We start from the raw sequence: 72,089 nt of genomic DNA, 5'->3' as shown, positions 1-72,089 counted from the left end.
TTAAATGTTTTTGTTAGAAATAGGTTTAGGTTAGTGTTAGTGTAGGAGTTGGGGTAATTAGTTTTGATGGCAAGGGGCTAGGAAAGGCATTTTGTGTGTGTGTGTGTGTGTGTGTGTGCGTGTGTGTTTATGTGTACGTGTGTGTGTGCATGTGTGTGTGTTGAGTAATTGAGGACAGGCCACAGTAATGTGATAGACTGATGGGATCACCTAGCTCCTAATTGGTCTCACTATCCTAAGTAAGTGTATGTTCTATTAGTTTCACTGAGACAAAGCACATGACTTGTGTGTCTTGATGGCTCTATTCTAGGAGCATAATACAGTAACGCCTTCATGTGTCCCCATGTAGGAAGAGCCAGCACTGCCTCACATGGTGAAGCACACACCCCCTTGTCCTATTCCCGCTCTCACTGACAAGGCAGGAGCAGAATAACTGGACGGCAGCAGTGATGTCTCTGCGTGCCTTGAACAAGCCTCCCGGGTGGGGGGTGTGCTCGGCTCTCTGTCTCCTCATTGTGTTGCATCCAGAGGTCAAAGCATACAACCTGAACACTACCACTGGGGGTGGATCCCAGTGTGGGGAGTACAGTAACCAGGTATTTACTGTGTAAACAGACCTGAAAAAAACAGGCCTTCACTTTCCCTCCAGGGATGTGTCAGCTGTTTTTAAAGGTGGTTTCACTGATTTTGGAGAAGGATTCTTGTCAAATCACTTGTCAAAAAGAAAAATCAGTGAATATCTCCATACGATCTGCTATATCAGGGGTCCCCAAACTACGGCCCGCGGCCGATTTTAAAAAGATAATGTAATATGGCCCTTTGAATTTATTATTATTTTTTTTTGCATTTCTTAGTTAACCCACTAGTGCAGGGGTGTCAAACACTGATTGATTGGCCCGTGGCACATTTTAAAAATATAATGTAATATGGCGCTTTTAATTTTTAAATAATTTAAATGCACTCATTATATTACAGAGAAATATGTCCCATAAAAGAAAATGAGCAACAAGCCCATCCCAGAGGACCCTGCATAATATTTTATTTTAAATTAATATTATTATGGAAAATCTATGCGTCCTTCTCCAATAGCTTCTAATTCATCTGATACAGTGTCTCCATTTTTTTTTTCATACAAAATTCTTCAGATTTAGCCTCTTAATTTCCCCTCTCAAAGTGCACCAGATTCATGCATTTCGCTTTAAAAACTTTAAAAAATCTCCCGGGGGGGCATACCCCCGGACCCCCCTAGGAGGGTCGGGACCTCGGCTGGATACTATTTTCACCCTGCTGGACATTGGACGCAAAGGCAGAAAACACTGGGTGTATCATTGGCATATAAACAAGAGGGGAAATGTGTCTGTTTAATGTGCAAGGAAAGTGTTGCCGTGAAGAAGGATTACAATTTACGAAGACACTATGAAACTAAACATCAGAGCAGCTACATGTCCTGATAAATGTGTTATTTTTGCAAAGTGGCCCGGCCCTTCGTAGATTTTTCTGTATGTGGCCCTCAGTGAAAAAAGTTTGGGGACCCCTGTGCTATATAATGTGCAGTGTGTTCTGAAATACAATACAGTGTTACACAGCCTAAACTAGTATGTCAACAAATGGTGTGTCAACAAAAGGGCCCGCACCATAGCTAGCAACATGCCCGTTCACAGAGCCTAGGCTGTGTATTTACACTGGATATTTACTAGTGCAAACATACTATGTACAGGTAGCGCAAACATAGCATGTACAGGTAGCCAATCATGCAAGAGATATTCACTGATTTTGTCCCCCAACATTTTTTGGGGTCAAACTCAGCGAATCTGATCTGCTACCTGAACAAAAAAAAGTTGGATGCTCATATACACCCGAAGGCTCCTAAATGGCTATGTTTACAGAGTGGCTTGGTGCAAGGCTGGGTCAGGGCCCTTTGGCGTTGGTTTCTGACACAAAAGGTCACCTTTTTAAACTTGCCTTGCCTTTAGCGATTTTATCAGATGCAGAGGGCTTATCCAATGGGACAGATTTGCAGCGTCTTTCAGCACCTGGGGTCTCGATGGCTGGAGCACTCGCTCTGAATGTCAAATATCGCCATGGTTAGTTAAAATATCACTGTCCGCTGAAACCGTATACTCCACCTTTAAGTGTACTTTTTGGAAAATCAGTATAAATGTTTTTGTTGACCTGCATTCATGAATGTATCTTTTAAGCCAATCCAGTGAATTAAATACCTGCAAAATCCAGTTATCAAGGTAAAAAACGTATAGTTTCGCAAGGTTGCACGTTGGCCATATACACTCTGGGGTTTCACAGGGATAGCTACGCTATATTGACAAAAGTTCAAATAGTTGAGGAATATATCAAGATCCATAGCATATGGCACATCCCTAATTGTAAATGAAAGAAAACAAGATGCTTTCCTTTCTATTTTTATGAATGGTATCTGAACTGAGTCTACCAGCTCTGTTTAGCTCTTTGAGCTAAATGCTTATGACCATGCTAACATGCTGATTCTGAGCAGAGTGAAGGTTTATAATGGTAATAATTATATAATATAATCATCTTAATTAATTGTGTTAGCACTTAGCATTCTAACATTTGCTAATAAACACTAAACACAAAGCCCACCGAGGCCTGTGGGAATGTCACTAGTTTTGCAGAAATGTTTTCATAAACCAAAGTGTTGAACAAATGAAAGTTTTGACCTGCTGAAGGTTCTAGATGGGAAGTTGAGGGAAAACCAAAGTGATTACAAATCATCCTGAGGAGGAATATGAATTCCTGCATCAGAAAAGCAACATAGGAGTTCACTGACACCACAAATAGTGTTGATTGAGGGAATAGGAGGAAATGTCAGAGGAAGACCAAAGTGTTCATAATCATTGAAGGTGTTTATCAAAGTACACTTAGCTTTTAAAGCTGTAATATGCGACATTTGACTAACGTTGTTGTTTTACTAGTGGCCGTAAATTTAACTGAAGGCGCTCCTGGACCAGAGTTTATTTGTATAAGGTATGAGGAAATTGGAAGTTGTTCTTCATGAAATCACCCCCATCTAACTAGTTGATGGAGAATGGGATGTGTCGGCTGGTGGCCACACTGCCTCAGCTGGACGAGCAGAAGTGCCCGGACATGTTTCGCTGTACGGACGAGGTCTCCTACTGGCTGAGTGAGAACCAGGAGAGGAAGCAGCAGATGGTGGCCCTGAAGGAGACCATCTCTGAGCTGCAGGAGGAGCTGAGGAACCACCGCCACCGCATCAGAATCCTGGAGCTGCAGGTGAGAGTAGGTTCCATATGGACTTAGCCGCCCTGGGTCAACCATCAGCTAGCAATCCTTTCAACCGCTTTGAGGAGCAGTGTGTGTGACAACAACGTGACTGCTCCTTTTCACAGGCCTTTTCTTTAGACATATGGCTACACACATGATAAAAGATTTGTTTTGCTCGTCGGGAATGTTAATGTGTGCGCTGTTCAATATAACATTTCAGAGCCAGACCTTTAAAAATAGATGTACTTCTTTTTTCTTCTGCCCAGGGCCTTTTGGTTGAAAGAGAGTCTGGAGCTAGAAGTAAATATATGATCAAACAAGCTGTGGACGTGGTTAGATTTTTGTACATGTACTTTCTTTCTATTGATCTGAAAGAAAGGAGTTAACTTTGAAGAAACATTGTGTGTTTGCAGCAATACTATGCCGTTTCTGTATTTGTGGTACAAGACAGAACATAGTTGTGTTGGCCTATACAGTTCTGCACCGTAACGTGCTCACGGACGTATTAGAACGTGGTGCTTGGTCATCAAGCTGGCTTCCGCCTCAGCATGTCCTTGACCCTAGTCATTATCGGGATTAGCCTGCTATACTCTTCCACGTGTTGCCTCATGCGTATCAGGCAGTCAGCCTATTCAAGCTCTCTCTCTCTCTCTCTCTCTCTCTCTCAGCTGGCCTGGTCAGTAGCTAAAGGTGGACGGTGGCAAGGGTCCATGTGCCGTGTGTGTTGTAGCCTACATGAGAACAGGGCAGAGGGTAGAGGGCTGCAGGGTTTTGTGGTAATGGGAGTTAGCGTTATCCAGGCTGGAAATAGAACGCATACTGAGGTACTTTACTTTACGTTTTAGAGAGGGCATGAACTTTTTGTGCTAAGGGCAGAAGGAGTCGTTGCATGTTAGGAGTTGTTATGCGTGCAGAGAGAGAAACTAGAAACGGACGTTGCTGGAGAGTTTACAGTTTTTGCCTAATGCTTAAACACTAATAGTGGTTGCTAGGCCCAAAGCATCACAACCTCTAACTTTGGTGACCATGCCCTAAACACAAGCACCAACCCTACAAACACAATAAGTGCTTTGCACTGTGTTTGAAATTCTGCAACACACTTCTTGCAAAACAATACACACAGTGTTTTACATAAGACACATTGGTCAAAAATTAAATCACCTGCAATCCTTGGGAAAACACATCTATTTAAAATACAAAACACAACTAAAATTGGAAAAACACACAGACTCACACACATGAAAAATAAAAAATAAAGCTAATATAATACCAATCAGTGTGAGCCTTAGCATTACACATAGACCTCAGGTGAGCTCAGCTCCTTTGTGAGACAGTAAGAGTCAGGGGAAGAGGACAAGAGAGAGCGGCAGGAGGACGAGGACAAAGAAGGCAACAGATGGAGACATGGTCACTATGGTGGACCATGTTATAGATCATGGCCTAACAATATAGGAGGCTGGTCTGAGAGTCCAGCCCAACAACACAATAGCTCCATAATTAGGACATTTAAACTGGATATCAGGAATATTTTTGCTGTTGCTTCTCAAAGGATGACATTGCATGTGATGTCGATGAGGCGATGTGGCCAGACGCAAACAGAAGGCGGTATCCAAAGGATTCATAATCCACTCGCCCCATTCCTTACAACACTCATTTTTTTGTACTGTAATTGTTTCAGAGTTCATAGTGACACACTGAATTGCTTGTTGAACTGCGATCCTACCTATTCGTTGTGTTTTTTTCTTTTGTTGGCCAAAACCATGAAATTGCAATATAAACTTGTTTTCTTTTCTAATTGAAAATATAGTGGATCAATCTTTCCAAAAAATTCTGCAAAAGGTTGGATACGGCACGCAAGGCGATATTTCCCCCGTTGCTTGGCAAGGGAGGACATTGCCTGTGACGTGGATGAGGTGATGTGGCCAGATGCCAACAGGAGACAGGATCCATAGCCTAAATGTCTTCCAATCATTCCCTTAGAACACTATGTTTTGTAGAACATTCTAGTTGTACCATTTATTTTTTTACTTTTGCAAAAACCTGAAATGGCAAAATAAAATAAAAAATCTGAAGCGTTTACATTTTGTTTTAATGTGTCTAGATCAACTGTAGTGGATCAATCTTTCACAAAAAATATCTGTATGAGACTTTTAAAGTCAAAAACCATCCAAAGTACTGAATACAGCTGTGTTTTGGATAAAGCACATATGTGTGTTGTTGCTGCTAGGAAAGAGTAATTCAAAAGTGCATGTGTGTATTGTTTTGATGCTAAAAACAGTTTTGAAATGGGATTGTTAGGTTTTGTTTCAAGAGTTTCATTTTGCCGTATAAGTTAAAAGTTTATCTCCATGTGCTTTGTCCTATTCGGCCTGTGTGTTAAGTTTTGACACAGTGGGCCAAAGTCTGCAACATGTGTGTAAGCATTCGGCAAAAACTGTAAGCTGGGTCTGGGTCCTGCTATACCCTGTTTTTTTTTAATGTTGCAAAATGTGTTCATTTTTAATAACAGCATACAAGTGCATTTGAAGAGAACATTTACAATTGTAATAAATAGGGCATTTGAACATGTAGCCTACCTAATGTTTCGAGTCGTGTATTCAAGTCAAATATTAGCCTATCTGCTAATCTGCACGGCAACATAGCCAAAAACTGCTACTTTTCTTTAAATTACTGAACATTTGCTAATGCTTTTGCTATTTTACATCAGTGTTCCCTGTTTTTAGCTTATTCAAATACATTATTATAACACATCCATAATGTAATTTGTAACTGACAGAAGCATTACTATGCATTGATTTAAAAAAAAAATAAGTTTATACTGTGTACAAAGTTGTTTTGGGACATTTTGTTGAGGAAAGAAGTGAATGGGTAACCACTAAAGATGGGTCAAATCAATGCTATTAAAATTTAATTTCAGTATAAAGTTGAGTATTATAAGTGGGGTTGTATGAGGGAGCTACTTATGCATTATGTTAGTCTGTTACCTTATGACCAGACGACCAGCACAGCCATTTTAAGGAGTTTGGGGGAGACGTCACTGTAGCAGACATCACAGAAAGAGAAATGTAGGGTTAGACAGTGAGACCATAAAACACTCTTTCTGCCTTTTCTCAGGCTAGGATGATCCGATTTCATTTTTTTTTGCACATTTATACTTCATAGGATCTCCGAGTTCAATACACCTTCATATTCCAACCGGTGAAGTAGGCCTTTAATGCTTACCTATAAAAAAAGAAATATCCATTCAATTGTATGTTACATTTTGGATTTTTTCCACTGCTGAGGTCTCCCCCAAACTCCTTTAAATGACTGCGCTGACCGCTATCTCCATAAGGTAACACACTAACTATGCATAAATGCCTCATACAACCCCACTTCAAAAATACTGAACTATCCCATAAATTGCGAGATACAGCTCAATTTCAAAGAGGAAAAAGGTTTCCACTTTGGAAAAATAATGTGATTAAAGTGTTTCTTACACAGACCTCAGTCGTTTCCGGTGTTTTTTTAACGTGTGCGTGCTTGTCGATTGGGTCTTTACATGTGTGGTGTCAGAGTGAAGAGAGGAACCACTTGAATATCTCCTTGGAGCAGCGTTTTCATGAATTGGAGGTTCACTATGCTGAATCCACCACCCTTCTGCACCTACAGGGCACGCTGATCCTAGATCTGCAGGTAAAGCCATTAGAAGTTGTGCTATTTCACATGCAGTATTTAAGGCATTCATTTATTTAAAGGTGCACCAAGGAACTTTAATTGTGTTGTCAATTATTGCAACCCCTTTGGACAAAAGTGTTTTTACATAGCCAACTGTTGTTCCTGAGTGAGCATGACAAATGAGAACAACATTATAAAAATAGCATTATTTGCACTGATGGTCTTGTTTGCTGTTACATGTCATTTATGAGTAAAGATGAGACTGTTTCAGAAACATAAAAAAGTTCCTCGTAGCACCTTTAAGGAACAAAACCCCCAAATGTATGTTTTTGTTGTTGATAGCTTCCCTTTTTTTCTCTGTTTAGAATCAACTCCATAATGTGACACTTACATTGGATAATGTGAAACAAGGCACAGGGTGCTCCATCAACATTGTGCATCCCAACCCACTGATGAGTGCTCAGGAAGCTCTGCACCAAGGTAGGCCTACAGTACACCCCCTCACAAACATACACTACATGCTGTCCTACATACCATGGTCTCCCAGCAGAGGGCGCCAAACTCCGACTGTTCATTTACTCTATCAGTATCCTCTCTCCCATGTTGCTCCCTCAGAGGTCCAGCATGTGGGGAACTGTCCAATAGACTGTGCTTCCATCTACTACAATGGAGTGAGGAGGTCAGGTCTCTACACCATAGTGCCATCCCACGCCGGCATGGCCGTGGAGGTCTACTGCGACATGGACACGGATGGTGAGTTACACACTCAGGGCACACAAGGGTAGAACAAGTTGGCTTAAGCTTTCGACTGAAGGTTCAGAGTTTCAATCCATTGTGTTTGCAGGCAAGCAAACTCTGCTTTGGTGTGGTTGTGACTCCAAGTAGCCTACCCCCACTCCAGATTTACTGTTGTGTGCACTGGACTAGTATTCCCTTCTTTGGCCAAATGGGAGCTAGTAGGATAACCCTTTACACATCACACATGGCATACGCTTTCCCCCCATTCCGGTGTAATTGTTATTTTTTACCTCAGGTGGCGGCTGGACGGTGATCCAGCGGCGAGTTGACGGCTCGGTGAGCTTTGACCGTAACTGGAGGGACTACAGGGAGGGCTTTGGTGACCTGAATTCAGAGTTCTGGCTGGGCAACAATCACATCCACGACCTGAGCACCCAGGGAGACTACAGCCTGCGCATCGACCTGGAGGACTGGAGCAACCAGCACAAGCACGCCCTCTACCAGAGCTTCAGGTCTGGTGGTACACAAAAAACCCTGGAGGTCATCCCCTATGTTCCCACAGCCCTATGTTTTAGGTTCAGGCATCACAGCTGGGGTGGTTAGGGTTAGGGGAACAGGGAGAGGTTAGACCAGTAATGAAACACAACCAATCAAACAAACAGACACACCATTCTCTATTATACAGTAGTTTGATTACCTAAAAATGTGGGACCAACGGGCTGTGGGAACATAAACACGCTCCCCAAAAACCACCACCATGCATTAACACGCACAGCCAACTGTCTCTCTTGCATGATTTCTTACTCTTCCTCTGTGTGTGTGTGTGTGTGTGTGTGTGTTTGTGTGTGGGTGTGTCTGCAGTGTGGAGGATGAGGAGCACCAGTACCGTCTCCACGTGTCAGGGTTCAGCGGGTCGGTGCGTGACTCTTTCAGCTGGTACCACAACAAGCAGGGCTTCAGCACGCCCGACAGCGGCAACATCTGCGCCGAGATCTCCCACGGCGGATGGTGGTACAACCAGTGCTTCTACTCCAACCTTAATGGCGTCTACTACAGGGTAAGTGTACACGGATAGCCTCCTACCATTCTCCTCACTTCAGCCTATTAAAAGCAATAAGGGTGTTAAAGGTTCAGTAAGTGATATGGTCCTTTTTAGCTAACTTCCTGTCAGTGACTAGCGGTTAGCAGTCCCCTCCCTCGTCCCTACGTCACCACCACATGAACACACAGCCGTCTTCGTCAGATAGTGCAGCGATGGAGAGCAACCAGTCATCGTTCACGGGGCACAGAGACCCGCCCCCTTTATAGCGCTCTGTCTCCTGATTGGATAAAATGAGCAGGATACTCAAAATTTTAACTGGCAATTACTACAAAGCTGAATGCCTAGGAGACCCATTTTATGAACTGTGCATACTGTTTAAGTGATTGCTGTATGAATATAGAGAGATTTTAAATGTTTATTAATAAAAAAATTATCACTTACTTCTCCTTTAACTAACTCTCCATCTAAACCTACAGGGAGGCCATTATACCCCTAGAGGCAGAGGGCCGCTGGGTCCTGATGGGATGGTTTGGTACTCCTGGAGAGACTCTGACTATTACTCCCTACGCAAAGTTACCATGATGATCAGACCACACAGCTTCAGGACACGTCTGTCACCCTGACCCACCACGTCAGTTGTCATTGTCAGGACAATGGGGGGAAAGAAATCCCACCAATGGGGGATCACACTGGCATCTAACTGGGAGACTGTATTGACGACAACTTCCTGTGACCAGTTTCCTGTCAGAGTACATCAAAACAAGGAAGTGGATGTCAATTATGTGGAGAGAGTTACCCGGAAATGGCATCTCTCTCTCTCTCTCTCTTCTGCTAATTCCGCACAACTGTTTTTCTCAAAAACTGGATTTTTTTTGTTGTGCTTCGTGTTTTTTCGAAACACAAACGTAATACTTCTTCTGTCTTTCTGGGGACAAGTACATTTTTCATTCAGTCGTCGGGGGGGAAGTGAGATCTTCCTTCATTTTCTACTTCTATTTTGTATCTTTTAGTTTGATACTTGTGACACACTTTTAGCCATCCAGCCAAAAAAGAAAAAAAGGTGCATTGGTAGGAGTGAAGGGGCTGGTCTTCTGGCAGGCAGATGACAAGAGACTGTTTATTGACTCCTCCTCCGCATATGGCGTGTGCTCATTGCATATGTATGATTATGATTCCATTCTATTTGTTTCTGAATTGCAAGACAAGTATGATTTTAATCCATTGTGTAATATTGTATTGAAACAAAAAGGGCTTTTTAATATTGTAACTCAAAACAAGTCAGGACATTAAGAACATTGAATTACATTAGATATAACCCTTAGCCCTTTGATTTGATGAAGTGCTACTGCCTCACAGTATAGGCTATTTGAGGAATGTGTATAAAGACATACTGTACAATAAACTGTAAAAATAATGTGACAAAAATGCCATGTTATACAGAGCAAGAGGTTCTGCGAGAACTCTGTTTGCAACTGGGAATGTGAGGCAATAATAGTTAACGCTTATACAGTACATGTTAGCGTTTTTTCTGGGTACTCCTTCAAGTCTTACTTACATTCAAATGACTTCACGCATCGGTTTCCTCAGACCTTTAGTCTCCTTGCAGGGTTGTGTCAATATAGCAAGCATGTGTTGTAAGCCAACGTCTTGTATCCAGGTCACTATACTGTAAACTCTTATAAAACCTTAAAGGAATACTTCACCCATACGGAACCGGCGTTCTATCATTATAAAATCACTATTATAATATAATGAATGAGGTTTTTCTTCCCTCAGTCTTCCCTTGGCCCAGCTGTCCTGCTAATCATAACCCTACATTTTACCATGTGTGATGTCACGCATGGGAAAATGTAGGGTTAGACAGTGAGACCATAAAACACTCTTTCTGCCTTTTCTCAGGCTAGGATGAACCGATGTAGTAAATGTTTGCACATGTATACTACATAGGATCTCAGAGTTCAATACACGTTCATATGTCCACCGGTGAAGTAGGTCTTTAAAATTAAACTAGGAAGTGTTTTACAAGAAATGTATAAGACAGAGATACTGTATAATATATATTTACTAGTACTATAAAAACGAGTGCTTCTGGATCCAATGAAACCAGTCACACACACTGGAATATCATTCACTCCATCTCCAGAATGCATATACTCCCTGTGTTCCAAATCACATAATTTTTCTTTTCACTACACTACATACTAAAGTACAGAAGAGTTTTAGGGCCACAGGAGATAATTAAAATCAGATAAGGAAGATTTTTTTTTCATTATGTCGAGGAATGTCAAGAATAAAGACGAATACTCCAAAATGCTATTGGAGTTAGTGGGGCATTTATGTATTTTAAGCATACTACAATTGACGTGCATGTATTGGGACATCCTAAATCTTTTTCTGGCATACTAAATAGTAGGGAAGTATGGGGATTGGAAAGCAGGGACTGTCTGGTGTGTAAGATCTCCTGGCCCGGGCTACTTAATGTGGCCTACACATCCAGCTGCACCTGATGGTAGAGAGGGTTGAATGGGAGGGTAAAAGAGCTCTTTCACTTCCTCCACAAACACTCTTTGACCCTTTTTTTCGCACAGGCTGCCGACTCATTCCCATTCCTAACCGTCTCTATGCAAGAATCTGCTAAAGCGAATAAGGCCTTTACTGTGAGCCAGTGAGAGAGTGTGCAGTGTGTTGTACACCCGACCACAGAGAGAACAAGACATGGTTTCATTCACACACACACACACACACACACACACACACACACACACACACAAACGCGAGGAAACTAACAAAGAGTACAAATCATTGTTTAATAAATCAAACAGCATTTCTGCTTCTCTTTGAGTTACACTGTATTGCAAATAGTCCTATACATAAAACAGCATCTCAATAATAAGAAGCACCTGATAGGTCACATAGAATATTTTATATATCTATGTATATATATAAATGTTTATATATGTATATTTTTCATGTATCAAGTGATAAGAAAACAGAGTGAACGAGATTAGAGGCTGATTGAAAAATTGGGCAGCAGTGAAAAAGCGGAAAAAAAAGAAGGCAAAACTGCATACGTGACATAATCCATGGCTCTATCCCCCAAACTGTTCTTGTAGTATGGTTTCTTAACAGTTAACAATCACTGGTACACCTTCATATAAAAACACCATTATCTGGTCGAAAAAAGAAAAAAATACAAGTACTATTCATTGAGGACAGGGAGAGGGACAACCTGTTTGGCCTGGTCTGAAGGGAGGGCTTGATTCATAACTGTCTTGAAATAACTCGAGCATCGTTTATCACACATTTGTTTTTCCTCCTCTACTGAAATGTAAACTGCAGTGTCATTGTACGCAGGCTGTGGGACACACACTAGGGTCCACCATTTTTATTTTCCCCTCAAAAGGGGACACAAGGCACGTGAGCAAGACGGGAAGGAGGTGGAGCTTCCTGTTAGCTTTTGAGGAAGTGCAGGGGTTAGGGGTTGGGGGAGGGGGGCTAGGGACCGCCAGCAGTGGACATACAGACAACACACACTTTGCCATTGCCAGAGCCAAGACTTTGGATGTGTTAAAGAAAGCTCCACTGTTTTCACTGAAGATGTTAGGACTCTCTTAAAGGTGAACCAAACTAATGGGAGAATTAAAATGTGCCTAAAAGTGGCTTAAGGAAGAAAAAAAAGACAGTTAAGCGCTGCTTTGTTGTCAATGCTCATTCAGAAATGCTGGCCATTGTTGTTGGCTATTGACAGAGGGGGGGGGGGGGGAGGCGTTGCTTTGGTGTTTCAGTGTCATCACTACAAAACACTGTGTGCACACAACTACTTTGAAATGTCTATATCCTTGGAACGTGGAAAAAATGCAGAGTATTTGCTTTATAATATGATCACAGACAGGCTTTCAACCATGGCTGTAGTAAAAACTTAGCTTTGCAATCACATAAGAGACTCATGCAATGGAGCAATTCACAGCCACAAAACTGTGACTACAAGTCTTATTTCCTGTGCCACAAGCTGCGGACCTTGGACAGAGCAAAGGGTGTGTGTATATAGTGGGTCTTGTGTTCTGCAGAATGCAGATGGCCCTAAAAAACACACAAAAAACTTGATACACACACTGGTTTTCGAAGCCTTTTCAGCTGTATAACATGCTCCATAGCTGTTGATTCTGAGAGCAGCGGAGTATAGTAACGCCACAAGTTGGGACTGTCACCTTGAGCAGTGAAAGGGAGAGATGAGGTAAGAGGGAGAGATGAGGTAAGAGAGAGAGAGAGTGAGAGAGAGAGAGAAAGAGAGAAGTGAAATTTAAATTAAAAGGGAGGGAGGGAAAAAAAGATTGCAGAGTAATAAGCAAGAGGAATTTTGGACGCCGAGCTGGTTTCCACTCTTCCATTATCTTGTAGTGCGAGATGGGAAAGGGAGCGCTCACATGGTGGTGAACTGACCGTGTGCCTGTCTCAGTTTCTCAGCAATCTGTAAAGAGAAGCATGAATACAAACGCATGAATACAGAAGCAGAGGGTGGTGTGGTCTAGTGATAGTTTAGTGTCTGTAGTGTCTAAGCAGCGCAGGTAAGAAGGCAAGAGAAAGCGCCAGACACCAATTTGCTGTGAGAGTCATGGTCGATTAAAAATGCCTTTACCGTCTCGTAAAACTTGACTTGCTCCTCCAAGTACAACTGCATGACCCGGTTGTAGTCGTAGATACGGTTGCTATGGAAGTGGTTCATCTCAGCTGTGGGAGACAAAGGCGGGGGGGGGATACTTGAATCAGATGTCAATGTAATGTTTTTTATTTTTTATTTAACCAGGAGAAACACCTATTTAGATTAAAAATCTCTTTTTCAAAGGTGACCTGGCCAAGTCAGGCAGCAGCACAATGAACCACAGTTCCAGACAAACAGTTCCAGACAAACACACAGGGAAACAATTTAAAATAGCACTAAAAAATAAAGCAAATCAATTCACACTGCAGCAATCTTAATAGACCCATTTCTGTAACCAGGATTTTTTTTTTTTTAAACACTGACATCTTAGAGAGCCTAGCTCTATTTCCTTTGTTTTCAACTTAAAAACATTAATCAAAATTAATTCAACAAGTCCTAGGTCTTTCTGCAGCATATTCTACACAGTGGGATGTTAAGATTAATTCCAGCGCTTCATATGTTTGAGAGCGAGAGTGTTACCTTGTAATGTGTACGACATGGTGCTGACGCGTTTGGCCATGGTGACTTTGTCCTGAGGGGTGATTTTACTGGTGGCCACCAGTTTGTCGGCCTCCTTCACTTTGTCTATGGCTGCCTGCCGGAAATAAACAACGCAAGATGTATACAATATTATAACTAATCACATAGTATGAAACAAAAGACCATTTCACTTAAAATAAGTTAAATGAACCTGATATAGTCTGTCTCTTCTTGACTATGATGAACAAGCAATTCATAAATCCTCTAAAAAGTTCTTAGCAACTACTAGCTACCTTCTAAAGCTAGTGACCTACTGAATTGAGCACTATGAAGATTTCAATCATAAATGAATAAATCATGTGTAAATCAGCCCTGGCCAATCACCAAACATGAAGTCTAGCCTAAGCTTTACACAACTAGCAATACCAAATTTAAGTGGTAAAAGGAGATGTTACACTGAACTGTCAATGCAAATAATATTTTAAAATATACAGTAAATTTATTTTATATATGTATACATGGAGGAATATGTGCGAGTTAGTGGTATTCAGTAGTGTCAGACAAGGTAAGCCTTTTTGTTTTAAGATACGTTGAATTGGCCAGGCTAAAGTTCAAATCAAGAACAGCTGTTGAGGGTAAATAAATGAGACATTGAATGTAATGTTGTTGTCTAATAAACCTCTGGGTATGTATTCCCTGTATGTACCTTGTGGACTGCAATGGTGTCCGGGAAGCATCCGAGAAGACCCTTGTATTCATTGTTGGTCTCCATGACAAAGTGAAGGTCTTTCCTGGGCTGATAAGTAAAAAAATATATATATATGGTCAGACAAAAAAAGATAAATGGGACCTAAAATTGGAAAAGAGTTAAATCACCAAAGCAGGAAAAAACACACAGACGTCTTAAAAGTGAAAATAAAGAATGGAGGGAAACGTTATGTCACAGTGACCTCCAATGCATTATTTTTAACACAAGCTCCTGAGTGAGACGTAGGAGAGTGATTCTAGTTGTAGTAGACCCAGCTGATATATTATGTATATACACAGGTCAACACCTACATTCTTTCCCTTTCCTTGAATTGATCAAACTCGCTGTATGCAGCCTCCACAGGTTGACGCAACAGTTACACTGCATTGCTCCTCTTAAGATGAATCCCTGTCTAGACGATGACTTTTCATTATTACCATAGCTGAACTAAGGCCAACTATTCCACAGTACTGCCCAGGAGACATATAAACAAGTGGTCTTAAGCAGCAGGAGCTTACCATATGAATCCTCCCTCTGCAAGCTGCTGGGATAGTATCAGAAAAGGGCCCAACGTTTGGTTTTGATTTATTACACAACACGCAAGCTGATTGGACCACACACATAACCAAGCCACATTCAAAGAGCAGGTCTAAATAAGATATAAGGAAATCCTAGAGATAAGTAATGTCTGTGGCTTCCTCTTCATACAGATACAGAATACACGAGGAAGGACATTGGTCATAACCCCCATATGGGTGGGGGGGGGGGGGGGGTCACTAGAATGCAACAATGAGGATATAAGCAACTGACTGCAAGCAGGAAATGTCAGAATGTGTGATTCTATTTAGAGAGTTGACACAAGGCGATGTGGTAGATAAATAGGTTCAAGGGGAAAACAGACCTTGTCCACTGCACTGATTATCATAGAGGTGCAGTGTATCTATGTGTGTTGTGACCTACCTGCTCTGCCACCATCTGAGCTATCTCCTCATACGTCTTGCCGGCTGCTGTCATGGCGTCGGTCAGGGTCGACTCGCCTAAGGCAGGAAGAGGGGGTCAAATTTTAAATGTCATGGCCCTTGTGTCATCTAGCCCCATTGTGGTAATCGGTTTCAAAACAGTCATGATTCATTCAACCTTTATTTTTAATATATATATTAGGGGTGGAGCCTCATTTCCAAGTAAAAGCAACACAAAATCAATGCAAAGTAAAAACAACCAAGACAAGTATAAACAAAGTTGAGGCCCCCACAACAAGCTGATAGAATGAGCCAACACCATTGACATTTTTAATAGTATATCAAAATAATATATTATTTTAATTGATCAAATAACATTCAGATCACTAAAAGCCAAATAGATATATGACATGGGTTGAAAGTACAATATACTGTAGTTAGCCTATTTAAAACAGTTGCAAATAGAGTTTGGCAGATTTAAGATAACATTTCTGAATTTGTTTAATGGTATTATTAAGGTATCTATTTGAATTTGTTGCTGTCATTTGTTGCAGGAGTCATCATGAATGACTGACAGTATGTAGTAAGCAAATACTTATTATGATGATAACGTTATAGTGATGTCATTGTGTTGTTCACTGTTGTACCTTGGTATCCACTGCTGGTGAAGACAGAGGAGAGGTTTTGGAAAGCTTTGCCGATTCTCTGGTACTCTTTAGGCAAGGCTGCAGAGGGGGAGGAAATGAAAGGTAAACACACACACACACACACACACACACACACACACACACACACACACACACACACACACACACACACACACACACACACACACACACACACACACACACACACACACACACACACACACACACACACACACACACACACACACACACACACACACAAACACACAAACACTGTGTGAAGGGGCTGTTCTTGAGTTGACAAAATACTCGACATAATGAATGATCCTTTAATATAAACAGTAATTGGGTCACAGAGTCAAGGTGTGGCCTGTGTGTGTGTGTGTGTGTGGTTGTGTACGTACGCCCTGTGCATCTCTTCCAGTGCTCGTTGCCCACTGTGAGGATTTCCTTCACCCCGTCATCCATGGCTTTGGTAAACCTGCTGAACTGCTCACACTTCTGTTCCCTGTGGACCAACGACACAATCCATTAACCTTAAGCAGACGAAGATGCAGTCAGACACACAATTCATTTTGGGGCAAGTTTTTTTTTTTTTTTTAAACCTTTATTTATACAGGTAAATCCCATTGAGACCAGGGACTCTTTTTCAAGGGAGACCTGTTCCCATTCCCACGTTGCCATTCACACACACATTCATATACCGATAGCAGGCTAACTATCTGTAGCAATTTAGGGTTCAGTGTCTTGCTCAGGGACTCTTGAGGGGGACGAGCCAGGGACATGTGGATCGAACCACCAACCCTGTAGTTGAGGGTCGACCGCCCTTCCCACTTCACCACAGCCGAAAGAGGTGTGAATAAAGCTCACACTTCCAAGTGGATTGAATTGGTTTGTTTGTTGTTGTTATTTTTTGGTTTGTTCATATTGAAAATTCTTTTTTTTTGGCATTTTTATGCTTTATTGATAGTGTAGAGACAGAGTTGAAATGGGGCAGAGAGGGGAGTGACATGCAGAGAACGACCGCGGGCTGGAATCGAATCCGGGTCCGCTGCTGGCCGAGGCCCGTGGGGGGGGGACGCCTGAGCTAAAGGTGCCCCCTTCATATTGAAAATTCTAATAAAAATTTAATTTAAGTATGAATTTAAGAAAAAAATAAACTCACACTTCCACAGGATCCAGGTCGGCAGCTTCGGGCTCTATCGTGGAGAAGATCATCACTCCCACCGTCTCGTCCTTCTCTGCTTTTCTCTTCCCCGTCTTCCAGTCCTGTGCCAATCAATCACTCACTTCAAATCAAGCCATTTATAACCAATCATCTTAAGTTATATTTAGTCTTGAATGAAAGCTCTACTATTCATCGCTGTGGGGGGAAAAAACCGACGAGAGCGTAATTTTCACCAAATGGTTGATTCCTAACACTCCAAAGCTTTCAGTAATACTATCACAGAATCATTCAAACACTATAAGAGGTTGAGGAGGAATACGTCAGCACACCTTCTCGTCCTTGTATGTGAGGAAGGTCTGAAAGACTTCACTGTTGGAGACCACCGGGTGCCTGCACATCCTGGTCATCCAGCCCTGCAACCGCTCCATGCGCATCTTGATAAACTCTTCCTCAAATCGCCCTGCAATATGGGGATAAAAAAAAAGAACATTTAGGCTGCGTTCTAATCCCCATACTATCTGCTATTTAGTATGGTAGAAAAAAAGATTTAGGATGTCCCGATTTCTTGTGGTCAGATTTAGTATGGTTAGAAATACCCGGATGTATACTACATCCGGCCGAGATTTTTAGTGTTGAAAACAGCATCCTATTTGGGCGATTCTGACCCACAATCCAGTGTGCACCGGAAGTAGCATCACATCTACGGAACCTCCATATGAAAACAACCGGGGACAAACAGGGATGCGACGGATAAAAAAGCAAGAGGCAAGATCAAGGCGCAAAGTTTTGATGAAATAAATAAGTAAAAGTATGTCCCATTGTTGATGACAATGACATTTTCACTGTGTTACATCTGTTGGGTCTCAGACTGTGGCACTTACCCGTCACCTGCTTGTCCGGTAAAGAGGGGATGGGGATGGCTGAACCAAATTTGTCGAGCAGCCTCTCATACAGCCAATCAAAGTGCTTGTATCTGTGATTGACGGGTCGGTTTGTGGTCTGCAAACAGGGGGAGTTATACACTTTAAAAAGGCACAAACACTGGGGGGGGGGACCCACACTTAACACCTTCAATACATGTATTTACATCAGGTCTTATAAGCAGGAAACATACATAATATGAAAGATTTTTTTTGATGGTGAAGTTTGACACTGCTCCTGCATACTTACGTTGGGTATGATTTGGTACTCGATGTAGCTCTTGAGGCCGTACAATTTGGAGCCTTTCTTGGGATCAGCCACCACACAGTCCAGCTGGCCATCTGGGTAAGACCACACCGGACCCACTTCTCCCAGCTGAGCAGAAAAAAGATCTATTCAATACAAACATACCTATTGTATACCTATTGCATCTAGTTCAGTCAGGCAGGTTTAGTGAATTGAAATTGACAACAACCACTGATATAACAAGTGAAGACATCTGCTGATAACACCGGAAACAAATTGGTATTGACATTGAGGGATAACCTACGTAGATGGTTAGCTTCTCTTTGCCTTTGGGGAGCTGCTTGCACAGGAGGTAGAGCTCCGGACCAGACTTGGAGAATCCAGGAAATCTACTCAGAGAGAGAAAGAAAAAAAGAAAAAGAAAGAAAGAAAGAAAGAAAGAAAGAAAGAAAGAAAGAAAGAAAGAAAGAAAGAAAGAAAGAAAGAAAGAAAGAAAGAAAGAAAGAAAGAAAGAAAGAAAGAAAGAAAGAAAGAAAGAAAGAAAGAGACAGACAGACAGACAGACAGACATAGAGTTTGAAAAGTGTTAGTCATCATGACTCTCTTAAACTTTTGTGTAACTAATGCAGGTTTTAAACCTCGCTTATTCTGTTTACTACATGTTTGCGGAAGGAAATGCATTCAACACATTAGTTTGGCCCTTAACAATTCACAAACAATCTGTTTTCTGTGATTAACACTGAATGTTTACATAACTTTTGCATGTTTACGAGAATTAAAGAATTCTATTATTTGGTGCTTGATTTTTCCTTGAACAGGTAGTGAATGTTACGGCTGGTTCAAGCTGAAAAAGTGGAAGCAATAGGCCAAACTTTTTAAAGGCAAACATTTTCGAACCACCGACCCTGTGATTGAGTGGTCGACCGCCCTACCCACTTCACAACAGCCGTCCTATGTCGTCTTACTTGTTGAGGGAGATTTTCATTGAAGTGGCAGTAGAGCCTGGTCTCTGCATGGCTCCCCCCTCTCCAGACTCGGACTCTTTGTCGTCCCACTCGTCATCCCACTCATCATCCTCTGCTCCTGTCGGGCAGAGACATACACGTCAAGGTTAGTGTTAGCAGGCACAGGGGGAAAGTACACATGCTGTCTTCAACTATCTAATCTCTAATGCATAGTACATATTTCCACTGACCACTGCACCACCAGACAGATCCTACCTCTATCGTCCTATGTTTCTGTTGTCTGTTTGTGGTTCTTTAGTGTGTACTTAAACTTTTTTTTTATTGTGATACTGTGATAACTGTGTGCACTTTTAAAAAGGAGCTGCTCTCTGAATCTCATTGTACTGCGTATAACGACAACTAAAGCTTTCTATTCTAAGTGTGAGAATTCACAGCTAGTGGGGGAGACTAAACAGCAGGGTTTAACTAAGCACTTACAGGGATCAAAATCTTATTCATTCTGTTTGGATTAGGATTCTGTGTTGGGTACAAAAGGAGAAATGGGTATAGTAGCATAAGCTTGACTAGTATTATCTAGAATATGTCAAAATCTCACTTTATTCATTTAAGGGTTTTTCTAAGTGTCATTTCATTTATGGTTACTGCGTGGTCCTGAACATTAGCTTCTTCCAGATGTAAGAGATGCAGATGTACAAGCTCGAGGGGCATGCAGCACTATAGTCAAAAACTAGCAAAAAAGTTGCATTCCTGTAATCAAATGGCATGCTTCGCCAACAAAGTGTGCAAGCATATACACAATATTACCTGCCCTTGCTTGAAATAAAACACTTGCATGTATTGAAATTTTCCCCCATCTTATGAGTTCAAGGATTCATACAACATTTCTCTTTTGCCGTAGCTCAAGTTTCCTTTGAAAGTACAGATAAGGAAATGATTTAACTGAATCCGATTTTCCATTCCATTCCCTAAGTATAGATAAAAATAATACGTCAAACCACAAGGAGGTTTGACTGCTTGCTGATACAGTATAATAGCTAAAAAGCAATCGGTGCTATTAAGATATCTTGGAACTACTCATCATCAGAACATTTAAAACCACAGCTAACACTCTCACATTGAGCCTTCGGCTCCACAGACACATCCGGTGTATCAGAAGTGCAATATCAACAAGTCTCACTCAACTTTTCCACATCACAATAAGGTTAATACAGGTTTAATATCAAGACACATGTTGAAAATGCATCACACACACACACACACATGCTTTTAAGAATGCAAATCATTCCCTAAACTATTTGATGGAAGCTCTAGTTCCAGGGTACTCTTGCCAGTCCACACACACACAAAAAATAGGGAAAAGCCTCCAACGGGTGACACACGGGGGATACCTGCTGTGTAATCGATAAGGTACGGATACGGACTGAGGCCTTTGGCAACAGGGAAAGAAAGGAAAAGTCTGTTAATGTTTTTCTCCCTCCATTGCATTCCCCCTGCTTCCCTTCTTGCCCAATGACAACGGGTAATGTGCCTGAGTCATACGTGAGTCTAACTTTTTCCATGGTCAAGAGAGCAAAAAAACAGCATCATGACTTCATGAAAAAAATACAAAAAGTGAAATTAAGGGGGAGCTTGTGGTGTAGTGGTTAGAGTGTCCCCCATAGAGGCTTATGCCTCGCAGCGGACCCGGGTTTCCAATCCAACTCGGGTCAGTTCTCTGCATGACCTCCCCTCTTTGCCCCATTTAAACTCTGTCTCTCCAAACTGTCTAATAAAAAGTGCAAAATGCCCCAAAAACAATATTTAAAAAAAATTAAAGATGGCAATAAGCACATTTGAAAATCCTTCTAAAAGTTCTGATAAACGTATCTTCTGTCTTACGACCAAGGCACTTATCATAATACTCTCTCTCTCTCTCTTCTCTCTCTCTCTCTGATATCAGGGTTGTGCTGAGAAAACTTAAAAGAGATTGAATGTTGTGATAATGTAGCCATCTCTTTCATGATCATCCAAAACAAGAAGCTGAGTCCGACATCAGACGAGGGCGTCACACAGAGCTGCATCTTCTAACAGTGTTGCAGTGTAGTGACACACAAACTGGCTTCATTTGATTATATGATGAACAAGGCTCCCAGCTTCCTCCACGGGGCTCAGCAGTAAGCCCTAGCCTTTCAAAATGAGCCCGAACACTGCAGACAAATGGGCTATCCTGTCCCCTTTTAATAACAGCTCAAACCTTCTGCAAACAGTAAACTAAACCGTTCAGCAAAATAACAACACCAAGAGCAAAAGACAGTGTGTGCAATTATATAAGGACATCATGAAAGAAAAGACAGCCAAAGTATGAAGAAAGTATTTTCTATCCTTAATTAATGTATCCTGGGGATTTGAAAAGCAGTACTTAGCAGTTCAGGTACAACCACAAGAGGAATCATCTGTATCTGTATATTATATTGCTGACTTAAAGGTGGCTCTTACCTGGGCCCTGGTAGGCCTGAGGGTGGCCCTGTGATGCGTTGCCCCAGGGGTCTGCAGCCGTCTTCCCAGTCTGCGTGCCCTCTGGGTTGGACGCCCAGTTGTTGTTGGCGCCCCCCGACGGGTCCGCGTTCCACACCGACCACGGGTCATTACCGTTACTAGCCTGGATGAGACGGAGACAGAGAGAGAGACAGAGGCAGAGAGATAGAGAGATAGAGATAGAGAGAGAGAGAGACAGACAGACAGACAGAAGCAGAGAGAGAGAGAGAGAGAGAGGGGGGGGCGAAAGAGTGAAGCAGAGGAGTGAGAGATCACGTATAGAAAGGAGGACGAGTGAAGGCAGAGTGGATTCCAGTCTCAAGTTTGGAGTCTGTTAGATGAGAAGTCAAGAGTGGTCTCCAAAACAACATGCTTTCTCAAAACACAGGAAACAGACCCGGCCTCCAACAAGGACACTGTTAAGATAATCAACTTGAGTTTGTAAAATGCTGATAAAGACATGCAGTAACTCAAAATGTATCTAACAAAAAAGAAAAATACTGCATATTTTAAACATGACATGCAAAAATAATACAAATGTTCATGTCCATACACACTTTGCTTTTTGCAGTACTTAACAGTTTAAAGTACAACTCCATGCCATGCGTGCAAGGCAGACATACTGTGTATAACACCATCATAATATCTGGGCACAGGCATGAAATAAAGTGTATGTGGGATTTTTGTATGTTGAAGTTAGCTTAATTCTCACCCAAAAAAATACAGAAGTAGTGTATAGGTCACTTAGGCCTAATACACACAATAATAATTAATAAAAAAATGCTAATAGACAAGAGAAAAAGTGTACTGTGAACGATCCCCTAGATTCACAATACGTAGCAATGCTGTGCAATGAGGAACAATACTCACACAGAATGTTCCTGGACATAATAAGACAACATTCTAAACAACACTGAATTAAAATGTAATTAAAAAAATACATATGGAGTTTAATTTTTGTTTTGTGTTCTTGTGTGATGATTGCTCTGTGTGATTGGTGGATTGTGTGTGAGACAGAAGGTTGACTGACACTGATCTTAAGTTTTCATTGTGGTGCTGAATCATACAACGGAGATAAAAGGTGTGGGGAGTGGATTGGTGACGTGCATGAAGTCCCTTTTGTAGTGCAAGGGCGAACGGAGAGGGTGATGCCGGAGAGACCATGCTTTCTACAGGCAGGAGGAGTATTAGGGATTTTTAGACCAATCAGAGAGTAGGGGGGCTGGAGGCAGGTTAATGGGTGACCTGTGGAGGGTGGAGGGCCTTGGGTTTCATCATGCCACTGGCCTCATCCACCCACCACCACACCATCAGCCCACACCTCCAACAAGTGGCGGTTACCTCATCGGGGGACGAAAGGTAGGGGGAAACTGGGGTGTCGGGGGTGTCCGGCTCGGGACCTAATAAGCCCCCAGCATCCACCTTGATGGGGGAGGAGTAAAAAAAGGTGACATCATCACAGCAGCGCCAGAAGTAAAGGTTTTACACTCAGCCAGGGGATGGGTTAAAAAGTGATGCTGGAAGTAGGTGCGCTTGTGTGTGAGTGAGAGTGGGTGGAGAGAGAGAGAGAGAGAGAGAGAGAGAGAGAGAGAGAGAGAGAGAGAGAGAGAAAGAAAAAGAGTTTCCACAACATGAGGGAATGATATTCTACACCAGGCCTCACTGTTTGATTTTGTCTTGTTTTTTTTCATGATAATTGATAACCTATAATGTGTAAATAAGGTATTATTCCTGTCCATATCATTTTATATACTAGATATTATTATGTACATATGTATGTTTATATTGTTCTATGTACATATTGTTATATTTGTAACATTTGTAATGCTTCGGCAAACACTGTTTTAGTCATGCCAATAAAGCTTTTTTTAATTGAATTGAGAGAGAGAGAGGGAGAGAGAGACACACACACACACAGAGAGACAGAGAGAGAGCATAAGGAATGATGGCTGACACATTTCCTGCCTTGACTCACCACCTATTGTGCCCACATTGTTCTACTGATCCAGCAGTACGCCCCTGTTCCGTGGAACTTCCTGCCTGCTGACGGCGAAAAAACATTTGACTTGCTGCAGCCCTCTTATTTCCTCTTGGTTCTATTTTACTATGACCACAGTGGATATATCTTCCACAGCAGCTGCTCTCACTTCTGCCTCTCCGCTATTAACACTCATGTCATCACTCGCTTCTCCTTTTTTAATCGTCAGCATCACTCCGTCACAGAGACCTTTTTAAATGGGGGACAGTGTGAACCGTGGCAGGTGCACCATTCACTGAAGGTATTTACGGTTGCTTCCTCATTACTGGTCTAACCCACTGAAGGTAGAGAAGTTAGAGCCTGCACGCTCATTTTATACTGGTTTGAGGTCAGCAAATAGAACAAAACAAAAGCATGTGTTTGATAAGATGTACTTAATATGCCCATTCCCATACCCATACCCTGCCCCCTACCCGACATAGTGGGATGCATTACCTGGTTCTGTGCAGGTGCTGATGGGGGAGCGAAGGCATCAAAAAGGGACAGGTCCGGAGCTGCAACAGTTGGTACACTCGGAGTAAATGCTGTGGTTGCTGCTCCTGGGAAGGTCTTAGGGAGCTAAAGAATGAAAGGATGAAAAGAGGGAGATGCAGCAGAAAGACCTATATGGAGGACACATGTACATATCCCAGTGTAATGCATTGATTTAAAATGCAAATTGTTAATGGGACCGTGTCTCCTTGACATTGCCTTGTTGTTGTTACTTTCTCAGTTCATCCAAAGTGTGACTAGACTGACTGCTGGATACTTAACATGTCAGCATTGATATATGGTTTATCCTTTATTTTATTTTTTAAAACCTTTTATTTATACAGGTAAATCCCATTGATACTGGAGACTCTATTTCAAGGGAGACCTGTTCCCATTCCCACGTTACCATTCACACCCTCATTCATACACCGATAGCATGTTAACTACCGGAACAATTTGGGGTTCAGTGTCTCTTTGCCCAGAGACACTTCAACATGTGGTGGAGAGACGGGGCGGGGAGGGGTCGAACCACCGACCCTGTAGTTGAGTGGTCGACCGCCCTACCCACTTCACCACAGCCGCCCCAACACACTTCATTCTAAAAGGGCTATGTCCCTGGTTGAACATCCTTTTGTTTTTGCACATCTCAGTCTTACCAGTAGAGTGCACTCAAGCAGAAAAAGGTGGCCAGGTGTTTTTCATTAGATATTACATAATCTCCTCTTGCAATAGTCATCAGAGAGGGTTTTTTTATTATTATTTGGAAACACAATCAAAACAGTCTAGGGACAGCTGCCGAGGTAATTTAAGGTCAGACAAACACACACAGCCACATGAGCTCGCTTGCTAAGTAAAGCAGACGGATAATATGGGTCCCCCTCTGGTGCTCATAGATACTATCGTCTTTAGATGTTGTGAGAGAGTGTTGTTTGAGAGGAAGGCTAAACTGTTAAACGGTCCGCAGGGAAGTTCTTTTTACTCAAACTGTGTCTGTGTGGGTCTTTTTCTGAATTTCTTAAGAGTGAATCATATCCCTAATGGTGAGCTCAGAGCACACACACACACACACACACACACACACACACACACACACACACACACACACACACACACACACACACACACACACACACACACACACACACACACACACACACACACACACACACACACACACACACACACACACACACACACACACACACACACACTAAACTCCTTAATCAGCAAAACCCTGAAGGAGGCACATCCTGTTGTGATTCAAAGCGTCAGGCAAAGAGACGGCAGCAGTCTGCAGTCAAAGCAGAGACACATGCTTGTCTGTAATGAAACATATCTAGCTGATAGAGACACCCACTGAGAGGGGAAGTGTTTACTATTTGGTTGTACTTTGATTATAGACAGTACAGGACACACTGTGCATCTTGACCTCAAAGCATGCTAGCAGTTAGCTTCATTTTCTGGAGGTATATACAGTAGTTTATCTCAAATATTGTATGGGATGTGAGTGTGCACTAAGAGACCGTCTATCTTACCTCGATGTAATCCTCTGGCACCAGTCCGACTTCCCCTCTGGAGTTCTGTGCTTCGATCCAGCCGCCTCCAATACTCTGAAAGAGAGTGAGACCCAAAAAGCACGTTAGTGTAAATGAGCTACAAGACTGTGAGTGCCCCGCGTAGCGTTCATTCAAAATGAACCCTTATAATGTACACTTGCAATTTCTTCACTTAACTGCATATTCCACACATATATATATATACCGTTTTGTTTTGCCTTACCTTTTGCACTATTTAGAATTGATTTATTGTTAATATTACTTATCTTATTTTTACCTAATTTTATCCTTTTCTTCTTATTGCACCATGGGTTTGGAGATAAACGTAATTTTGATTCCTCTGTGTGTCTGGCATTTATTTTATAATGGACAAATAAAGCTGACTTTGACTTTGACTTTGAAATACCGTGCTACAGAGAAGAAAAAAATCAAAGAAAATGCCTTGCAGAAAACTCCCTCCTCTACAACCCACAATGCAATGCAGCTGGTCATAAGGCGGATGGTTCCACTTGTTTCTACAGTAAAGATGCTGCAGCCTTAAACTGAGACATCAAACTCTGTTTGGAGTCCAATAGTCATGCAAGCAAACCAACTTAATTAAATGATATCCATTTTAGTTGATGTCATTATTTGTATTTTGAATCATTTTAATGCAAATAGTAGATTGCTTGATAAGAGTAATAATATTAGCTTTGATCCTGTACCCTAAAATCTACTTTCTCCAGAAAAATGTGGCCCATGTTACTGTAACTGCGTTGTTGCAATTAAAAAGGGACCCATGTTTGTCATTTAAGAATTAATGTTGCTGCAATAGACTGACAATAACCAGGCTCCCCCGAACATCTGTAAACACACTGAAAGCTCACCAGGACAAAATTCCTCCACGGCCGGTTTGTTAAGTGAAGAATAAACAACAACACTGTGTTTCCCTTATACAGTAGGTGGTGGTGACTGGCTTAAAGGCCTACTATGATTAGAAATGATATGTAGGTCAGCAAACAGTGAGTGACCTTTAAACTGTGGAGGGCTTGCTCTAATGACATCATGTTTGCTGCCACCGTTTTGCCCTCTTTTTTCCTTCCTCTAGTCATGCTTGGGACAATCAATGGTTTATAGACAAACTGAGATCATGTGAGTTGGGCCCTTTAGGACAAAAGGGTCACATGGACGTTTAAAGGCTACCACACAAAGCTACTATAGTTAACCATTTAAAAGTTCAGGCAGTAAAAAAAAAGTTAATAAATGAATGAAAACATCACAGTAAAATTATAAGAGTATATATTGTTTTCCCTTTACAGTCAGTGGTGATGACTTTGCACTCTAACTTGAAAAGTCAAAATAGACCAAACTAAGTATGCAGCAGTATGTAGGGACATCCTATGCCAGCGCACAGCTTGTTAAGAGCAAAGCTAAAGGACTTATGGGTAATTTTTTTACCTGATTTGTGATTGTGACCGTCTCGCCCTCTCTCACCGTCAACTCGTTGTTTCCAACCTCAGCTGTGAAGTCGTATAAAACTTGTGCCTGAAAACAACCAAGAAAAAACAGACAGACACACACACACACACACACACACACACACACACACACACACACACACACACACACACACACACACACACACACACACACACACACACACACACACACACACACACACACACACACACACACACACACACACACACACACACACACACACACACACACACACACACACACACACGACTTACTGCATGATTGATGGATAGCTTGCGGTAATGGGTAGACAGGTGCATGTGCATGAATGAACATATACAATAGCATCCACAGCAGTCTCTTTCTTGTCAAATTAAATTGGCACCCACACAGTGAAACAGGCCAAACTAGTTCCTCTGGTGATGACTGTTAACCAGACACCAGTATCAACCAATAACAAAGCCCAGGCCAGGACCGTCACTACCTGCTTTAGTTTATATCAGGGGCCTGCTCTCCCACTGGCACTCATCGACTAAACTTACCTGACCCCATGTCCCCAAAGGCATGCACATGCACACACACCAAAACACACGTTAAAGTGAGTAGTTATATTGAGTCAAAACAATACAAAATATGACTTCATTTTGTCACAGTCCACTTCACAGCTTGTGTTTACACCGGCCCACTCGTTTTTTTTTCCATATTGTTGTCAGACTGTACAGAACTCACTGTGGTCTGCCTGCCACTTCCTTTACGACCTTTAAAGTCAGCAGCACAGCGCTATGCAAAAATAGTATCGAGTATACACACACACACACAGTGCTTGCAATCTACGAACTAACTTGTTCATTAACCAATGAGGAGGAATGCAAGGCCATTGAGGTCTATTTTAGTGACAGCCTGCCTGCCTGCCTGCCTGCCTGTGTCCCCCCTGGAGGCAAGAACACTGGATGGAGTTTGTATAAACTAAAGGAACCTTAACCTCCACTCTACTGGCTCAGTTGTTTTTGATGCAATGAAAGCCTTTTGGTTGGGTTTTGAAGTCCTCTTTGGCCCAGTATTATCTAGCTTGATGGCATAATAATGTTGGGACTTCACATGGATGTTGTCCTTTGACAGTTTGACTGTTGTGACATTTCTGGTCACACACTGACAACGCATAATTGAAACTAGATTGAAAGGAGCAATGTTTGCAAATTCATACATCCTGGGTTTTTCATTGTGTGAGACAGTACATTTGAATTATGTTTTAATCAGGTCATTTACATTTTGGTGAAAAGGTATCAGACAAAGATTGGTATGGCATTTTTTACGTGTCATAAAACGTGCCTGAGGGAGGATGTTGTACTTTAAATGGGAATGAATAGAGAACCACAACCCACCCATTTCCTGTTGTTATAATAGTAAAACTCACATAAATACTCTAGTAACTAAAGTGAATGTAACAAAAAACTGGAACTAACTGTATTAATGAGGACTAGTATGAACTGTAGTAGCCTATATTATGAAGATGAACTATAATAATCTTCCTTTCACTTTTCCAACATACTTATGCCTACATTTCCCAGCATTCCACGGGGGTAGAAATGACCCGCACTGGTAAGGTAGTAAAATGTCACAAGACACTTTCATTAGTGAGACACTTTTTCCATGTACAGTACAAGCAAAGATGATTCGGTTCCCATGAAATGCATTCTCGTGTGGCGTGAGCGTCTATAACACGCTTCTAAACCACACTATTCAAATAGGTTTGACTCTTAATGTGAAGCTTGTCGAGTGAAGTGTTCGCTGTAGACTCAAGCGAAGAGTGTCTTAACATTCGCCCGCTCCTCTACAAGTCAATAGCCTGCATTATTCCTATATAAAAACAACTGTCATTAGACAGTGGAGGGTAACATTACACCCGGGTTGACGTTAAAAACAGCCTAGCTAAGTTGTCCGACTTACCTTTACCGCCATTGTCGTAGCATTGATCAATCATTACAAAACAGGCCCTGCGGTTTTCAGGATTTCCAACCAACTCAGCTGGACATTTTCACCCCGCTGCCTCTCAACTAAAAAGCGAATGAAACACGGTGGTTCTTCTTCCCGGTGGAGAGCAGCACCAGCAAAGACTTTAACAGATTATTAAAAAACACCTTGACGCATAAAAAGTAAAACAAAACACACAGGAACAGACGGCAGAAAGTAGTTCAGAGCGGCTGTACGTTTTGAACCGCGCAGAGAGCTGCTGACAGCAGGGAGAGGGAGTGACCTGCACCGCGGGGAGAAACCGGAAAGGTAGTCTCTTGGTCCGATATGGCTCTCCAAGACGTGACTAGTTCAAATAAAAAAAAATACAATTATAAATGGGCTGCCTTGAAAGTCATATTTAAGGAACACATAAAACACTTCTACATTAAAAAAGAAGAAAAAGTTGTTTACAACTTTTTGAAAATGAATAGGCCAATGACAAGCTTAAGGTGAAGTATTAGGCCTAAAAGCCTATCATATTGAATATTAGCATAATTTAAAAAGAAAATATGCTTTGTTAATCAAATATTAGCCACCCAAACATTAACAAATATTATTTTTGAATAGGTTACGTCAGTAGGATATTCCTAGCCTAATTTTGTTTTCGAAAATACTGGGACTGTGCGTAGAGGTTCCGCCTACAATAGGCATAGTTGGTTTTATTATAAGCTCAAGCAATTATTTATTCTCATGACAGTTCCAGTGGTGTCGTGTTTACTGCATGGGTTTACTGGCAATGTTGTTGACTGAACACACAGCACAGCTGGCTCACTGGCTGAAAGGGAGTGACCCAGGACTTACTTCTCATGCTGACGTCGCCCCCTGCTGGGCTCAAGGTGCTATTACATCGCAAGCCTCATTGGCATTCTGCATGTGCGTGGAAGGCTAGATAATGCATGTATGTTGGCCTACTCTCCAGGTTTTCAGTCATTAGAAAAAGAGACAAACCCCCAGCAGCAATAATAATGTTGGCTGTTTATTCAATCCAACACAGCTAATTGATGCTCGCTTTTGCTCCAAATTACAGCTGCAAATGCTGTAAACAAATGTTTAAATGAGTCAAAGGGTTTCAATTAGGACTATAAGAGCAGACACTTGGAATTGTTATTTTTTTCAAGAATGAATTAATATTAACAAATATATGGCTACTGTTAGTGCTGAGGATCTGAATACATTTCTCATATAATGATCACACTATTCACATTCCTATAAGATACATTGGTTCTGTCAAGAGCAAGTGTTTGATATATGAGAAGGTGACAAAGAGAGAGAGAGAGAGAGAGAGAGAGAGAGAGAGGGGGGGGGGGGGTAGTTCCTTTTTACCTATACAGTAGGTCAACACATTGATAATCTGGAGAAGCCTACAGCTTTCATTCTTTCTCCCTCCTCATATATCAAACACCTGAGAACTGCAGTGGGGGAAAAACTAACCAGTGGAACAGGTTGATATCAATGGTGGAGGAGTTGAGAGGGGGCTAGTAGGAGAAGTCTGACCCAAAGCTCCAAGACTGAAATTGAGATGGTAGGGCTCTGTGATTCTATGAAAAGACTCCATTGACATCAATGATAGCAAATAACCAGATTCAACACTGAGAAATAAGCTCGGAAGAAGTCCTTGTCCTTACATTGGAATGTATTGTAAAAAGAAAATTGCACAAATAGCCTACTGAATGTGATCAAGGGCCTGAAGTCAAAGTGATCATAAAGGATTGGTTCTCCAGGGGGAAAAATGCTAAATGACTGGGCACATTTTGCCTGTATCACCTGTGTTCATCTGGCAGCGCAGGTGTGTTATCACCTGTGTTCATCCGGCAGCGCAGGTGTGTTGGATGGAGGATGGAGGAGGGAGGGGTATTTAGCAGCTCCGCACACCCCTTGGGCTCAGTTTGAAGATCTCCCCTTACACAGACACATCATGCGCTCTCTGTGTGCGTTGGTCTACTTGTTTCTGGTGTGGACAGATGGAGCAGCAGGGGTATCGGATTGGGACCCCATGGAATACCTGGACCCAAGTCATTTGGTCAGCCTGAATTGGGGCTTCGATCACCCGCAAGCCAATGTCACATTCAAACTGGTGGTCAAAACAACCGGCTGGGTGGGCTTAGGCTTCAGCCCTAGCGGACGCATGCCGGGGTCGGATATGGTCATTGGGGGACTTGGACCCAATGGAAGCTACTTCACGGTAAGACATTATCAGATCGAAGAACTACACGTGCATGCAGTTTGTTTAAAAGTTTCCCATGGTCGTTCTCTGCATGTCATTCCCCTCTCTGACCGGTTTCACCTCTGTCTCTCCAGACGATCTAATTAAGCATAACAATGCTCCAAAAATAGGCTTATCTTTAAGGAAAAAAAATATAGTGTTTCATAATGCAAAATGCCCTTTTTTTCAACATTTATATGGTGCCTCAGTGGGCCTCATTTATCAAACTTGCGTGGAAACTGGTGCAGATCCTGACGCAAATATCATCCTACGCCAGGTATCGCGTGGGATTTATCAAACGTTCGTACCTCGCCAATCTCAGTGTAGGCCTATGCCAGATAAGCATTGATAAATGCGGCGGCTGAAAACAATCGTTGGCTAATTTGAATATCACGCCCCTATATATTTTCAGTTTAGAGGCCTCCTAGCAGGGCCGCTGCTACGCTTTTAGGTGCCCTAAGCAGAAATTGTCAGTGATGCCCCCCCCTCCCCCCCCCCCAAAAAAAACACCCAGAAGCTCGCGTCCGCAGGGCGCGAGCGATTTTTTTTTGCCATTGCAAGATCTCTGCGACTGCTTTTTGGCACATTTGCCAGCATTTACTAACAGAAAGAACAGCTTAACTTGTGAAAAAACTGCCTTTGCAAAGGAATTGAGTGATAGGATCATAGACTGATTATGAGATAATGGGCCCCTGGGCTTACACTCTTAAAGGGCCCCCCACTTGTCCCTATCCAGTCAGGTACACTGAATTTTCTACACGGATACATACAATTAATGGCAAAAACATATTGAGGAAGTCAGTGTTTCCCACAGGATCTTGGGGTATTGTTGGAGGGACCCTGTACCTTGTTGGGGGGTGGGTGGAATTTTTTTTACCTTTTTTAAAGTAAAATGCATCAATCTGGTGCACTTTGTGAGGAAATTTTAGAGACTAGAGAGATATCAAATCCTGAGATGCAGAAGGAACATTATTTTTCAGATTTTTCTTAAACAGGTAGCACTCTGCAACTGTAAAAACAGTAGATTGGTCTGCAGACCCATGTTCTATGATGGGTTAGGGTTAGGGTCATTTCAACAGATAAAGGGTGGATATGAACAATTTAGAATTCACACATATAAAGTTTATTTGTGTATGTGTGAGGGGGCCTCCAACCCCCTTAGACAGAGCTACTAATGCTGTTGTTTTTAACTTGCTTTTGTATTTCTCCCCTACTAGTTGAGGGGCCCATGATGATTTCTATCTTGTTACATTTTAATGAGTACTTATATTTAGGCTATTCCTTTTTGGACCCTGTTATTGACATCAGTGACTGAGCTCTTTGACTATGCAACATGAAAAGTTACTATCAGTATCTCTGGCTAAGGGCCCCCCTGAGCCCTTGGGGCCCCTGGGCCTGTGCCCGGTGTGCCTGTGCAGTAATCCACCCCTGGATAGGTTACACAATTAAGAAAAAACAACGATGGGCCTGTTCATAACTAATTTATATATTTTTTGTAATGTAATGATTATCATGAACTTTAAAAAAAAATAAACTATTTTGGGGGCCCCCCGGACCATCTCTTTTTCCTTTTTAATTAAAAAAAAAATATATATATATATAATTTTTTTTTTGGGGTGCCCCCCCAGGAACTTGGTGCCCTACGCAGTCTGCGTATAGGGAGCGGCGGCCCTGCCTCCTAGGCTCTCCTACTCAGTTACACACCATAAGATGCACATTTTAAGTGATTTTAATGTTGATCTCGGTCTGAGCAAACACTGCATTTTATTAGATCTAGGCCTACTGACAATTGTCCAACAAAGTCAGGCTACCTAACCTGCAAAGCCAGCACTGCAAGACCATGCTGTTTTCAAACTTGCGATGTGAGAGCTGGTGTGGGATTTGAGTGTACCGATACGCTCACTTCCAAATTGATAAATGCCGAGGTTTGCGTGGAAATGTGCGTACACATATTGTTTCCTTCTTTGTCTATTAGGACCGTCATGCCATAGGGAACTTCATGCCCCTGGTGGACGAGCAGCAGAGCTACACCCTGCTCAATATGAGTGAGATAGACGGTCAAACCATCATGACCTTTCGGAGGCCCATTCTGTTGTGTGATGACCAGGACTTCCAAATCACTGTAAGACTCGTAGATATCATCTCCTTAAGTGTTACATTAGAATGATCTATGCTGGTCAAATGTCTATCATCACTAAATCACGCTAAAATCCATGAACTTCCTCACCGTATAATATCTGGAACATAAAAAATTCATAGTATATTAAGTGGTATGTATAGTTCGTAAATGGCAAATATAATATAGTATCGCCAATTGTACAGAGTATATGGATTAAGAGAAGCGAATATAATAAATATTTAAATTTTTTTAATTTAATAAATATTTTAATTTTTAATTTTTTTTACTATGGAAAAGGGGTAGGATTAAATAAGTGTATACTTCTTCCTGCTCCTTTTCAGGCATATCTCAGAAATACAGATAATTTTTTTTTCTTTTTTTTTTGTGAAAACATAATTTGTTTATTGTATTTCCATTCTTTTCATTTTGTTTTGTATGTTTGATATGTCTGAAATAAATCGAATCAAAACATCTCTTGATGTACTTTATACAGCATGGAAGGTAGATTATAAAATGGTGCCAAATGAAGAATTGTGAATAGTTTATTATTAATATTTATTTTTTAAGTTGAACACTTGAAAACGCTGTAAAGTTTTGGTAAGAACAACCTGTCTGTATGTGTGGACATCTGTGGCCCCTCCTTTGCTGTCTCTTTTATATTGTCATCATCCTTGTTCACTAAAGTTGACGTTTCTTTTATAGGCTGGGCCTGTTAATCTGATCTATGCATATGGACTAACAGATGAGATCGGCTACCATCAGGGCCGCAAAGGCACAAAGAAGGTCAACCTGCTGCGCTATCGCAAGGTCACAATGGACAGTGTAAGAGACATTGGAAACTGTCATGAGTGACAAGTCATATCTTTATCAGTCTCAGTATGTTGTATTCAATTTTGATTGTTTGTCTTTATTTTGAACATGTAAGCAATAAAAGACAAAGTTAACCCTTGTGCCACCCTAACTTTTACAATACACAGAAGACCCTAAGGGCCACAAGAAGCCATGCCCAATTGCTGCCATAAAAACACTATCGCATTAACACGTCTGTAACTCTGAAAAATGACAAATTCCAAAAATTCATGTTTTGTTTTGGGGAGCATTTTGACTTATCAGCAAAAGCTGGGGTAAATGAATAATTCAGCTAAATGGGGGTAAATAAGTGTAATTTTGTTGTGTTAAGTTTGGGATCCATATTGCAGGACTGACAACCATGGAAAAAGCCTGACATTCAACCCCATGCAAAATATACCTAAAGGGCACCCCCTGGTAGTTACGGTGAAAATCACAAATTGTGATGCCTTGTATCAGGATGAAAGCACAAAATCACAGAAAAAAAAATATGTTATGCTTGTCAGCAGGATCAAATTTGAAAAGAAATGCTGTTTTGAATGGAAGTCAATGGGGGCAGAAAATGGTCTTAAGGTCTTCTGTGTAACAAAGAAATTCCTGCCTTTATTAAAGGTGCTATGAAGTTGTTTTGAAATTTCAGAAATTATCTGCAAAAAAAAAAATCCTGGCCAAAAGTCTAACATAAGCAAAGTTATTCAAAAAATAAAACGAAGGCCAAAAGGCAGAAAATGGTCCCAGGGTAGCATGAGGGTAAAAATAGTTGTAGATGAATAAAAAATATATAATATGCATAAACAAAAGAAATACGCCTTCATGCTCGAAAGGGAGTAGGAAGTCAAAAACCCTATCTAGTCGTACCCTCTTAACTAAGTTGAATGTACTGTGAACAAAGCAGGGTATTCAGTGTTTGACGCTTGTTTATTGCAGTTTCATAAAAAGAGTTATTTCTATATTACAAAATATTTTCTTTTTCACAGAGAAACTTCTCTGAACATGGCTTCATTGGGGAAATTATGAAGACTCCGGCTGTCTCTTGTCCCAATAACAACACAAATGGACTGGGTAATTCCTGGACTATGCTTTTCATACTCTGGATTGCTGTAATGTAGTGGTGGCCGTGGTTTGAGCAACTGGGTAAATCCAGTAAGTGATATATGGTCCTCTTAACTAACTTCCTGTCAGTGACTGTATTTAGCAGTCCCCTCCCTCGTCCCTACGTCACCACAACATGACCACGCAACCGTCTTCGTCAGAGAGAGCAGCGAGTCATTGTTCACGGGTACAGAGACCCGCCTCTTTGTAGCGCTGTCTGCTGATTGGATAAAACGAGTGGGATACTCAAATTTTTAACTGGCAATGACTGCAAAGCTGCATGACTATGAGACCTTTAGGATGAACTGTGCATACTGTTTCAGTGACTGCTGTATGAATATGAGATTTAACATATATTGACAACAAAAATATCACTGACTTCCCCTTTTAATAAAGGAAGGCAAAACTGAGGAAAATCTCTATTGGGGCAATTCAACTGTTTTCCTTTGGTTTGTTATAGCATACCCTTTCTCTTTGCTATTAATTGTTAATCACAATTAATAGCATCACACACATTGTTGTCTTACTACTCTGTTTCATAAAACACACCATGTTGGCCATATATGGCTTTGGGGTAGAAAATGTTAACTTGACATCATTTATATATTTTTAAGGCTTTTTAATTCACCTATATACCTAAAGCACTGTACCTTAAAACTATAAGGTACATCAATGATGACTTATTTACACCTCTGTTACATACACCATGGTCAAGGATGTATGCAAATGGAGTGATTGTTTATGTTCTATATGGTACTAACACATATGCCACTTGTCTCTGTTTGCATAGCCTACATGCAATGTTAGCCTAATTGCAGATTTTCTTTAATCAGTTACACTATAAGATGCATTAAATGGTATATAAATATATTTATTGGGGCATTTATTTATTTATATATTAATTTTGAATTATGGCAGTACGACCCCCTTCCATACACTCATACTAAAACCCGAATGAAGCGGATACAGTGAGTATGGTCTGGATTCAGTTGGCAGTGGCATGTAGTTTCCCACGCTCGCCTGTGGGGGGAGCTCTAACTGTCACTGAGCTGAGCTGTCAGGGAATGAATGTGTACGGGCTAGCCGGCTGGTAGCTGCTTTGGCAATGTTGTCACTATCAGAATGATATCGCAGCGGGACAGAGGAGAACTGGCTCGGTTTTACACTGTCACGGATCCCAAAAAGCACCAGAAAGGCTTCACTGTGTACAAAGTCACTGCGACGGTAAGTGAAGGGAGGACGGCCACTCATGACAACAAGGCTAATGCTATGTGTTGTTAGCATGAGCTGTGCTAAACAAGCTAATATGATGCAAACACAAGTAACGCTAATTTCATCTCTTGAGGGTTGGCTGACAACATTAACAGCCTTTGTGAACACTGCATATGTGGTTTACAGACACATTCAGACCTGTTTTTAACAAAATATAATTTACAATTTATTATAAAATATTGGGCATTGATTTAACCCAAGTCAAGTGTATTGTCCAGTTGCTAACTTACATTAGCAATACTAGCCAGACTAAATCTAATCTAAATGCTGTGTTAATCGCCGGATAGCTGTCCGACTAGCTGTATTTCTGTTATATGTGACAATACAGCATCGACGAGATAATGTTAAGCATAATCAAGCATAATGAATCTGTTCAAGCACTAACATTAATGAGAAAGCTGGTTCATATTGCCATTATATTTTGAGCAATTCAGCAAAATGTATTGTTTGGGGTATCCTGATTATCAAGTCAGACCCGCTTCTTTTTCTATTCAAGTTATGGAGAACTGTCAAACGCCTGGGTCAGTGATTTAAATTCCGTGTATTTGTCCCCAAGAGGAAGGTTACCTCCTATGAAAATACTTAAATTTGGGAGAAAAACACAGACAAAATTCACCTGCAGTTCTCCACAATCAGGCTTTGATTTAAGGATGGCCCTCATCTCCATTACTTATACACTCACAGATCGAGTGCTGGTATAGAGAAGCAGGTCATCTGATGATACAATGAAAATACATATCCCTTAATGCATCCACACTTCTCTCAGACCTCCAGTTAACAGTGCATACATAACAGGTTCACAGTAAGGACACAGGCTGTGCATCTTTTGTCTCCCTGCCTTGCCTGCTTCGACCCTGCTTGTTTTGAGTGTTGGTGATGTCTCGTTCCTACACTCTACAAGACTTCCATCATTGGCTATATAATGCACTCATTGTCACACTCTGAGATGTGTCCCTGCTCAGACTTGTGCTGCAGCATTCACCAGAGAGGCTTGTGCCCCAGTCTCACAAGAAGCAGCAAAGACCTTCACTGCACATCTCAGGATTTTAGATAAGACTCACCCACATTGAGGATATTAAAGTCTTGATTTTCCTTTTATCTTTCTTCCTAACAGATCATCTCTAGAAAGAACCCGGAGGATGTCCAAGAGGTAAGACATGCAGCAGCCATTATATTAACACTGTGACTTTATGAGTGTGGAAAGCAGGAGTCTGATGGACTATTTGGAAGATAATCACTGCTACTATCTCTATATATTATACATTGTCTGTCATTTCAGATTAGACTGTCTGAGACCACACTGTACCAATATTATAAATGTTTCGGTTTTACAGTATTCTTTCATGTTTTTTTTAAACAAGTATGTGTTTAAACTGTCACTGGTTTTATTGAGTTATTGAATAGAGCTAAAGCCTTATGTAATTTAAAATATTTTACAGAATATTGAAGTGTTTCTCTTTCTCAAAATGTATCAATGAGCACGCAGCAAAAGACACGTCCTACATTTGTAACACACTGAGGAATGCAGTCAGGCCTGGAAGCCAGCACAAATGCAGCCGGCATGATGTCAATTATTACTGAGAGCACACATCCCTCCATTAGTGAGCACTGAGCAGCCCTGCAGCTCCTCATAGTAGTGCTCAGGCCAGTTTTTTCTCACGGCAGTAGGCCGAACCTAATTCGAGCAAATCGGACTAGCGTGTCGATGCAATGTCAGGGGCCATTATCTTTTGCTTTGTCCCATAGAGTTTTATCCAGGTTTGAGTGTGAATGCTGTGACTTGTTTTTTTTAAAGTTTTATCATTGCACAAGAAAGTGGTGAGAGGAGGAATTTAACTTGTGGTTTGAGTCACAGGAGCAATAGCTGACGTTTCTGTCATTGTGGTTTCCGCAGTTTCATTGAGTGCTTTTTTGTTATAATATATGGAATATATTGTGCTTAAGTTTTCCCATTGTTGTTGTCATCATTTACCAGACCTAATGAATATTTGAATGATTCGGCCATTTTTAATTAAATCATGTGAAATCAAGATGACTGTGTTTTAAACACAATTCACAACTCCTTCTCCTCCCTATGACAAACTTTTCTCTGTTTCTCTCTCTCTCTCTCTGTCTCTCTGTCTCTCTCTGTCTCTCTCTGTCTCTCTCTGTCTCTCTCTCTGTCTCTCTCTCTATAGATAACAGTATGGAAGAGATACAGTGATTTCAGGAAGCTTCATCAGAACCTCTGGCAGCTGCACAAGAATGTATGTAGCCAGTCGGAGCTGTTTCCTCCCTTCGCCAGGGCGAAAGTCTTTGGTAAGAAACTAACCACCTTAAATCCCTCGATACAAGCATAGATAAAGGTAAAAAAATAACTATTTATTTTATTTTAATTCTTGCATTGTTCCTAGACATTACATTTTGTTTCCCGATCGCTTTGTTTTTTGTCTTTTTTTGGTCCTATTGTACTCTTAACATGTATTTAACTGTTAGCTTTCTTCTATCTAAAGTGATTAAATAAGTACTCTATATGTAAAGTGACAGACTTTGCTTCTGTACTAGACCATAAATGTTGAACCTTTTTAACAACTGGAGGAATGAAGACTTTGCCCCCTTGAGGCAGCTCAGGGTTATTCACTCAGTGAGCACAACTCTTATTTGACATGATCACTTTCTTTATGGCAATCCAACTGTGTGTGTGCGTGTGTGTGTGTGTGTGTGTGTGTGTGTGTGTGTGTGTGTGTGCGTGTGTGTGTGCAGGTCGTTTTGATGGCTCAGTAATCGAGGAAAGAAGACAGTGTTCCGAGGATCTGCTTCAGTTCTCTGCTAACATCCCTGCTCTCTATAGCAGTCAGCACATTGAAGAGTTCTTCAAGGTACCTGAACACACACACGGTCAGACACACAAGTATAATCCCATAGAGTCCATGAGCTGTAATGTTATTTACTATAATAACAATAATAATATATAATAATAATAATATTTGTTTTCAAGGGAGGAGAGGTCCACGACAGCTCAGAGCTGATTGGACCAGCTGAGCCCTTCTCTGACTTCCTGGCAGACAGTTTATCAGACTGCAGCTCTGACGGTAGGGTCACACACAATTACTTGGGATCAGTTTTTCCCTTGAAGGTTCAGTAAGTGAAATGGTTCTTTTAGCTAACTTCCTGTCAGTTACTGCACTTAGCAGTCCCCTCGCTCGTCCCTACGTCACCACATTAATGCACTGTGGTCTTTAAGCAGCGAGTTATCTAACATCATCTCAGATCCGTAAGTGTGATAAAACATGATAAAAACTATCGAAACAGACATTGGGAAGGATTTTTACCTGCTCAGCCATTGTAGGCGCATAAACATTCACCCATCTGTCGCTCTCTGCGCGTGCACCGGCAGTGAGACGTGCCGGTTTGTAGCGTTCTCTCTTCTGATTGGATATCAGTTTGTGGGATACCAGAAAAGTTTATCTGCCGATTACATGCAGAGCGGGTGATTGAGAGACCTGTGTAATGAAGCGTGCACACTATATAAGTGATCACTGTATGAATATAGAGCGATTTAGCACGCATATTTACATAAATATATCGCTTACTTCCTCTTTAATTTCCAGCTACTGTTAATTCACAAGTTCACAGTTTGCACTTGTTTTCCAGTTCAAAGAGACCTCAGTGGTGCCGATGATTTGACCATCACATCTGAATATGGAGGTAAAGTTATGCGTCAAAATAACACCCACTTACATTTAAGCTCAACTAGATTTCAGTGTTTCATATATAGACCTATTAAGAAATGTGTATGAATATATGTGTCTGTATTGACCTGAGCATTGTTTCCCCCCCCCTCCCCCAGGCCCGTCCAGTGACAGCGACCTGACCTCCCTGGCTGTGGACACAGACTCTTTGGCTGGGTTGGATGATGGCATGGCCTCAGGTCGCACCTCCCCAAACCAGCCACACGGGGGAGCCACACACATTAGCAGCAGCTGCAGCCCTCGCTTACCTTCACTTCACGGACACCACCGCCGCAGCCCATCTCCCGCCCCTGTGCCTGTGCCTGGCTCCTCAGCCCCTAACCCAGAGGTCAGCTGGCCAGGCCGAAATACACTATTTTCAGGCAGTCTGAAGAAAGCCAACACTAAGGACGCAAAGCCAGACTATCTAGACAGAGCCGGGGAGCTCATCTGTGTGGCTGTACAGAAGGAGAAAGAGCAGGACTTCCAGGCAGCTCTGTCCTGTTACCGTAGTGGAGTGGACCTGCTCCTGCAAGGAGTGCAAGGTGTGTTTGGGAGAGAGCTGGGAGAGAGCTGGGTGACCTTTCTGTTCATTCAGGGGTCCACACTTGAGTGCCTAATAGGAGAAAAAAAACAATGGAGTTAAACATGTGTTCAAATCCATTAATAGAGGACCCACGTACAGATGCAGTATTGCCAAAATCATATATATTTTTTTCCTATCTACATAATGATTTATTACCCCCTACAAATGTACACCAATGATATATTATGACAATTAATATTTATTTCACTGTAGACCAAAGCTTGAGCAAAAAAGTCTGCAGGGTTTGTATGAAGCTCCTTCCACAGTCACAGAAGACATTATAAAACCTTTTTCACAGACTAAGTAGTACTCACCATGATGATCAGTGGTTGACACTAACGGTTGCCCGCTTGCCCGGGGCAACTGAAAATAATGTTTGGGCAAGTTGAGATTGCCTCTTGGTTGCCCGGACGGGCAAGTGGATTTTAGAGGGTTTGTCTGTAGTCTAGGCTATGTATTCATGTGTTTTACAGTCTGCAAAACATTTTTTTTCCCGCTAACTAACACAAAATAGATCGGCTATATTCGCAATTGAGCAGCTGCGCGCGGCAGCCAGCAGCATCACGGTCGCTCTTTCGCACTCGATCTCTCTATCTCTCTCTCTCTCACACACACACACACACACACTACACACACAGCCTGTGTGCGCGCAGTTTCGCTGTCTACGTTCCGAAGGCCGGCTCTATCCTACGGACCTGGTTCCGCTATATTCAAAACCCAGAAATCAATAACGTTTGAGCTTATCGATACGGCTATGGAGTCCAGTAGGCTAGGTCACATTATATCATTTTAAATATCGAGTCGGGTCATCTTCATCTAATTAGGCCTACTTCAGCGTATTATTCCATCACTGGACCGCATCACGGACTGTAAAAGTGTTTTACCTTCGACTGTCTTGAAGAAACTCCTTCAACCCGCTCCGTCTCCAAAAAAAAAAAAAAACTTGTCTGCTGAGCCGCTGCCGCTGCAGACGGGCTCCGCACCGTCTCATCATTCATTCAATGCAGCGGTGATCAACAAACGAGAGACTGTAGCAAGTCCCGCAGTTAAAAAATCGGATAGTTTTTAAATCCATATTAAAATCTGCAGGATAAGACCTAGTTAGCTAAAAAAAATCGCAAACGGTTCAAATGTGATGTGTTCAGGTCGGCTCAGTAAAATGATTATTAGGCACAGGTCAATAAAATGACATCATGATGTGTTCAAATGTAACATCAAGAAAATAAGAAATTTTAGTTTTTCGCGGGAAGCTTGAATAATAGCCTACAGTTTGGGTAAAAAAATTGTTTTCCCAGCAATATAAACTAAATAGTAGGCCTAAATATGGAATTATGACCTGCTTAAAGTCCTATCCTGAGCTCTGCTCATCATATAAGCAATTAAAGCAATAATACCAGTTCTCTTTAAACAAAATAATAGAAAGGTATCGATAAAGATTTGGATTGTGGAGTCTTTATAATGGTATCAATATGAATAGAAATGAATGATCCCCCTCTTACTTACAGTATAACTGGGCAATAGCTTTAACATGGTGGACTTTAATCATTTTATGCCACACGATCACTTTTTGGCAATGTGACCGTTTTAAATAAGTAAAATTGTTCTGTGGAAGCTAACATTCAGCTTGACTCTGAGCTAGACTGAGTTTTCTGAGCCCCTGGGCAAGGTGCATGGCAAAAAGAGGCCCTTTCACGATGCTGCAGCAGGACCAAGCGCTTGGTGTAGTGTGTGATGTCATGATATATAGGCTTATATGAATTGTTGTTCGTTGTATGTGGTCAGGATGAGACTAGTAAGCAGTGTTTGCATTTAAGAGATAAGAGATCGCTAAAATGTATAATTCAATTAGCCTATACTGTATAAATCATTGTTTAACAGTTTTTTTGGGCAAGTGAACACAACATTCGGGCAAGTAAAACATTACCTGTACTTGCCCTATGGGCAAGTGCATTTGAAACCTTAGTGTCAACCCCTGATGATCACTAGTAAATCCATTAAACATTATCCATGCCCCACAGGCACTGCAGAACATGACTCAAAATGTGTGAACAGTCCCCCTAGAATACAGGCTCTCAACCATTTCAGATGTAGAATTCGTGAACAGTCTATGAATAATATGTGTATTTTGCTTTATTCTTCCGTAATATTGAAATAAGTAAAACATTATTTTCGCTCTACTTAAAAAAATAAACTGATTGCGTGGTTAGTGCAGTGTTTTAGAGGCGTATTGAAGGCACAAGCAAATGTGCCTGGTGGTGGCGGTGGATGGATGATTATTTCTTGTCAGATAACATACTTTGTGGCACAATGCTGCCCGGACTAGTTCTGGGGTCACGGCCCGGTCATTGAGAAATCACTGCCCTAGAACATCCTGTAACTAATCCAGAGTAACATCAATTGATCTATCTAAACTCATTACTTTTCTACCAAGTAACAAATACTCACTAATTTCTGTGTTCTCCAATGGGTGCCCTTGTGTTTATGAAGGATGGGATTCTATTCTTTCATGGGCTCTTACTGTGGCTCAGGTGGTAGAGCGGGTCGGCCAGTGATCCAAGGGTTGGCAGATCGATCCCTCCTTGGGCAAGACACTTCACCCACCTTGCCTCATGTCAATGTGTATGACTGCTGTATGTTTGAGGTGGTGGTCGGAGGGGCCGTAGGCACTGAACGGCAGCCACGCTTCCGTCAGTCTGCCCCAGGGCAGCTCTGGCCATTATCGTAGTTTACCACCACTGGTATGACTGTGTATGAATGGATAGAACCTGGAACTCTGTAAAGCGCTTTGAATTCTTCGAAAAGCGCTGTATAAATCCAATCCATTATTATTATTACTAATGACTTTGTGTCTGTAAATAACACAGAAGTAGTTAAAGCGGCTACGAGTAACATTTAAATATCTTTTAAACAGCCTCATGTTTCCTCTCATAATCATAAATTACCTTTAACAGCAAACGAGACCATCAGTGCAAAGAAAGACGTTTTTATATAGTTTTTATTGCTGCATTTGATCTGGTCGTACACCCAGTCCGATTTTCGGTTCACGCGTGCATGCTCTATGGTCACATATCCGTATTGGTCACAGATTTCAGTGTGGCGCAGGAACGTGAATTGAGAAGCCTATCCCTCCTGGTGAGGGAAGGCGAGCGGGAGCCTTGTTTGAGACAGTTGTTTGTCGTCATAATGACTGATAACGGGGCTGAACCATAAAAGAAAAAAAAGAAAATGCAATGAAGAAAAGCTAAAAGGGAGGGCGTTGCCAAGCAACGTATACACAATTTCACGCAGCGAAACTAGACTGCAGTGTTTACTCCTAAATGAATGAGCGATAGCCTACTAAAACAAAGTTTACTTTGCCTCACCAGCATCATCAGATTACCATTATTCATCGGAAATAGTCATTATTTACAACATAAACACATTACCTCATCGTGATCCATACTAACTGCCATCTCTCGTTCATTCACTTTGTGTGAGGACACGGGGACTCGTTCAGCTCCGTGAGAGGTGACAATGCATCAACTCATTGCAATCAGGTGTGTTTAGCACTTACTGGCATTAGTTGATGCTGTGTCACCCATAGACTCACGGAGCCGAAAAGAGTCCGGTGCCCTCACACTTTCAACACACGGACACGCACCATATTGCTTCCTGATTATTTGAATCTTGCACTCCCTGCACGAGCTACAAAACAGCTTCACGACAGCTGGCGTCGTAATAATACTACCGCTTTTGTTCAAAGGTGTCGCCAACGTGCCGATTTACTCGTAGTAGCTTTAAGTACAGAAACTTGCTGCTGCTGCACTATAAAAAACTGCTTCGCAAAGATAAAAACAATGATTGACCTCACCTTTTACCCTTCCATTAGGTGAGCCCAGTCCCACGCGGCGAGAGGCAGTGAAGAAGAGGACTGCAGAGTATCTGATGCGAGCAGAGCAGATCTCCAGTCAGCATCTCAGGAGCAACATGGGTCAAGGCTCAACACAGACAGTGGTGAGTGGGAGGGGAAATGTCACAGTATGCTGCCTATGGCTTATTATGCAAATGTGATTTATGTACACTGCATCCACTGGGGTCCTCTAACCACTTCAGGCAGTATATCCAGGGCCGCTGCTACGCTTTTGGGTGCCCTAAGCAGAAATTGTCAGTGATGCCCCCCCACCCCACCCCCCCAAAAAAAAAAAAACACCCAGAAGCTCGCGTCCGCAGGGCGCGAGAGAAATTTTTTTGCCATTGCAAGATCTCTGCGACTGCTTTTTGGCACATTTGCCAGCATTTACTAACAGAAAGAACAGCTTAACTTGTGAAAAAACTGCCTTTGCAAAGGAATTGAGTGATAGGATCATAGACTGATTATGAGATAATGGGCCCCTGGGCTTACACTCTTAAAGGGCCCCCCACTTGTCCCTATCCAGTCAGGTACACTGAATTTTCTACACGGATACATACAATTAATGGCAAAAACATATTAAGGAAGTCAGTGTTTCCCACAGGATTTTGGGGTATTGTTGGAGGGACCCTGTACCTTGTTGGGGGGTGGGTGGAATTTTTTTTTACCTTTTTAAAGTAAAATGCATCAATCTGGTGCACTTTGTGAGGAAATTTTAGAGACTAGAGAGATATCAAATCCTGAGATGCAGAAGGAACATTATTTTTCAGATTTTTCTTAAACAGGTAGCACTCTTTACTCTGCAACTGTAAAAACAGTATATTGGTCTGCAGACCCATGTTCTATGATTGAGAGGCCCATTTCAACAGATAAAGGGTGGATATGAACAATTTAGAATTCACACATATAAAGTTTATTTGTGTATGTGTGAGGGGGCCTTCAACCCCCTTAGACAGAGCTACTAATGCTGTTGTTTTTAACTTGCTTTTGTATTTCTCCCCTACTAGTTGAGGGGCCCATGATGATTTCTATCTTGTTACATTTTAATGAGTACTTATATTTAGGCTATTCCTTTTTGGACCCTGTTATTGACATCAGTGACTGAGCTCTTTGACTATGCAACATGAAAAGTTACTATCAGTATCTCTGGCTAAGGGCCCCTGGGCCTGTGCCCGGTGTGCCTGTGCAGTAATCCACCCCTGGATAGGTTACACAATTAAGAAAAAACAACGATGGGCCTGTTCATAACTAATATATATATTTTTTGTAATGTAATGATTATCATGAACTTTAAAAAAAAATAAACTATTTTGGGGGGCCCCCGGACCATCTCTTTTTCCTTTTTAATTAAAAAAAAAAAAAAAATTATAATTATAATTTTTTTTTTTGGGGTGCCCCCCCCAGGAACTTGGTGCCCTACGCAGTCTGCGTACTCTGCGTATAGGGAGCGGCGGCCCTGAGTATATCACAGTGCTTTGTGGGGTTTATTACAGATGAGAACTTCACTGCAAGTCTGTGTTGAGAAGATGTACCTATCATTTTATACTTTAAAGGGGCTAAGAAGAACTTCTTTGCACTGATGGTCTTGTTTGCTGTTAACATGTCATTTTTTAAATCATCAGAGGAAAAATTAGACAGTTACAGAAATATTTCAAAGTTCCTCGTAGCACCTTGAAATGGCCAGTTGATGTTTACAGTTTATCGTATAGCAACTGAAAACGTTGTGACGATGGGAGAAAGATTTTAGGGATGAATCTACAGAGAATAGGTCACTGAATCAGCTACCCCCATTGTTTATGGAGCTGTATAGCAAGTTTCACACATTACTTGTTTCACAGCTTGCAAGAGGTCAGGATACCTATTGAATATCACCATATTTATAATAATAAAATTTCCCTTTTTTACTTATCTTTTTCCTCCAAGGCTTTGGGTGCACAGTGCTGCCCTCCCACCCTGAGAGGAGGCCAGCAGAGCCCATCTGAGGAGCTGAGAGCGTACAGGGTGCTGGGGGTCATAGATAAGGTCAGTATACGATGGACAAGTCTTGTAACCTACAGCTATATTTCTAAGCACAAGTCATTTGTCTTTTTTCAGAGAGCAGGTTTGATACACAAAAAGACCCACATTCATTATCTTTGTCAAAAATTAAAAAAAAATGTATTCAAGATGTTTTATTTGTCATATGTGCAACACTTACAACAGAATTTGTTCGCAAATCATCTCTTGATTATTAGGCTCCCTTCAACAATGCAAACTAAAAGAAGAAAAAATGTATAAGAGAAACACACAAGCCGCCTGAGACTTTAAATAAACACAAAAATGGAGCAAATATGTAGAGATGAGGTTTACCATATACATATAAAAAATAATGTAAAATTGAATGTAAATGGAATAGAATACTTTATCTGTAATAGAAGAATAGTTAACATGGAAGAGTAGATTTCTTGAGGCGAGATGAAAACAATAATGGTGTTCCTAAAAGTAATCACACTTAGATCCTGACACTAATTTATTTATAGGTTTCCCCTTGCCCAAATACATCTGGGCGGTATCCCATTCATTTCCCCTCCTTGTGTCCTTTCCTTCTTCTACCATCTCTCTCTCTCTCTTTTTTTTCTCTCTGAAGCAATAAAGCGTAATAGATTTAGTGGATGGCATGGTAAAGGGCTGAGTGTGTGTATGTTTAGCATCGGTTATGACTAGCACAATGTCAGTTTTAGGTTGCCTGGTCGTCTCAGCCAGCTGCCGGGCGAAGCAACTTCACCACTCAGCCATGAAATGACTTGGCAAGCGGCACAGAGAGCAGCACACAACATTGAGTCAATGATGCTCGTCCTCTATACACACACACACACACACACACACACACACACACACACACACACACACACACACACACACAAAACCCCAAAGAAAATGTTCACACAATACCAACATGTGTTAACTCTACAGAGGTGCGTGCAAACACTACACAATATGTCAGGAGAACCAAATCAGACGCACAGCTAATAAAAAAATAAATAAAAAAAACGCCATAAGAGAAAATGCTACACTATCCATAAATGGCCTCTCCTCTTTCTCTTCCTCCTTCCTCCTTTCACTTTTTAATGGGAACAGAGGGGACAGATGGAGAGAGAGAGCTCCTCACCCATACTGCCCCCACCGCCTGCCCCCCTCCCTCTCCACCTCCCCCCCTTCCCTGATGTTTGTGTCTTAATTATATTAGCGCCCTGGCTAGCACTGCCACTCTGTTTACTCACAGCTCCATTCATATCCATTTAGGCTGCACCTGTTTGGTCCCCGCCAGGGTCACATGGAGAGAACGCTCCGGCAAAGCATACGCACACACACACACACACACACACACACACACACACACACACGCAAACACACACACACACACACACACACACACACACACACACTCACACTCACACACATATGCCCAAGCTCTCCCCTGAGAACGGCGAGGGAGCAGGAGAGCAATAGAGATGTCAGAGGGAAGGAGGGAGGGAATATAGTAAAAGGGAAGAGGCAGAGGAGGAGAGGAAACAGAAGTGAAATGAGAGATCGTAGGGATGGCTTTCGTTTGTCATTGTTTTAGTAGAATTGAGATTGAGGCAGTCATTGTGTTTGCTATAAAGCACTGTGTAGTGAGACATTTTGTAAGGAACAAATTGGAGACCAATATTTCATTCAGGACCACATGAAAGACAGTTCTGCATCTACTTGTCTGCATATTTCTCATATGTCACTTTCTATATTCATATGGAGTGTTCTGTTCAACCAGCAGTGCAAATCCTAAGCTATTGAATTTACAATGATTTTCTAAAAAACTAAATAGGCAGAAAAAAGCCACAATGCTTTGCATTTTAATAATATCTTTCAACAAATCAATTAATTAACTAATTTATTCAGGTATAAAGTATAGTCTTTACACACATTTTTCCCATGTTTTGCTATTACGGCCTCCACACACATCCTACCTCTACTGCGCGTCTACCTCGCGTCTGCGTCTGACGTTTTGTCACTGACCGTGTAATCAACCTAGAGCGGGCACACATCCAACCTCAGACGCACTGCTGATGCGCGTCGGAGGCACGTCTGCAGCGACGCTCCCCTTTACCTCAGGAGGCTCGCCAATTTTTTTCTGAGAGCCGCGCGTCTCTCTCGGGTCTCTCTGCTTTAACTGATAGAGAAATACTCTGCTGAGAGTCATATTGACTTCATACCGGCAACTTTCGCTGTAGTTTCACCATTTCCTGGTGTGTCCCTTTCAAAATAAGACTTCCAACAAGCGAAAATTAAAAAAAAAAAAAAAAAGGAAAAAGAAAAAGGCAATGGGGCGCACGGATTACTGTCCAGACTCAATATTAGACTCAATATAAATCATATGCATCATAAATGACAGGAAAGAACTTCATTTTTAATGGGAATTATCTATGAAAACTCTATGTAGAAAGATAGGGCTTTTAGAAGCAGCGCTGCAGCAGCAGCAGCAGCTGCTGAGACGTTCCATGTGTGTCCGAGAAAAATCCGAGAGAGGCAGCAGTAAGGTAAGGCGACGCGCTCCAGAGGCAGACGCAGGATGTGTGCAGAGGCCGTTACACTACAGAGAGAGAAAGAGCTATATTCCTTATCATGTGGTCTGGACTTGGTTTTGTCAACACAGCGGGGTCTGACGTGTTAATGCCAATTTTCCTAGTATAATGTAGGGACCTACATTTATCTTGCAGTGACCCTAATGTGTGCCCTGACCTTTTTGTTGGAAAAACACTGCTCTGGAGGACATAACCACTATATCTGTCTGTTCATACCTGGCAATTAATGGCACTCTTCCATCACAGGTTCTTTTGGTCATGGACAAGAGAACGCAAGAGACGTTCATCGTCAAAGTAAGTGTAATATGTGTGTGTGTGTGTGTGTGTGTGTGTGTGTGTGTGTGTGTGTGTGTGTGTGTGTGTGTGTGTGTGTGTTGTCCTGACTGTAAGTGTGAAGTGTGCCAGAAGCCCCTGTGTGTGACTGGTGTAATTGATTCTAATGGGCCTGTCCCCGTCAGCTCCTATGCTCTCAGGTGTGAGACGTGTGCCAGATGCCAACGCACAGCGCGGGCACAGATGACTACACACACACACACACACACACACACAGACACACACACACACACACACACACACACACACACACACACACACACACACACACACACACACACTCTCATCCCCACACAAACACACACACACATCCCTACATACACACACACACACACATTCACAGCCGATGTGAACTTTTGCGTGTGTTAGCGCTGATAGATTTGTGTGGCTCTGTCGTAGTCACGCGCTGTATGTGGCTTGATGAATCCAGTGACTTTGGGTTTGCCGCGGGGCATAGCTGGCGCCTCTTTAATGGGAGCTTTCTCCTTTGCCACACTTTTTCTTCTGCCCTATTCTTCCCACAAACTGGAAAGACTCACCTTCCCTTTTCATTTGGAGTTCCTTTTCCCTTCCTTTCCTTGCTTACTTCCTTGTTTTCTAATTCTGGTCAGGGTCTGAGGAGGAGCAGTGAGTGCGGGCGGACTACGAGGACCATCATGCCTCACTGCGTGTCCCACATGGTGCAGCTGAGGAAGTTCGTCGTCTCCGAGGACAGCGTGTTCCTCTTGCTGCAGTACGCCGAAGGTAAAGACACAATGAAACACTATTGCGTTCTCATCACTTTCATCTCCTCCCCCGTCTTTTAATCTTATTCTTTACCTCCCAACTGTCTTTCCCCCTCCTTCACACCATCCCTCTATCTCTTCCTCTATCACTTCTCTCTGCCCTCGTTCGTTCCAGACAGATGTTTGATAGAGATCTGTGTGTGTGTCACAGGTCATTATTCTGAATACCAGGTGGCGCCATGCTTCATTAGCTAAGCCAACACCTGGGCCTCCTTACATCCCACTCACTCTAGGATGCCTGTGTGTGTGTGTGTGTGTGTGTGTGTGTGTGTGTGTGTGTGTGTGTGTGTGTGTGTGTGTGTGTGTGTGTGTGTGTGTGTGTGTGTGTGTGTGTGTGTGTGTGTGTGTGTGTGTGTGTGTGTGTGTGTAGCCCATTGCGTGTGTAGGTGAGAGTGTGTACTTACGATGAAATGCAGCCATATTATATTTTGTAATCCCCTTGTAACCTATTCAATCTGCCGCCTTCCCTAACTACCCTGGGCTAATATTAGTGGACAGTATTGAATATCATTAAGAGGCTGTTCAACACGATCTAATAAAAGCTAATCAAACGCCCACAAAAAAGGCATAGTTTGACCCCGGCTCTGACTGAGGAAAGCCAGGTTGGCTCCGTCTTGCTTCCATAGTATGCCGTTAGCAGCCCATGGGTTGAATGAGGATAGACAGGCAGACGGAGGGAGCCAGTGACCTGAGTGACATTGGACAAAACAACATGTGGATGGTTTTACTTTACGAAGCCATGGAGCTGGCTCGCCATCATTATCATCACCCGTCAACTCCTCTATCTATTCTCATCACACACAACAGATGCTGCCTTCCAATTGCTCACACTACAGCTGTGTGTGTGTGTGTGTGTGTGTGTGTGTGTGTGTGTGTGTGTGTGTGTGTGTGTGTGTGTGTGTGTGTGTGTGTGTGTGTGTGTGTGTGTGTGTGTGTGTGTGTGTGTGTGTGTGTGTGTGTGTGTGTGTGTGTGTAAGACGTCAAAGTCAAAACATTACAGCTAACATTACACTGGGAACCTAAAACACACACACACCCACCCCAACCCCATTTAGCTAAATTGGGTTCAATCATAAATGTTTTTGTTTGCTTTGGTTGTTTCATTCCCAAGTGGGAAACTACAGGCCCTTCGTCTAAATTGTCCCAGTAGCTAAGGAGCACCGGATCTAAAAGTCTCTTTCGCACATTCCTTTTTTCAAGCCTCCACAACTTTATTTTAGTTGCATTTTTTTTCATGGTGAAGAGAAGTGATTTTGCCTGGCTGCTTCTGAAATACTGAACGGTGCATGCTAACCAGGCCTGGTCCCCCACACTCTTAAAGGCCTTCAAAGGAGAAGTACAGTTGCTAAATCCTTATTATCCTTACTTGAAAAGTCTCTGTTGTGGAAGAATCCAGTTATTATCCAGAAATTGCCCAGCCCTCTCACTAACTTCCTCATTCGTAACTCTTAATATATCTACTTACATCCCTGTATTAGACACACCCTCCCTTTTCCTTTTGTCTTTAATGCCCCCTGTTTCCTTCATCTTTAGGCGGGAAGCTGTGGTCTCATATTGGAAAGTACCTTAGTACCTCCAGCCCGGATGATAGCTTTGACATTCCTTTCATCCAGAAGAGCCATACCGTGGCCGTACACTCTCCCCAACACGCTGTGCCACCGCTGGATGTGGGCTCGGCCAGTTCGGGGTCTGGTCCTGGCACTTTTTCAGATTCAGGGCTGAGGAACCAAGAACAGAAACTCATCACGTCCTCACCCCAGAAAAACCCTCTCCCTCCCAGGCTTCTCCGACAAGCCGATGCCCGGTCGGACTCTGGAGCCACCTCTGAAGAAGAGTGCACCAACAGTTACTTGACCCTGTGCAACGAGTACGAACAGGACAAAGTAGAACCGGACGCGCTGGAAGAGGAGAAGAGCGAACAGGAAATGCTGTCTCTGGAAGTTCCCGTCACCACCACCACGACCACCACTTCCTCACGTAGCCGCTCTCTGCTCAGCAACGACAGCCTCTCTTCTCCAGTCAGCTCTCAGGAACTCACCTTTTTCACTGAGTCGTCTGATAAGAGCGGCCACGGCCTGGACAATGAACAGGACCAAGGAGAAGTCTTCAGCCCTCTGCCCTCCCCTGCTGCTGGTCCTCTGACTCTGGATCAGTCCAAACACACGCCAATGGAGTTCTTCCGCATCGACAGTAAAGACAGTGCCAACGAGGTGACCTGTGTGGACCCCACTCACAAGCAGGTGTCCGGCTTCTCTACATCTGACCTGGGATCAGATGTTACAGAGGACCCCCCAGAGCTGGCTCAGGAGGTCAAGGGCCACAGCTCGGAGCTCTGGGGCTTGGACTGTAGTGACAAAGGCTCCAATGAGTCGGTGCCAGTCATCTCCTTTAAAGAGGCGTTGGTCGAGGACGAGGCTCACCCGCCCGACCTCTTGGTCAACCTGCCTGTGATGAGTGCAGCTGTGGACCCTCTGCAGGAGGAAGGGGAGACGTCGGGGGTGTGTCTGGGTCTGGAGGCCACGGCTTCTCCTCAGAAGTTCATCCAGCCAGATGTCTTACAGCTCCACGGCCAGCCAGAGGAAGGAGAGGAGCAGCCCACCGAGCAGGAGCTGTCCTCTCTGTGTACGGCCTCCGCAACCTGTGACACCAGCGTGGCCTCCTCCTCTCCCTTCAACTCACTGTGGGACGACTGCAGCTCGGCGTTCGGGCTAGACGCCTCCGACAAAATGGCGGCTCATCCCTCGTGCCAAAATAACGACCTCCCCCTCGACCCTCCGCTTACTGACTCGCTCAATGAGAAACTAGATCCCAGTACCAGAATGAATACAAACCCCAGTGGCTACAGCACAGGACCTATCCCAGACTCTGAGGCCCGTGCAGCGGCAGAGGGTTTATTAGGTCTCCATGGTGAATCACCCAGAGTTATTAGCAATACAGATGTTGGCAAATTTGACAAAGACGTATCGCGGCTGTTTGCGGAGCTGGACGAGCTGTCGTTGGCCGCGGCCCAAGCCCGCGTCCCAGAGGAGTTTGTGCGCTGCTGGGCCGTGGAGATGGTGACAGCCCTGGACTGTCTGCACCAGGAGGGCATCATCTGTAGGGACCTCAACCCCAACAACATCCTGCTGGACAGCCAAGGTTAGACATTCCCTTTGTTACCACAGCCTTTTTGTCATTGCACAGTGCTTTTAAACTTCATTTTTTTTAACATATGTTCTGTATGATAAGATCCCGTAACTTGTCCTCTCTCTCATAGCGTGTGCTATATTGTTGTACACAAAGAAAATATTTCAGATTCTCATCAAACTTGATAGACTAGAGAGAATGCAAACACCTGCTTGCTGTTATACCCTAACATATCGCTTGACAGTGTTTTGTGCCCCCAACGGAGCCTTCAAGGCTGCGCTGCCTGGAAGGTCCTATCCCCTAACCTTAACCCAAACCCTAACCTTAACCAGCGCTGCCTTGAAGGCTTCATTCGGGGCACAAAACACCAAACACCTAACATATCATTCCTGTTACTTCATGGGAAAGATATCAAGCCATGCACATAACTTAAATCAATGAAGGAAAACAAGAGGCAAGTTTATTTCTATAGCACAATTCAGACACAAGGCCATTCAAAGTGCTTTACAGGGGCGTAAAATACATCAAAATAAGACATTAGAAATTGCATTTAAACCTGCAGTGTGTAGAATTTTGGGTTTTATTTCCTCGCAGATTTTGTAGAAAGTAATTATAATATCCATAAGTACATTTAATTTAGTGCATAATAACTGAATTTTATTTTTTTTAATTATCATTTTTCCCCTTAGAAAGGGTCTCATATATGTCCATATTTCTGCATATTTTGGACCAAGGCCTAGTGCCGCCATCTTGAAAGTGTCATAGTTGGAATGTCATCAGGTGCATTGTTTGAAATGTAGAAATGTTCTTGTCCTTGAAGGCCACTGTAGCTTCTGTTATTATTCGAAAGGGTTGGGGTTACCCAGGGAGTGTTGCATTCTAGAACTTTGTAGAACTTTCTTGATGATGTCATATTACACACTGCACCTTTAAAGGTGCAGTGTGGCCTTCAAGGACAAGAACAATTCTAAATTCTAAACAATGCACCTGATGACATTCCAACCATGTCATCAGGTGCCTTGTTTATACAATATATAATATACAATATACCATGCCTTGGTCCAATATACAATCAGATATATATCTATCGATAATATACCATGCCTTGGTCCAAGGTATGGAGAAATGTGGACATATATATGAGACCCTTTTCTAAGGGAAAAAAAAGGTTCAGCTAGTATGCACTAAATTAAACAAACTTATGGATATTATTATTATTTTCTACAAAGTCTGCTAGGAAATAAAACCCAAAATTCTACACACTGCAGGTTTAAGAGGTAATAAAAACAAAGAAAATACATCAAGATTAGACATTAGACATTTAGACAGCGATGTGGAATGGCTTGCAATACAAATGACATGACTGACAATATAGTTATTTTCTATATAGTATATTTATCTTACTTAACTCTTTTATAGTTTCAAACTCATTTAAAAGTATTTGAAAATATGTATTCACAAAACCAAATAGAATGTCTTTCGAGGCAATCTTCGCCCTCATTAGACGTCATGTAGGCCGATCACATCCGTGTCTGTTCGGACTGAAGTCTCTTTCCCCTAATTCTTGGATCCCATTCCAAGAGCAATGGTTGAGCGACTATGTTCAGAGGTTGACCAACAGTTCAATATAGACCTAGTGGAAAAAGGACTCTGGTTGACATCTTTCTCTGACAGAAAACAGAAAAGGTGCATTCCTCTGACACTGATATACCATGTGGATGTCAAATTTTCTCAATGTTTTCTTCAACAAAAAGTGAAAAATGTCTACAAAGCCAAGACCCTCTGCTTCTTCCTTTCTCAAAGCAGATGGTATTTGACTTAGGAACTGTCTTTATCAGCCAACCCATGTAACCTATTGACATAAAGGAAGGCTCCTGCACAGGCTAAAGTGTTGTTTTTACCAGGAGGAGGTCACAGATCCCCCCCCCCCCCTCTCAACTTCTTCCTTTTGTCGTCCTACAATCATCTCTCTCCGCCTCGTTATCAACAAGCGTCTAATTAGCTGAGTGGCTGTTTTCGTCTCCCCGGTGGTAATTATTGTTCTAGAGGGCCCATCAGCGGGCGTAGTGTGGTGCATCAGTCTGGCTAGCCCGGGCTAATGGCCGCGGCTACCTAATGACACCATTAGTTCTAATGATAGCGTTAACGGGTAGCCGCTAAACAGGAGTAATCGCTGGGTGCCGTGTGTGCTTGGAAAAAGCTCCGCGCGCTGCCAGGGAGGCAGAAAGGAACGCAGGCAAGGAGGTGATCCAAAGGTGGGTAAACAGTTTGGAAAGTAGCGGAGTCGGAGTGATGCTTGACTGTGTGGGTTTGACTAGTGGCTCAGCATTAAGTTGAATGCTTCACATTTTCCCCTCTCACTCTATGTCTCTCTATCTCTCTCTCCCTGTCTCCTTAGGTCATGTCCAGCTTACCTACTTCTGTAGCTGGAGTGATGTGGAGGAGTCCTGTGACAAAGAGGCCATCGCCAATATGTACTGTGCCCCAGGTGAGACACACTCTTTTACATACACATGCTACAAACACTTCTTTATTTCTCTTATGCATTCACTCCATACTTGTTAATTAGGAACCTCATTTTGTGTTTGCGTGTCAGTTATGTTCATACTGGGTTAATTCTATGCAGGCATGCGGGGGCCTTAAAGTAGGCCACTTTCCCATGGTCACAAAACCCTCATTCATAAGGCAGGCATGAATAACCAATCCAAGTGTGCACAAGCCAGTCTCCTCTCCAGAGTAGAAAACAGATTAACACTTATTCTTCTTGACTCTGAGATTGACACAAATCTCTATGCAAATGTGGTCTTTCAATACTGTTCTTAAATTCTTTTGCCTTCTTTTGGGGTTAATGGGAACACTTCTAAAGAATACATACAGTAATAATTATGACCGGGCTATTTACATTTTATTCAACACACGATGTCTAATATTGAAAGGATACAATCGAAATATTTCTAATTGTTTTGTTATTTAGTCCCAGTTTTGAGAAGCTGGATCTTGTTGTAGTTCTCTGGTTGTCCTGTAGAGTGTGCTGTTGTGCTACACTGAGCCAGCAGTGCGGTAGCCCCATGTGTTGCCCCCAGCCGGCTTGTGGCAGCTCTGGCATGCTGTTTACAAGCTGCCTAAAACAAACTGCTGCTAGACTATAGCACCATGTCCCTACTTAGCGCTACTGTGTGTGTGTGTGTGTGTGTGTGTGTGTGTGTGTGTGTGTGTGTGTGTGTGTGTGTGTGTGTGTGTGTGTGTGTGTGTGTGTGTGTGTGTGTGTGTGTGTGTGTGTGTGTGTGTGTGTGTGTGTGTGTGTGTGTGTGTGTGTGTGTGTGTGTGTGTGTGTGTGTGTATGTATGCGCATGCATTTGACATCAACAGATAGATACACTTTTCCAATATCCTGTCTGCTTTAAGTTATATGGCTTGACCCTTAGGTTGTTGGATGGTTTATGTGTGACGTGTTTTAATTACATTGTTCTTAAATATGCAGGATTGGATAGCTGTTAGTTTGAAAACACTAGACACACTCTGAGACGGTACACATCGACCCTCAACACCCCCATTCACTCTCCCACGCACTCATATTATTATTACTCATATTCATCCGCTCTCTGTCTCTCTCTCAAGCCACGAAGGTCACTTCAGAATTAAATCCTCCTTGTGAGTAGAACATACAGTATGCCACCGCCGTAATAAATCTGAGAGCAACAAATGCTCCCATCTAATATCCAAAGTGTGCATTCGTATTCCCCTTAGCAACAGCTTGTTGAAAAGCCTACTAATGGAAATAGAAGTACACAGAGGCATGTAGTGGCCAGCAGGACATGACCTAAAGAGCCAGGAGTAAAGCCTGGTAACAAGGAACTTTATGCACAATGTAGCTTCAAATTTAAAAGCTATGCTGACACATGTTTGCCACCTAAGTGTATTGAATGTGGTAATGAGCTTACGTATATAAGCAGAAAGACATTTTCAGACCTGCTTTGGAATTCAAATGGATTTTATCTAATTGTATAGTTGATTCACAGATAGCTAGTGTTGGCTCCATCAAGTGAAGGAAAAGCTTTGGGCTGCAACGTTATTAGTATTTATTATTTTCAGCATCAAATCATTTCTTTATTTTTTGAAGTGCTGCCCTCATATGTCATAGGTCAAATGTTGTCTGACCAGCAGACAAAAAAAACAAACTGGAAGGGTACTCACTCTAAAATGATATGATATTGGGAACATTTTAATAAATATAATAAAAATAATTAACTATCCAGCCTTGTGGATTTCAGTTTCTTTTCTTGAAATATGATGCATAGGATAATTTCATTTCATTGAATATGAAGATGCAGACACGTGGCCTAATATTATACTGTAGTGACTATGAAAGTTGCACATCATCTACAATAACTCCGGGCACAATAGAAATCATTAATCATGGCGCTCTTTGAAACACACTTTGGTGGTTTTTATATTTTTCAAATTTATCAAAATCTAGTTTTCTTGACAATCTCATACAGGGAATGTGTCTTAGTATGTTGATGGTTACGATCAAACTTAGAAAAAAAAGAGTAAACACAAGTACTGCAGGGATCTAGAACAGAAAAGGAAAATATGTTTAAAAAATCTAATTAAAAATGTAATGCAATAAATGCAAAAGTATAGTTTGTGTGTGTGTGGGCAGAATGGAAGGAAGAATACATGCAATACACATTTAACTCAAATCAGCTCACACACATAATACAGAAAATGTTATTATAAGAAATGTAAAATGTTTTTCAGTACATGTTGGTAATGAATGCCAGCGCCTTCAGTGAAATGGAGTGGAGTTGAACTTGAGCCCAGGTGGGGAAAGGTCTTGCTGGTTAAACTACTGTTAAGTCTATGTGGATCAATGGGTGTCATGCTCATAAGCAGCCAGCAGGGGGAGTGTTAAACTGTTGTTAAGCCATAGTACCACTTCCACATCCTTTGACTGTCCTACCCGACCACAGGCAACTTTTTCTCTTTTTCTTGTCCGTCTCTTGTTTAAAACTTTCTTTTTGTAAATTCAGCTGTATGCATATTACAATATATGTAAGGTCTATCACCTATTTTGCTTTCCTATATGTATGGAAGCATACATGCATATATTTGTAGATGTATGTGCTTGGCTGTCAACACACGCACACACACACACACACACACACACACACACACACACACACACACACACACACACACACACACACACACACACACACACTCACACACTGACACTGTAAGGCAGAGGTTAGTGAGTGTGTGTCTCTCCTGCCCTTGTTATGTATTGCTGTTTATCCAGACAGGGTCAGCTCTAGCGATGGCTTCATTCCTGATGACAGATTTATGACTGTTTGCCAGAAAGCTAGCAGGGGGCCTGCTGTGACCGTATGTGCGTGTGTGTATATGTGTGTGTATATATGTTTGTGTATGTGTGTGTGTGTGTAAGAAGGAGGGAAACATGTTATTCAAAAGCACACATTTCACACCCAAAAAAACACGGGAGGGGACTCGGAAAAAAAATGACAGTGGCAGGGAATTAAATCTGCCCTTCTGCTTATTTACTTTTTTGAACCATTGCGTCATTATCGCTAAACATCCGACGGCTAATGTTTTTGTTCTCCGGTAAGAGAAAAAAAAAATCCACACAAGCTGTTGAGTAGACTTCATCTGAGCTTTGAAATGTTTATTGTTCTGTTGTAGAGGGGAAGCAGGGCCAGAAACCATTGTCTTTTTAATGTCTAAGAAAAAGGGAAATTCAGTATTCTTCCCCTCTAACAAGTTCAGTTACTGAGGACTCCATCATGGCACTTGCCGTTAGTTTCCAACTGTTATGTCTTTGTTCTTTTTTTTTACCTGCTCGGCTATACGGCACACACGCGAGGTTAAAGCTCTAGTTCCCCTTTTGACACGGAGCGCCCATCTCATTGTTATGGAGAATCTTGTAACCCTGGTCATGGTGTACCCTGAATGGGCTTCTGCTTCAGTATTTGAATAATGACTTTGTCCTCACAGTGAAGATGAGTCATATGATTGTCCCAGGTCTTGTTATTTTGAATACATAACATGGTTGGTTTCATCGGAAATTGGCACTGGAACAACTGAACCTCCCCAGCTCATAAGACACACACACAAACACAAACACACACCCATATACACAAACACACACACACACACACACACACACACACACACACACACACACACACACAAAAACACACACACTCAGTCTTGGAACATCATACCCAGATCACTCCTTACTTCCTACCTGCGCACGCTTTACTTCCTCTTTCAACAATGGCCGTCGGTTAAGTTTTTGGGGAAGTGGGTCTGAGAGGAGAAGAGAGAGAGTTCCTTATGGCCCCCGGGAGAGAGGAGATGGAGTGTGATTAAGATACAAAGAGGAAAGGGAAGAAGAAGAGGCCACCAGGTCAACACAAGCGTATTGTTGTGTGCCAGTGTGTCCAAACGTCTCGGTATCCCCCTGTTTTCTTTAGTATTCTCCTGATTGATTTCAAAACTTCTTCTTTTGCTGTTCAAGAAAAGAAGATCACAGGTTAGTTGAGGTGCGGTCAAAACTTGGAAAAACGTTTCACATCGCACAGTGCCTTGAACCAGTGGAGTTTGAATGACCCATGCCCTCTGGATGAGGTTAACTCTCCCTTCCCTTCCTGTCCTCTTTCTCTCTATCTCCTTCTCTCCCTGCCTCGCTCTGACAGAGCGGTAAGTGTAGCCAGCTCCGCTGTACTCTCCCTGCAGCTCCTTAGACATTAATCCATTGTGATGACATCGACCTTGCTCTGAGACGTGCCTGTGTGTGTGTGTGTGTGTGTGTGTGTGTGTGTGTGTGTGTGTGTGTGTGTGTGTGTGTGTGTGTGTGTGTGTGTGTGTGTGTGTGTGTGTGTGTGTGTGTGTGTGTGTGTGTGTGTGTGTGTGTGTGTGTGTGTGTGTGTGTGTGTGTGTGTGTGTGTGTGTGTGTGTGTGTGTGTGTGTGTGTGTGTGTCCAGCATCTCCCCTCCAGCTCTTAACTACGCAGGTATCACTAGTCCGTTCAATGACGATCTTCTCTCCTTGGCTGTCAAAACAGTAGTCCTGGGGAGCCCTGAAGACTGGTTGCTCAGTTGGCTGTGTGTGTGTGTTTGTCTTTGTGCACTTCCCATGTATGTGTGTTACCAACCGTGCCAGTCGTATCATAGCCCTCTCTAACCTTCGCTGCGAGAGAGCCGCGCCGGGCCCCTGCAGTTCCCCTCAGCCTCCAGGAGATGAGGGGTCTTTGTCTCATGCGTTTCCCCAGCTGAGGAGCCTGGTCTCTGGGCACACGCAGCCGTGACCCTGGGTCCCTCCCGGCCCTCTGGAGAGAGCAGAGGAGAGCAGAGGGAGGCTGAGCGGCACAAGAGGCCATCTGGTGCTCAGTGGGGCTGGAGATACACACACACACACATAGAAACGGAATCACAAACACACACACACACACACACACACACACTCCCACGGACACTTCTGACTTTAGTGAACGATTATCACTCTTGGTTTCTGTAAGTAACTTAAACAGACACTGTGGAGTCCCAGCAACCTTCCAGACAGACTTTACCATGAAATGTTCAACTTTAGTGGGGTTTGTTTTATCTTCTCGTGTGTAGATAAAAGCGATTGTGTGTATTCTAGATTGACTTTATCAGAGGCTTTCACAAGAACAAAGAAAGAGATTTTTTGGAAATGGAAGAGATGGTAAAAAAATCCTAAATTAATTATTAAAAATGTCCCTTTTTAGTTATTTTGGTTGTCAAGACAAAACCCTGAATGACAGACCTTAACCAGGATCTGGGGGTAAGACTGAAATGATTTGTCCATTTGCTCAACATCTAGTTTTTGGCTTTTTCAATACAGACCCAACGATTAATAGATTAATGAAGAAAATAGTCCTAATCTTCATCCATAGTTAAAAGAACTCCTTAGTTGCATTCCTAGTAAATGATTATTTCGAAGGCTAAAATTAGCGTGGGGGTAAAGAACCCAGAACAGAAATGTTACGTTGTTTGTTCTCTCTTGTTCCTGCTTTACATTTCTTGCTGTGTGTGTGACTGTGTGTGTGTGTGTGTGTGTGTGTGTGTTGTATGAGTGTGTGTTGTATAAGTGTGTGTTTGTGTTTGAGGTCAGGTCATGCAGATGGTGTGAAGTTGCAGCAGACGGTTTCCTCAATTTAACTGCTTTTTTATTATGCAAATGACCCTTTTATGAGACGCACACTTGTTTGTGTGTGTGTGTGTGTCTCTGTGTGTGACTGTGTGTATGTTTCTCTGCTAATTTTGAATCAATTGTGTCGATTCGATTGAACATTAGGTAATCCTAGATGTCAACACCAAACAGTGTTTAATGTGGAGGGTTTGAGAGCAAGCCACCTAAAACATGATTGTAATCATATTAGGGAACTTGTGCATTCAGCGACCAAGCCTCAGATCACTAAATTGTATTAATTATACACTCTTTCTTATTTTACGACCATCACCAGTTGATTACTCTTTCTTAACTCATTTGCTATTTCTTAGTTTGTGAACGTATTAATTAATTCTCTGTGTGTCCACTCTTTCTTTGCCCTTGTGTCAGAGGTGGGAGGAATCGGTGAGGAGACGGCAGCTTGCGATTGGTGGAGTTTGGGAGCCATCCTGTTTGAGATCCTGACTGGCATGGTGAGTCAAAAAGCACAACAACAACAACAAACAAAAAAAAGTGTCATATCATATATAGTGTTTACCTTTGTTACTACGGTGTTGGTGGTATGTCTGTAGGTGTCTTGGCTTTCCACTCTTTCCCACTCTTTATGGCCGTGCCAAGTTTTGTGTGAGTCTGCGTGTGCGTGTGTCGTTTGTGTTTGAGTAGGTGGAGTTTTGTTGTTTGTTGCTGTGTGTGTGTGTGAGGTGCGTCTTGGCTGCCGTCTCTTACTGTGGTTCTCGGGGAGGGCCAGGGGTGTCGGTGTGACTTTCTCTCCCAGCCTGAGCTCCATCTGCTGGGGCAGGGGGTCAGCTCTCGACGGGCCTCTCTGCTGGCTCCTGGAGCAGCGCTGGGCTTTGAGCACGGCTGATCCGAGGTCTGCGCGGAAGGTGAGAGAGCAGGGCAGCTCTCGAGGTGCACGGGCCTGGGCTGCTCCAGGATCAGGCCTGTCTGAGGGACAGTCTTTTTAAGATGGGCTCTGGAGGGAGGATGTGGGGGGGAGCATCTCGGAGCAGACAACGGACACCCAGTCGGCTGCTGTACATGCACACAAAGACATGCTAATTATAACTTGCTGCTCTCTTGAAGGACAAATGCACACAGAGCGTAGCACACACAGAGACGCCCTGTGCAGGTGCAGACCGTCCCTTCAGTTTTTCATTGTCTATTAAATTTGAATATATTCTAACTGATCGCCAGTGGGCATATTTTCATGGCAGCTATCAGTAGCTCCCATCAATGGCACAAACATGAATCGGGGCGTTAGGTTAGCGCTATTATGTTGAACAATACACACCCACTTACCTGGAAAAAAAAAGAAGTCACACACACAGATGTCTCCTTTGATGATTATGTCTGGGTACAGTCCTGGCAAGGATACACACACACAGGCACACATAGTGTCTCTTGATCCTTGCAGGATAAGATCTTGCCTGGAGCAGTCTTGACTGCAGCTAGGAAGCCAGCCAGAACTCCTGCAGCACGTATCAAGAGAGAGAGAGAGAGAGAGAGAGAGGCAACCGACCTAACTGATGGGAAAAACACACATGGTCCCCCAACAACAACAACACACAGACAGTTTACCACTCTCTCTTTTTCTGCACAAATTCTCTTCCAGCATTTATAATTTTGTAGGTGTATGTGCACTGAAAGATGTGCGGTAGAAACATCCAGTGATTATGGTCATTATTGTCAATTACTTTAACAATGGGACTCACAGACTGGGGATAGAAAATGCACTTGCAGGTCTTGTGCTCCACACTCTGAGATTATATTTTATGTTTTGATGTAAGTGCAACAATTCCTGGTAATTGACGGTTTGACCTGCTCATATATGACTCTGAAAACAAGTAAACAGGCTTTATCTTCCTATTCACTTCTGCTTACTTACTGGCGGCCCCTTCCAGTAAAGTTGCTCGTCATGAACGATATATGATGTTTAAACACGTCATTTTTTCTGTGACACACACACACACACACACACACACACACACACACACACACACACACACAGTGAGCAGTTCCAAGAAAGAGCAACAGTAGTTCAATCCTGGCCTTGTTGTAGTTGGTGTGATCAGTGTTGTTTCAGGTGCTATGCTCTCTCTGGTCTCCTCCTATTTGTCCCTGTTATGTGCTGGTGCTCTCACGTTGACCTAGGCTCTGCGGGGAGTCACTCTATCTGTCCCTTTAGCTTCATGGGCCCCGTCAGATTGTCTTTGTTTGGATTGATAGTTATCTTTTTCTTTTCCACCTCTCCTTCCCTCCTTCCCTCCTGTACAGTCTCTGCTGCGCTGCCATCCAGCAGGCATCGGGGGCCACACCGCTCTCAACATCCCAGAGTCAGTGTCAGAGGAGGCCACGTCTCTGTTGGAGCAGGTGGGTGCCTACCAGTGTGCTACTGTGTGTTGAAGTATTGACAGTCAGTTTCAGATATTTAATTAAGAGGCCCACTCCAATAGATTTTCCCATCCTTAAAGGTGCACCGAGGAACTTTCAGTTTGTGTTCATTCTTGCACCCCCTTTGGACAAAAGTGGCAGTGTTTTTACTACGCCAGCTCTCGTTCCTGGGTGAGCGTACCCATGACAAAGGCATTAAGAAAAACTATATGAAAATAGCATTCTTTGCACGTATGGTCTCGTTTGCTGTTACATGTAATTTATGATCATCAGAGGAAAAATTACACTGTTCAGAAATATTTAAAAGTTCCTCGTAGCAAAAAAAAAAACCATTCACTTTCTACTATCTATTATTAAGTAAGCTGCACTTGATTGTGCAAAAATGACAAATCCCACATTTGCTTCTTTCTTTTTCTAAAAGGGTAATGCCATCTTGCAGTGTGCATGATAATGTTTAAGTAACAATCTGTCGCATTTTTAGGTAAATTGAGGTTAGCACTTTCTCACTGGTTGGTTAAAACAATAGTAATTCAAAAATGTGTGTAGCGTGTGTAGAGTTTTTGGCAGGTCTTTACCGGGTGAAAATAAATAAATAAGTCATTTCCCTGGTGCAGCAATATTAGTTAGCTTTAAAATAATTCCAGTAGAAGAGCTGGGTTATCGTGACATTCCACAGTGGCTCCTTCACAAAAACAGAAATATGTGAGCAAACAATGACATAGGACTGCAACAAAGACCCGATAAATGAATGATGAAATGCATCAAAGACATGATGGCAGTGAAACCTCATGTGTGCTTAATGTGGCAGACCCAGTGCAGTCGTGCTGTGGAGGAGTGGGCATGTAGACATTACTGAATCACTTATTATGAGTTCCATTGTAAAAATGTATTTGTCTGCATTTCACTGACCCAGCACATTAGTCATAACGCTCAGTTTAACCTGTGTACATGCTAAACAGCAGTATTTGCATGTTGTAACTGTATTTATAGAAGTATCATTTTAAAGGCCCTATGGGATCGCAACTGTAAATGTATGTTTATCCTAATGTGTGTGTCTCTCTCTCTTGTTCTCTGGTGCAGTTGCTCCAGTACAATCCAATGGAGAGACTGGGGGCCGGTGTGGGAGGGGTGGACGATATCAAATCCCACCCTTTCTTTGCCAGAATGGTCTGGCCCAAATAGGCCCTATGCATTGGTGGACTGAGGTAACCAGTGTTGCATGCTGGGAAACCGGCTGACCTGAATGAGACTGGATACACATATAGACATAGTAAATACAGATAGTGCATTTCTGCACACATCTCCCGTTTTGTGTACGGCCCTTCATGCACTTGACTTTCTTTTTTCGTATGGAATTTGCCAAGTAGCAGTATTACCTTCCTTGCTGAATCTCACAGGTGGTTTCTACTGTGCAGGGAACACTTAACAACATGGGTGGTGCAATAATTTAAACAGTAAGTGATTGGACGGTTCACTACATTGTTGCTTTCCCACTCCATACATTTAGCTTTAAGCCAAAATGAGAGGTGACAGTTCTCATTGCATTTGTTAAGCACTACAATGTTTCCTTATTCAACCTAATGCAGACTTAAGTCACCTTTTTTCTGAAGTGTGTTGCCACCTACAACACTCCAAGTCATTCCTCACAGAGCCCATTGAGATTAGCTGTGAGGCACACAGGTTGAGCTTTTTTTTATTTGATGTTATGGGAAGTCATGTTGCTCTGATCTAGGTTTAGATATATTTATACAATATTGTAATTATTATTATTTTTTGCCAGCCCCTTTTTCTAACTTCAAACCAGGCCACGTATAGTAACAGAGATGGACACTATGCAAGGTGAATGAACAAAATATTGTTGCTGGGTGAAGAATTTAGTTCTATTAAGATTTTAAATTATTTACTAAATCATAGCTGGAAACTCACTCATTCAAGAAAGAAAGATAATATGAGAGAATAATGCAGGACATGGTTTGAACTACAGATCTGAAACCAGCCAAAAGCCCTTTTTACAAATTGTTGTTGTTTTTATGAATATCAGAAGGAAAATCCCCCTGCACAGTTAGTACAACAGTGCATTTCTTCTGCATGTAAGAATATGATTTATGTAACATATATTTAATAATGTGAAGAAAAAAAGTCTATGGAACAATAAATAATGTGCGTCTTGTACTGTAAATATCCCTTTTTAAATGATGTTGTGTTGAGCGAACGGTACATCCCAGGTCAGACTTGTCAATCAATTATGCCTCATCAATCACATATTTTTTAAAATTTTATTGCGTGTTTTTATTTTATTTTTGGAACAACGCATCTGCTAGATCTTGCTTATTTTATACCATCTATAATAACTGAATCATAAGGTGCACATGTCCGTGGTTACATTACATGTCATATATTACTTCTTGTATAATGGGTATGAGACTTTTTTTTGAGAATTATTGGAGCATACGTCAAACACACACTTAATGCATCTCTCTTAACAACACATTATAATCACTCCACTGTAGATGCTGCACTCTGTTGTACTTCACTCACTGCACAGCGGTTTAATACACGTCAACTGACATATTCTATAAAATGACCAGGTCCATATTCAACCTATTAACCCTTTTGTATCATAAACATAAACATCACAGTGATATCAGGTTTATTTCCTAATGTTTTCTATTGAATGCTCACTCTTGTATGTGATGTGTGTGTGTGTCTATTGGTCAGTCAGTGCACCATCTCGATAACAATAAACTTACCTGGATGAGTACACGCATGTAGTAATGTAACTTCTTTAATAGAAGATCTATGTGTCAGTAGCTGTGACTGTGTTGTGTTTGTTTGGAGGCTACAGCCCCTCTTATCGGCACAACTGATGATACTCTTAGAAAGCCACTGTCATTCCTGCTGAGTGTCACTGTGACAGTAACGCGAGCTGGCATCGCAAACGCGCACACACACACACACACACACATAAATACACACACAGCACTGTGTAAATCCCTAGCACTCATTGATGCACATGTGCCTTTTTGGGATGCAGTTATATTATAACTAGCTTACTAATACCTTGATTATTTTGAAAAAAAGCATCTGAAAAATGTTTTTTTTCTGCAACCCCTAAAAAGTGTGTCACTTCACCTTTAAATCTAATCTAAAATCACAACTACAGTTAAGTTTTCCATTGATCAGCATGGGGCAGCAGGGTATGTCCAGCAACACCTGTGTATAGTCAGGTGTGATAACAAGGCCGGTATAGAGAGTTAGTTAGATGCATGTTGAATTTGTAGCTGGACTGCTGGAGCAAGCAGACAGTTAGCTTAGCACAGCATAGCATACATTTTGTTAACCATCTAGTGTTTCTTTGTTGCTTGATCCACGGCAGACTAGAGTATTGCTTAAAGTAGCAGAGATAAACTTGCTGATTGATTTGCTGTAGGCTTACAATGTCAGTTTACCTTTTTCAAATGTAGATTATTATTACAAGTCGTGTAAAATGTACAACTGCAGGCTTCTGTAAATTGAAGTTAAGTAATTATTTCTATGTCTAACTATTACCTGAAATGGCACACACACACACACACACACACACACACACACACACACACACACACACACACACACACACACTGCAGGTCGGGGGAGTTGTTAGCAGTATCGGGGTGTACTCCCTTGTGTCAGCCCCTCTCTGCCACAGGGGTCAGGAGTCTGGGCTGATTAGTGCTTGTCATAAGACCTGTCTCTCATTACACACACACTCAGGCCAGCGGGGGCACTTCTGCTCAGAGAAGAAAGCTGTCAATCTTACTCAGCGTAGATGTGAGATGTGCCACACACACACAATCCCTCCAAGCACATTGAGTGCTGCTGTACACGAGCAAGTTCTTCCACTGATGGTTCAAATGATGTGTCTGATATAAGGTAGGAGTAGATAGAAGGTAGTAGTTGGGTGTTTTGTTACTTGTACTTGTGCTTTACGTTTTAAAGAAAATATATTTCTCTTCTAAAATTCTCAGATCTTTTCGTTTAAATAGAAGTTAGTATTTTTGCACATAGAGGTAAAAAGAAAATCCAATACATCACACAAAAGGAAAAATTGTTACAAATTTGACTTATTTCTTTTTTTCTTTACTCTCCCATTAATTATCTCACAACCCCCAGATTTATTTGGAGAGCAATTTTTTTTCCCAAAATTCGCAAAGTAAATGTTGAAAACCACTGGAGTAAACTACCCAACTTATAAAGTAGTTGATACGGAGTTGTTTAGATTCTTCTTTGCTTTATGGCGGCACAGATAGCGGGGTAGATTGATACCACTACCTGTACAGTACATTTGAACGCAGACGTATGAGATTGGTGTCAATAATCTCACTCTGACGGAAATGACATAATCACATGTCCTAAAAAGTCAAACTATTCCTTTAAAACCAGCTCATTGTCCAGATATACAATGAATGCTACTTATATGTACTGATTTATCAGTGTCAATGATCTAGCATGTAATATATAATATCACTTACTGCTAATAATTCATTGTTACACTTAATCTTTTTGTCTTTTAATAATAATTTTTACTTATTAAAGTGGATTTTTTTCCATCGTTGTTACCTTTATTAAAAGTAAAGGATCTGAGTATATTTTCCTCTGATGTTTATTTGGCTGCAAACACACAAAGAACCAAGGTGCATGTGTGTTATACGTGTGTGTGTGTGTGTGTGTGTGTGTGTACAAGGCCACAGGGAAGGATCCGTCGGCTCATAGGCAAGATGAGGAGGACACGCCAAGGACTGGACGTGATGCAACACAGGCCTCTCGCTCTGAAGGCCTGGAAGAGTCACCCGGGCCTTTTAGGCTGAATTGACCCCTTGAAACCCTTTCACGACTTCCTGGGCCTTCCCTCTCTCTTTTTCAGTAGTCTTTTCCCACCTCTCTAGCTCTCTCACTCTCTCTCTCTCTCTCTCCCTTCAGATACACAGGCAGGCACCACCAGCGAGCGGGCAGCAGCAGCCAAATGGCCTGCCCTCTGCTTCATATTGCTCTCGGTCAGGTTTTGTTTTTGTCTTTGACGGTTTGACTTTCGTTTTCACAAAGCCCAGGAGGACTCCCATAGCCCAAAGACGGACACACATACACACACACACACACACTCACTCACACTTGCGCCAAGCTGAAGAGTTCCGCTCTGAGACCTCGGGCATCTTCTCCAGCTTCTGTCAGAGCCATGATGTCATTACAAAGAGACACAATGCCTCTTTTATTCCCCCCCCCCCCCCCCCCCCCCACACACACACACACCTTACACACAAACACACACACACGCACCCTTACCATGGCAGCACATATATAAAAAGGTGTATTTTTATATCCTGGATTGTTGGCTGATATTTCTTTCTCAAGTTGCCTACTGTATGATGTACAATGTTATTATGTAACACCTGAGTATTGCACACCAATTTCTTTCCCAATGCATCTACTTTGTATAGCAGTGAATGTGGTTTTGTGTTCTATCAAGCTGGTCTATAGTGTCACTATACTGAATAGGGATCGTGACTAAACCAAACTCAATGCTTTTCAGTTTGAACAAAATCGTCAAGCAGTTTCCACCCACGGCACAAATGTGTCAAAATATATCATCAAATCTACGGACAAAATAATCATTTTATAAGAAATAAAAATATATCCAATTGTGCGAAATATTCCTTTGTATCTTCTTCTGTATTTTAGTAATTACAGATTATACAAAAAACAATGTTAAGTGATTTGGGTCTGTGAAAAAACAGGGAAAAGCGCTATATAATTGGAGTCCATTTACCATTTAAAGCCACCCTAAAAATGTTGTAGTCAAAATGCATGACCTTTGACCCTCAAAGGAGAGAAATGCACAAAACAAGTGAAAATCAACTGTATCTCCGATCAGTATACTTCCTAAACACATGCTAGCACGCACTTGAGCACTGGTGTCTTAACATTTATTTTAAATACCGCTTTTATCCAAAGATGCCACTAAAATGAAATAAAACTGAAAGCTCCTCATAGCTACTTTAATTTAAGTAGTAAAAAAAAAATTTAAATGAAAAGAAAACAGTTGTGTTATCATAGAATACAAATGTGTGTTATTTGTGGGTCTTATCTATGGTTTTATACAAATAACCCTTGAAACTTGATTGTTTTGAGAAAAAAAAAGTGTGTAAACGAGACACAAATAAATAGTTTTAAGAAGTAAAGGACTATAGACTATAGTGTACATCTGTAGATCATTGAGACAGACGTCTGGGGAGCTCTTCCTTCAGCATGTATCAGTGACACCTGTTAACCCACATACAAAGGGCCGTGCATGGTGTCTGCTTACATATCATGCCATAGCACATTCTGGATCTTTGCATTCTTTATCTTCGGTTCTATTTGTGGGTTTTATTGTTAGACATCTGAGACTTTCTCTTTGTTCGACCGACATATCGGCCTATTTTTAATCTCTTTTCTTAATGTGTGGATGTATGTGGAATGACTGTGTGCCCTTTAATTTGTGCATTTTGACACTGGTAGTTCAGAAGCACAATCTGCAGCCTAAATGCCTGCCAGCCCATACCAGAGCCCCCTCTACTCCTTTCAAGTCAAATTACCCAAGGTGTCTTGCTGCATGAAGCTACCTCCGTATAGCTCGACTGGAAGTGGCCTGTTATTTTATCTGCTCTGAGCGTTGGTCCACCTCACCTTCCCCGCCACATCGGATTTAAAAGGGGCTCTCTTTCTTTTATAACACCCGCAATGCATGCTGCCTGTGTGTGTGAGTCATGATACGAGAGGCTCAGATGGTATAAAAGGAGTCCCAACCGGTGCCCAAAAGACGTGTCACTAGTAATACCTTCCCTCCAGACCTGAGGTGTCTCCTTTGGTTTGGCTGTGGGCCTGTGTGATGCGTGTGGAAGGGCGGCGCGCCAGGGCCCAGGCATGGCCGTTAGCAGCTCCCCTAACGTAGCATTAGCTCCGCGCTCATCTCAGCCTGTCTGTACTCCTTCCTCACGCTCGGCTACACACACCTTCTGTGGCTCTCAACACCGCTTGTTAGCCGGGCGACCCCCCCCCCCCCCCCCGCCCCTCTCTGTCATAAGACCACCCTACCCTTTTCTCCCTTCTCCTGCTAGGCCTTTATACTCCCTCCATCTCTACCTCCCCTCTCACTCCCTCCATCCACTCTCTCTCCTACTCTCTTGAAGCAAGAGGCCTCAGCAGGGGCCTCTTATATTTGTGCCACACACACACATGCAAAAAAGGGGAGAAAAAAAATCTCACAGCCTCCGCTAAGGTTCAAAGACTTCGGAATATCCCGCCAAGAAAGAAGAGAGAGAGATA

The 72,089-nt window shown here is 42.2% G+C and overlaps 4 protein-coding genes across 7 annotated transcripts; 3 read left to right on the top strand and 1 right to left on the bottom strand.

Annotated features, from left to right (window-relative positions):
- Window positions 1-449: 449 nt before the first annotated feature.
- LOC307265884 (angiopoietin-related protein 2) lies at window positions 450-9,318 on the top strand (the record flags this gene model as incomplete). The annotated part of the gene is made up of 8 exons (XM_080047711.1): window positions 450-596; window positions 3,052-3,267; window positions 6,814-6,933; window positions 7,281-7,395; window positions 7,531-7,668; window positions 7,949-8,165; window positions 8,515-8,710; window positions 9,172-9,318. 8 exons carry the CDS (start codon window positions 450-452, stop codon window positions 9,316-9,318), a joined length of 1,296 nt encoding a protein of 431 aa, XP_079903837.1.
- A 2,165-nt stretch (window positions 9,319-11,483) lies between these two features.
- On the bottom strand, window positions 11,484-29,809 carry snx9b (sorting nexin 9b). 4 transcript variants are annotated; one of them, XM_080047790.1, is made up of 19 exons: window positions 29,513-29,809; window positions 27,545-27,631; window positions 26,087-26,161; window positions 24,516-24,638; window positions 23,384-23,464; window positions 22,004-22,166; window positions 19,529-19,646; window positions 18,868-18,955; window positions 18,567-18,692; window positions 18,278-18,395; window positions 17,726-17,856; window positions 17,394-17,497; window positions 16,633-16,736; window positions 16,229-16,306; window positions 15,583-15,659; window positions 14,581-14,670; window positions 13,875-13,989; window positions 13,332-13,423; window positions 11,484-13,163 (listed from the first exon to the last, which is right to left on the bottom strand). In XM_080047790.1, the coding sequence occupies exons 1-19, from the start codon at window positions 29,522-29,524 to the stop codon at window positions 13,116-13,118; spliced, it is 1,830 nt and encodes a 609-aa protein (XP_079903916.1). In that variant the 5' UTR covers window positions 29,525-29,809; the 3' UTR covers window positions 11,484-13,115. The 4 variants fall into 4 exon arrangements, with proteins under 4 accessions (XP_079903916.1, XP_079903917.1, XP_079903918.1 ...); XM_080047791.1 differs by having other exon boundaries at window positions 18,868-18,952; XM_080047792.1 differs by lacking the exon at window positions 23,384-23,464.
- A 1,498-nt stretch (window positions 29,810-31,307) lies between these two features.
- On the top strand, window positions 31,308-34,752 carry LOC307266233 (DBH-like monooxygenase protein 2 homolog; the record flags this gene model as incomplete). The annotated part of the gene is made up of 4 exons (XM_080048207.1): window positions 31,308-31,398; window positions 31,540-31,760; window positions 33,757-33,903; window positions 34,603-34,752. 4 exons carry the CDS (start codon window positions 31,308-31,310, stop codon window positions 34,750-34,752), a joined length of 609 nt encoding a protein of 202 aa, XP_079904333.1.
- A 2,169-nt stretch (window positions 34,753-36,921) lies between these two features.
- Window positions 36,922-67,488, top strand: rps6kc1 (ribosomal protein S6 kinase polypeptide 1). Its single transcript, XM_080047852.1, has 16 exons — window positions 36,922-37,065; window positions 38,228-38,263; window positions 39,291-39,411; window positions 39,856-39,971; window positions 40,091-40,184; window positions 40,747-40,800; window positions 40,943-41,368; window positions 45,278-45,402; window positions 47,222-47,320; window positions 50,146-50,193; window positions 50,844-50,976; window positions 52,551-54,155; window positions 56,542-56,631; window positions 62,748-62,830; window positions 64,632-64,727; window positions 65,829-67,488. Exons 1-16 carry the CDS (start codon window positions 36,964-36,966, stop codon window positions 65,928-65,930), a joined length of 3,330 nt encoding a protein of 1,109 aa, XP_079903978.1. The 5' UTR covers window positions 36,922-36,963; the 3' UTR covers window positions 65,931-67,488.
- Window positions 67,489-72,089: the final 4,601 nt, after the last annotated feature.

This window comes from Ammodytes marinus (genome assembly GCF_949987685.1).
Source record: "Ammodytes marinus genome assembly, chromosome: 19".
NCBI classification, from domain to species: domain Eukaryota; kingdom Metazoa; phylum Chordata; class Actinopteri; order Uranoscopiformes; family Ammodytidae; genus Ammodytes; species Ammodytes marinus.
The sequence above is the reverse complement of the archived record's forward strand: the minus strand, read 5'-3'. Positions and strand labels throughout refer to the sequence as shown.

Excerpts from the sequence above, each read along its gene's own strand:
- snx9b (XM_080047790.1), bottom strand. Across the intron at positions 14,671-15,582 it reads CTCAGATGGTGGCAGAGCAG|CCCAGGAAAGACCTTCACTT; the intron begins GTAGGTCACAAC and ends TTTACTTATCAG. Across the intron at positions 13,164-13,331 it reads AAGTCAAGTTTTACGAGACG|ATTGCTGAGAAACTGAGACA; the intron begins GTAAAGGCATTT and ends TTCTCTTTACAG.
- rps6kc1 (XM_080047852.1), top strand. The coding sequence starts at position 36,964 with ATGATATCGCAGCGGGACAGAGGAGAACTGGCTCGGTTTTACACTGTC. Across the intron at positions 39,972-40,090 it reads ACATTGAAGAGTTCTTCAAG|GGAGGAGAGGTCCACGACAG; the intron begins GTACCTGAACAC and ends TTTGTTTTCAAG. Across the intron at positions 56,632-62,747 it reads CAATATGTACTGTGCCCCAG|AGGTGGGAGGAATCGGTGAG; the intron begins GTGAGACACACT and ends CCCTTGTGTCAG.